General features: G+C 39.4%; 2 protein-coding genes, 1 long non-coding RNA gene and 1 other non-coding gene across 6 annotated transcripts; 1 reads left to right on the forward strand and 3 right to left on the reverse strand.

Annotated features, from left to right (window-relative positions):
* Window positions 1-9,800: 9,800 nt before the first annotated feature.
* Window positions 9,801-9,873, reverse strand: TRNAE-CUC. The gene has a single exon. It is a non-coding gene; the product is annotated as a tRNA-Glu (tRNA).
* Window positions 9,874-13,161: 3,288 nt separating this feature from the next.
* On the reverse strand, window positions 13,162-46,855 carry LOC122642884 (imidazole glycerol phosphate synthase hisHF, chloroplastic). Of its 3 annotated transcripts, none has more exons than XM_043836507.1 (19): window positions 46,646-46,855; window positions 46,483-46,565; window positions 46,002-46,096; window positions 42,680-42,783; window positions 42,024-42,193; window positions 41,807-41,921; window positions 41,166-41,221; window positions 41,038-41,073; window positions 40,596-40,694; window positions 32,058-32,120; window positions 31,905-31,967; window positions 31,703-31,785; window positions 31,423-31,531; window positions 31,278-31,331; window positions 17,421-17,508; window positions 17,174-17,211; window positions 14,582-14,687; window positions 14,049-14,215; window positions 13,162-13,438 (listed from the first exon to the last, which is right to left on the reverse strand). In XM_043836507.1, the coding sequence occupies exons 1-19, from the start codon at window positions 46,800-46,802 to the stop codon at window positions 13,379-13,381; spliced, it is 1,746 nt and encodes a 581-aa protein (XP_043692442.1). In that variant the 5' UTR covers window positions 46,803-46,855; the 3' UTR covers window positions 13,162-13,378. The 3 variants fall into 3 exon arrangements, with proteins under 3 accessions (XP_043692442.1, XP_043692434.1, XP_043692449.1); XM_043836499.1 differs by having other exon boundaries at window positions 41,038-41,076; XM_043836514.1 differs by lacking the exon at window positions 31,278-31,331 and having other exon boundaries at window positions 41,038-41,076.
* Window positions 32,130-32,595, forward strand: LOC122642903. Its single transcript, XR_006330127.1, has 2 exons — window positions 32,130-32,490; window positions 32,522-32,595. It is a non-coding gene; the product is annotated as an uncharacterized LOC122642903 (long non-coding RNA).
* Window positions 46,856-48,961: 2,106 nt separating the features above from the next.
* On the reverse strand, window positions 48,962-52,105 carry LOC122648826 (40S ribosomal protein S15). Its single transcript, XM_043842068.1, has 4 exons — window positions 52,035-52,105; window positions 51,696-51,841; window positions 51,540-51,597; window positions 48,962-49,512 (listed from the first exon to the last, which is right to left on the reverse strand). The coding sequence occupies exons 1-4, from the start codon at window positions 52,035-52,037 to the stop codon at window positions 49,264-49,266; spliced, it is 456 nt and encodes a 151-aa protein (XP_043698003.1). The 5' UTR covers window positions 52,038-52,105; the 3' UTR covers window positions 48,962-49,263.
* Window positions 52,106-72,089: the final 19,984 nt, after the last annotated feature.

The raw sequence follows: 72,089 nt of genomic DNA on the forward strand, positions 1-72,089 counted from the left end.
CACCTAACCAAGAATTTACAACAAGTGCAATTATAATAACATGTGCCAACATTTGTTTGGCTATTTTTAGGGACTCTTAATGAAGATGATATAATTATCCTTACCTTCTTGGATGATTATTGTGTGGCCAATTAAGGACTGCGAATTCATTTAGGATGTTGCACTTGCTTGGATTAATTGAATAAAGGGCAATAGGTCGTTGCTTGATTGTGTAGTTCTTGCACTAGCATGGGGGCCAATGAGAGCATGCAAGGGATCAATATAAATGAGATTTTTTTTTTTAATTTCAAAAGGGGCAGGTTGGTACTTTTGCACGCTGCTGTGTCTAAGCACAGGGGTCACATGACTAGGCAACGTTCTTTTTCCCTTGAATAAATTTGAAAGAAAAAAAATACTAGTACGCATCTCTCACAATGTGTAATGAGTAAATTAATCATATTAACTAACATTTACATGAGGTAGAAACAAATTTTACTAATGTAAAAAAAAAGCATGTATAACGGGAAAAGAGGAAAAGTATACATGAATGAAAAATCTTTGTTGTGGATATAGAGTTATGAATATTTATTTTATCATTTTTTTATAGAAAATTCACTCGCAATATCTTTAAGTTTAAACATTCTTCTCTTTTTTACTCTACTAATATCCAATGAAATTTATATATCGAACCATTTGATGTTGCTAAAAAACCCCAATAACTTTAAAAATGGTTTTCTATTAAAAAAACATTAATGAAGTACCAATATACCATTCATCGAACTAGATCTTATGGCACTTAAAGATTACAATTTGATATTATCTAAATTTTGTTTTTGTTAAGAGGTAAATCACATTTTTTGAAAATATTTGTCCATTGAATCCAAATTTTATTATTTAAATAAATTAGATAATTCTTATGCATGATATATATTTAATAGGCTATGGTTGTCTTTAAGTTTTTGTCTAAAACGTTCTCAACCAAAGATAAGGCTGCCTTTTTTTTAGCCCGAATATTATCTCGGACCCGGGGAAGCCCTTTAATTTTAGGGTAATTTACACATACCACTCCTGAGGTTTAACGAAAGTATGATTTTACCCCCCAGTTTTGGAAAATTTTGCATGCCCCTTGAGGTTTACAAACGTTAACAACTAAACCCATTCCGTCAGTTCATGACTAACAGTGTTAAAATCAATGGGTAAAGTAACAAAAATACCCCTTCAAAAAAGAAAAAAAAAAAAAAAAAAAAACCTGCAACTCATCTTCCCCCAAATCGATTGGGGAAGATGAGTTGCAGGTATCCTTGTAGGGAACACCATGGAAGCCATTAAAACTTGGGATTTCCAGTAAATTTACTAGAATTGAGTCAAACCATAGACCATCAACCACGGAGAAATCAGAAGCAAATCCATTCAAAACTACATAAAATGCAAGAATTTGAAACTGGAGTGGGTTTTCTGCAACCATCCCAGCGCCGCATAACTGTGCGATCATATTATTAAAAGACAAGGTCTGTAGCATGCATCTTTTTCTCATCCATTTTCTTGAAAACCTCAATCACATCCTTAAATCTACCCTGTGCATAGAAGCAGAGGATTAGTTGCACCTGTAAGTGAAGAGCGTGGGCAAAAGAGACTGCTTGATGAGAATTTCGAGATCTTGGCGAGGATTGAAATTGTTGAGATAGTCCAACAGATTGCCCCATCTCACTCAACATCTGGTAGACAGATTGCCCCATTACAGGCGAACAAATCAGAGCTTAGGGTTAGGGTTTGATTGTGAGGATCTTGAGGGAGATGGTGATGAGGGTGGAGCAAAGAGTGATGGTGAAGATGTTGATGATTCGGTTCAGGTGAAGAGTTTGAAGAGGAGTGATTGAGTGGCACACGTTTAAAACCAAAATCAATAGGATTCTCTCCTCATACCATTTCCTTCCTTTTCCTTTGCCTCTGCAACTCTTTCTTTCTTCTTCGTCACAAAACCTCTCTAATACAGAAGAAAAGCCAAAATACAAACAAATCCCTAGACTTTCACTAGGAATATTCGTGTTGCTTTCTCTCAAGAATCTCATCATAGGCTAGTGAGATGAGATAGCTCAGGATTTCTCAACCAAACTTAATTCGTAAAACTAGACGAACAACAAGAAGGCATGGGCATGATCGAACACCTTCGCCATCTCGATCTCTCCAATAATTCCTTCAATGGAACTCTACCCGCCTCGTTGTTCAACGCTTCTGAGCTTCAATCACTCGCTCTCTCCAACAACATCATCTCTGGTTCATTGTCAGAGTATGTAGGTGGGCTCAACAGCCTCGAATTTCTCAACCTATCCGACAATGCCTTGGTGGGAAAGATCCCTAACAATCTAACTGCGCTTCCTAATCTCACCGTCCCTTCCCTCCGCAGCAATTACTTTTCTGGTAGTGTGCCCTGCGGATTTGAAGGTCTAGAAGTTCTCGATCTGTCATCCAACCTAATCAATGGATCGTTGCCTACAGATTTCGAAGGAGGAGATAAACTCCAATACTTGAACCTCTCTTACAATAGGCTCTCCGGAGCTATCCCACCGGACTTTGCGAAGAAAATCCCTGCCAATGCTACTCTCGACCTCTCCTTCAACCATCTAATTGGAGCAGTCCCGGAATCCGGAACTTTCAGTGATCAGAAGACAGAGTCATTTGTCGGGAAACCTGACCTATGTGGGAAACTCCTTAACAAACCATGTTCCATTCCTTCTTCTTCAGTCTCTACTCCTCCAAATGTCACCGATGCCACGTCTCCGGCAATTGCAGTGACGCCCAAGGCTATAAACTGAACCCCTGTAAGTGGGTCGAGCGGGAATGGGATTCAAGACACTCAACAGCAAGGGCAAAGCGGGCTTAGGCCAGGAGCGATAGTGGGCATCGTCGTTGGGGATTTGGCGGGACTAGGGTTGCTAACAAAGATGAAAGGACAAAGCTCCACTGGCACATCCAAGACTCAAGGATACCTGCAACTCATCTTCCCCAATCGATTTGGAGAAGATCAGTTGCAGGGTTTTTTTTTTTTTCCCTTGCTTGATGGGGTATTTTTGTAACTTTACCCCTTGATTTTAACACCATTAGTCATGAACTGACAGAATGGGTTTATTTGTTAACGTTTGTAAACCTCAGGGGGGTACATAGAATTTTTCAAAACTGAGGGGTAAAATCATACTTTCATTAAACCTCAGGGGTGGTATGTGTAAATTACCCTTATTTTTATTAAGATACAAAGTCAATAAGAACAAACCGGGGGCGCGGGGGGGAGGGTGGGACATAACACACCTTACTCCAACCCATGGAGAAATAATCACTCTCAACTTGAAACCAAATCACCTCACCCTTTCCCATCACAAAACTAAAAAACAAAATTACAAACGAAAAACTGGAAGTCCAATTGTGTCTTCCCAAATAATACGACAAAGATCTTGAGGAAAGTCTTTATTATTTGCAAAGGAATGTAGAGGAAGTCAAAAAGATACAAGCATAATTAGCCGCCCGATTTCTTTCTCGAAACGAAACAAAAAGGTTTGCTCCAGGGAAATCAATAAAATAGAGAACCTTCTGGAACCAATACCAACAAATCCACAAAAGGCAAAATCTCTGAGTGGTATAACTCATAATATTTTGAGAAACAGAGCTGATATGACAATATATATAACTCAATTCAGCACACATATGAAGGCCATCTAAAAACACCTTCATTTCCACCTCCAAGTTGATACAAACTCCATAATAATTAGAAAATGCTTTAACAAAGAACTATCCTGATTGCGAATAATGCCTCCCCCTCTACTAATTCCAGGATTTCCTTTACTCACCTTATCAACATTACACTGTATCACATTGTAGGGTTGCTACTTGCTGGACACCCTATTCAGATGATCATCGCATCTCATCCGAAGTTGCAAAATAATATATCTTATATCATCCACCCCTAACTCTATTATAATATTATATTTTGCATCACATGATTAAGACAGGGACTTGATGAATCAAATCTTCATTCTTTAAGTCATAAGGTAATCCATAAAGTGTTTACCAAAAAAAAAGTAATCCATCAAGTTGATCAAATGTTATGTAGAATGACACAGTTTATAAACAGTATTAATTCTCAATTAAATATCTTAAAACTCAGAGAACAAAACCCTAAAAGGGACTAAGAGAAAGCAACCAAGCCATCCACGTGATTAACATTATTTAGATGATTCAATGTCACATTGATTGAGGAGAACTTAAATTCTTAGTCCAAATATGTTAAACTAAATTCAATCCATATGAGACTTTTTTTTCTTTCTTCTAACATTACATATACTAGAAATGTTATATTTTTATTTCACTCATAAGAATCTTAAATGTTAGAATTAAATACGATCTAAAACAAAATGAGCAAGATGATTTACTATATTATCCATTATTTATTTATTTAATTTTTGTTCCTTATAGAGCTAAAAATGCTAGTTATCAATTGCTTTTTCTAAAAAAAAATCAGGTCATAGGAATGATCCTCCTCCTTTAGGCCTATTAAAAAACAGAAGATCGAATACCTATTTTTCAACTTTGGTTGTTTTTTAGTGAGTAAGAACTCATGATATAAACTAGTTACCAACCAATTAATTATCGAACAAATTTTCTTTCACCCACGGTGAAGAGATACTCTCTTAAGCGATAATATCTAAATTTTAGATTGGAATGAGAAATACATAGTTTCAACTTAATACAATAGAGAACATGAATTAATGATGAAACTGTTTACCAAAAAAAAATGTTAATGATGAAACTCAAGCACCCATATTCATCATAGGGTCACCCATTATGGTGGATGAAGAGATGGGTAATGAGAAATTTTCTCCTTAATAAGTGCTCGAGAAGAAAAAAAATTAGACCTCCAAGTAATACAAAAAATTCCATCACTTGAATAAAAACCATATAATTTTTAACCTTGTCCTCGACTGCAAATTTAACTGTCAATTATAACAAAAAAAGAACAATAGTTGATGGTGCCATAATTTTAGTTCACAGTATGAGATCAGGTATCAATTATTTTCGTAATCAATACCATTACATATCAATCCATATCGAATGTATCAAACATTTCTTGCCCCCGAAGATATCAATACTAACATGGATTTTGATCATTTAACTCCCTATCATTGATCCAAAATCATTATCAATGTTGGCCGATATCAATACACTTCCTAGAACCCTACATTGGGTCAAATTCTCCAAAATCAAATAGCACACCATGCAAGCTCATGTTGCCTATTTTTCGATACAAAGTGTAATCATACAAACCACACATCAATCCCAAAAGGTTAATTAGCTTTTAAGACCGTGGAATGACAGATATAAATAACACACACCATAGGCACATACCTAATGTGGGGCTAAACCCACATACCCAGCGCACACAAGACAATTTTTTTTGGATGAAATACAAAATTTTCTGTTGATTAGAGATAAATAATTATTGGGGTGCTGTTCTCTGTGCCGCAGAGTAGGTTGTGCCACGCCAGGCATATGGGAGTGGGTACAATGACCACTCTGCCCCCTATACAGGTTGCCCATGTGTCTGGGTACAGTATACGCTATAACACAGAGAACATTCTCCCATAATTATTTGGTAAGATGAGGTCACTGTGGAATGATTGTTGTCCTTTTGGTATGGACCTTTTTTTTTATTTTTTTTTTATTTTTCCTTTTGGGTGAGACTGTTTCTGAATGTAATTTCAGGATTATTTTTGAGCTGAAATCAACTCCTCCACAGCATTAAAGTCTGAAGATTAATAAATCTCGTGAGAAATACAAAACTTGCTTCCTTGGATAATTTTTCACTCGCAGACTCGTGGTCATACTAAAGTAAAACCAGATATTATGACTACGATCCTTGTTTTTTTTTTTTTGGTTTCTTTTGTTTTTGGTAGAATTACTGCAATGCTTATTACCATCGTGCAGTTATATTGTAGAAAGTAATAAATGCAAAAACAGTTTTTTGACCCAATTTCAACACCCACGGGTCCCACTCAGAAACTCTAAAAACCAGGTTCTTGAAAGAGAGTAAAAACCATTCAACTTTTGTATTCGACGGCGCTGGAACATAAACCGCAAAGCTTTCAATGTAAAATCCCATGTATGATGTATGTATGATGTATATGTGATGATGTATGATATGATGCCGTGTGCCATGCTTTTTTATGTCTGCGCAGCTGCTGAACCAGTGACCCATTTTTCTTTAAGGTCTCTCCCTATCAATGCACTTTTACTAAAATACCCTTACTTATATCTAGGGATTAATAAATTATTATAAATTACTAATTAAGCATCGACCGACCAAATTTCTAATCAAGAAGAAAGCTGTCTAAGCCAGGAGCATAGCAAGCACACCAATGAGGAACCGAGAGAAGATTCCTTGCATATGAGACATAAAAGTCATTTCATGTAAAGATGAGAGAGAGAGAGAGAGAGAGAGGGTGCCTGTCTACTTATTAGTAATTATTTTTATCTGTTTTATATTTACTCAAACTCTCTGTCCCAAATTTATTTTTTAAATTTCTCAGAAAAGTAATCTTTTCACTTCTTTTTTGACTTCAAGAATTTAAACCCTTAAATTAGCCTTGATACTCTCCCCTATCTTCTTTTCCCTTCTAGCAACCCCCTCATGCATCTTCTACATATCCCCCATCTACACGCCTACTCCCGCCCTCCCCCCTCCCACCTCCCACCTCCCACCTCCCACCCTACCCTCTACCTTCTACCCTCTACCCTCCCCCGCATCTTCATCAAACCATCCACCTCGCTACATCTCCCTACCCCTCCCCTGAGTTCTTGCTTCTACTATTTCTCCCCATCGTCCATTGTCATTTGTATTTCAATACAACTGTCCCAACAACCTTAATTATCCTTTATATATACCTCATTTTGTCATCCGAGAACCACTTTGACGATATGAATATCCCTCGAGGTTGAGTAACTTTGTATCCATGAATTTATGAGTTTCTCATGCCCCTTGATATGTCCACCAAATTATCTATACAAAATAACCAAAATACTCTTAAAGAGGAAAACATGATAATAAGTGATTATTAATCCCAAGAATATGTCAAGGCGTCTGAATGACAGATTATATCATCATACACAAATTTAATATAAAAATGAACTCATATGCCCCGTCATTCATTGAGAAAAAAATCTATTTTGAACAGTGACACACATACTAGAGGCCCAAGTTGTCATCATCCATTTTGGTTGTTGTTGTTAGTGCCAAATCACACCACCATTGCTAGCACCTTCCCTCACCAATTAAGCCGTATATAACGATTGTGACTTCTTTTCCTTGATTATTGATGGTGACGGTGATATCACCTCTTCTTACTTGTGTAAACCCTTGCCTTCCAACCTTAATCAGTGTTAGGTACTTGATCACTACGCCAAAAGCTCCAAAGCTGATGGAACGTGTCAAATCGAACCCTTTAGCCTATCTTCTACTAGGCTGGCTCAATCTTGCACCCATACACTAGATCGAATCCCATTAGGCACTTAACAGGCCATCATGCTTCCGTAGCCGTCGTTCTTAGAGACTCTCACCCTAGGCAACTCTCACTTAGGCGGTAGATAGCCCTTTTGAAGCGGTTCCACTCTGCATCAGGGTTTCTACTTGGTAGCAGGTAGCCCTTTCTTGACGGCTTTCACTTTACTCCAGGTAACCCTTTCCGTGACTCAAACCCATGATGTAATGCCCGATTCTGATACGAAATGTTCGGTACTTGACTGATATGCCAAAAGCTCTAGAGCTAATGGAATGCGTTAAATCAAGCCCTTTAACCTATCCCATACTAGGCTGGCCCAATCTAGCGCTCATACACTAGATCGAACCCCATTAAACACATAATAATCAATCACCATTGGATGTCAATGATGTTACTAGTGATGACGGAGAAAAGGGGATATGACAGAGGAGATGCACTGGGGATAGGGAGATTGGACATATAATATTGTAGAGGTGGGTTTAAGGGAGAAAAAGATATCAAAGAGGAGGAAAGAGTGAGATCATAACGTGGATTGCAGGGGATTAAATGAGGGTCTTGCTAGGATCGAAAGCGGGTAACGGCGGACTAGGATTAGAGATGGGCAACAACAAGCGAAGATCAGAGATGGATCTTATATTGTTTTCAAGCAAATATTGTAGCGTGGGTCTCTCTGTCTGTATTTTTTTCTCTCAAGGGTTGAAATCCCTCTCATATCTCATAGTTAACCAGCATTTTTTTTGTTTTCTGAGTTTTAGAGGAGCCCTGAGTTGCAACTCTAAGTTCTGTCTAAAAATGTTTCACCATGTTTGAATTGTCAGAAATGAGAGACCAGAAAATGCAGGCTAAGCACTCATTAGGGAGATCAAAGATGCACATCAATATAAGAGAAGTTTTTGTTTCAAAGCAAGGTAAGATAATCCTCTATATTGCCATGAATGACTCGCCTGATCGTGGTTTGATGAGGGTTGGGTTTTTCTCTCTCGTTTCTCTTTTTTTCCTTTTTATCTTTTTTTCTCGCTTGTTTCTTAGCTAAATTATAGGTGGTGAGAGGGGTTTGAAATATGGGGATGTGGGAGGGGAGTTCAATTTGAGGTGCATGTACATGGGATCTTTATCCTCTCAATAATACGAACAAGTACATCTAACAGAGGAGACAGTAATGACTATCCTACCCCCTGCCCGAACACATTGCCTGAGATGGGGTCTACATGGGATCCACCTCCCTCTATTAGATGTACTTGACGGTAAGTATGGGTAGTGTAATTGAGAGGATAAAAATTCATGTACATGTGAGAGGAATCCACCTATCCGATTATTGTCATTGACAAGGTAAGGAGGGGTACTTATGAAAACAAAAGAGACAAATGGTTGCCTGTCACATGTAGGTGTAAAGGATCCATGGTAGCAAGGCAGAACGGGACTGGAGGGGACGGGACGGGAGGGGAGGAAACCAAAGATAATTTAGAGAGTTCAAATCTCCTTGGGGCCTATCTATTTAAAAAATGATAATTTAGAGATTTTAAATTGGGAGAAAGAATGCCACCTAGTCATGTGCTAGGCATGGCAACCATGTCTAGACACATAAATGTAGGGATGTCCTTATCAGAAAAAATAAATAAATGAAGGGACGTAAATGGATAAATGAAATTTCGAATCCGATCTAATTCTGTATCCATTTAGAAATATCTGTATTCATTTAGAGATATCCGAAAAAAAATTTGAATACTCCAATAAAAATCTATCTAAAAAAATCCAAATACTTAATAATAAAGATTAGATAAATATGATCTTTAGGATTTTTGAAGATTCAAATGTTAAGAGTGAATTGTATCCATTAAAGAGAGGAATGTTAAGATTACATAAACAGAGATGTAAACAAATGATAAAAAATCCAAATTCGATCTGAATCTGTTGAAGGGTATTTATGGAATCTGGAGTGACATTCGGCAAATGCTACAATGGAGGAGAGAATGATGAATTATTGAAGTACCTAACTTCTCGGCTACGTCTGGCTTTCTTGACACGTGGTGGTGGAAGACAGTGGGCCTACGTGCCTAGCATAGTCCATACTCCGTAGTCCTTATCCTGAATCTCGACTAGTTTGATCGAGGCCCGCAGTATCGGCCATGTGGGGGTTCATGTTTTTGCATGATTCGAGGATGAGGAAATGGGAATCCCGGCGCCGGCGGCCATTGGGTCTCAACAGATAGCTAGATATGGGCCCACGTAGTTTGACCTCTCAATGGGTTCAGTTTCAAAATAAAAAATATCATATATTTCCGTTGCCGGGACTTGAACCCGGGTCTCTCGGGTGAGAGCCGAGTATCCTAACCAACTAGACTACAACGGATAGTTGTTATTTAAGAGAGAAATAAGCATATTTCAATATGCTACTTTTAATTTTAAATTCAAAACCTAATTCAAGTTTCTACACCTTTCAAGGCCTCCGTGGACTGAGGTTACGTTTGGAAGCCAAGAAAAGAAACAACATAATAAAACAAAAAAAGATGATAGACACAATCATTTATTTGTGTTTAACTAATGATGCAAATAAATCAAATTCACACCAAATTTTACATAGAAAAACCCTTTCAAGGTGAAAGAAAAGCCACAAACCTAATCTAAATTAATCTTTCACTATAAAAACAATGAGATTATGATTCTCTCTACTCAAACTAGAGGTTATCAGCATAAAGAAGAATAACGCTATCTTGGATAACAAAATAACTCATCATAATAGATTAAGTCACAAGAATACAATATTTTCACCTCAATACATATGTGATAAATCACAACTTCTTCCTTAGATAGGGAGAATGTCGTCACGTTGTAGCCAGATACCAGGAACACAAGAGAACATCCCAAAATTTAAATTTTTTATTTTTATTTATCTGTCCTATCCACTCCTGGCAACATCAAGAGAGGAGAAAAAATTTCACTCGTTGATACGTTACACGCACTCACGATATATGTGAGGAGGTTGAACACACTCACATTAGATGAGAGGAGTGTCATTGGTGAAGCCTGATCTCAGCCCAGGAAGCGCAGTGAGGATCTTTGGAGGGTCATTTCGGCCTCGAAACAAACTTGGATGGCCTAAAAAGCAGGCACATCATTGGCTGAGGCACTTTGTTGGGTAGAACTCGTTGAGACCTTCAAAACGATATGTCTTTCGACATATATTTAGTTCTGGTCCGACCCTGACTGGTTGGTCATTTTTAGGTTCTAAGGGCATTTCTATACTTTTCTAGGTTAGGGTTTTTTTATAAAGTTTCCTTATGCCGTGTTGAAAGAAGAGAGGTGAGATTTAAGGGTTTGTAAGTTGCTTCAAAGAAATAGTGAAACAGTTCTATTGCCAGCTATGGACGTAACCTACCTTCATGGGGTGAACCATGTAAATCCTTGGTTTTGTCTGTTTGTTTTCCTTCCTTTTGCATTCTCTTCTATAATATCTCATTTATGGGCGTTGTTTTTCTCCACAAGGATGTTCATGTTGAAGTCCACCAAATAATTTACCTTTTTTTCAAAAAAAAAAAATAAAAAAGTGAAAAGAGAGCATGAGAGATGATAGCTTGTAACCGCCTCAACAAGTGGGGCCCCTTAGCCCCTTATTAATGTTAGGAGGATTCCAATAAACTCTCTCCAACTCATGCAAAGGGATCTATCAAACCCAAACGAACCCATTTTGTCAAATTGATGATGCATAGAGCGATGATGAAATTTAGTTTTGGAATGTGGCGTGGGGAATCGTTATCACCTCTAATTCCTGCCCGCTTCGATTTCCTCCAATTCCTCACATAGGAGTAGAAATGACCACCTACCCCCTGCCCGAACACACTGCCCAAGGTGGAGTAGGGTGGTCATTTCTGCTCCTATGTGAGGAATTGGAGGGAATTGGAGCGGGCAGCGAATTGAAGGTGATAAAAATTCGCGGCATGGGGGTCTAGGAATTTTTTTCGTGTACAGTTCCTTGACCGGTGTGGTTCCCTAGTTCCTCTCATAAGAGGAAGGTGGACCCCACCTGAGCAGACTGTTCAATCAGGTGCTCCAAGTGGGTCCCAACCTCCTCTTGTGAGAGGAACTAAGGAACCACATCGATCAGAAACCGTAGACAATAACGACTCGGAGGTCTAGTTTTAGTTGGAGAGGCCTCCTCAAGCTTAAATATATTAATTGGAACCACCCTAAAAAGATATTTCGAAAGACTTATCATGACCTCGAAATTGGTCTACAATTTACAATCAGGTTTATTATTTTATTATTAAAAACCTAATAATAGGAAATAGGACATAATTAACACGTTTTGCTCATTATCTTTTGTGAATCACTTTCGGATGGTCCCCCTACTCAAAGCATCTGTTCAAGAAAACCTTTCAAACAACAATTGATTTATAGTTTTTGACCTAGGGTTTAAAAGATACGGTTTTTTTCAAAGATGCTAAAGTTGTTTAAAAAAATAAAAAAATCTGAAAAACAAAAGAGACTAGAACGAGAGAGTCACTGTATAACACAAGAAATTTGTGCTTGCAGAGGTTACTAATATCGTTTTGCCTTAAAACAAGAAATAAGATGTCTTGTAGGAAACACTCGGACTTGCTATAAAAGCATTGGCTGGCCACAAGCCTACAACTAACTACAACGTGATCAACGACAGACAGCTACTCTACCAAATTCATTCATACTTAGGTAGGTGTCGTCCATGGAAATTTCAGCACATAGAAAAACGCCCACTGAAATTTTTTGACGAGGCCCCTTTTAATTTCTTCCCTTCTTCTTCTTCTTCTTCTTCTTCTTCTTCTTCTTCATTTCCTCTCCTCCATCTCTGCTCAACTCATCCCCCACTCTTTCATTCTCTAACGCAAACCACTGTTGAACATCTCCATCAATGCCGACCTCAATTATGTTTACTTCTTCTACTATTTTCTCTCATCTTTCTCCTGCTACCACCTCTTAATTCTCTCTCTCTCTCTCAAACCTGTCTCCGAAAACACCTCTCTCGATGAACAAACAAACCAACTTAAGCGTCCGATCAGCAATAGCCATCGACAAAGAGACACCGCAGGCCGAACGCCCAGATACATTTCTCCGTGGATACGACGGCCCATCGTCCTCCGTTAGGGCTCGCTTTGAGTAAATGATCATAGATGCTCAAGATGATATATTCATAGCAAAACAACAACAAAAAAAACCCGACATTTGATTCTCTAACTTTGACGATGAATGGTGCATCCAAGGGTCGAGCAGTAAGGTAAGAGTTGCAGAGAAAGGTTTTGTGGATGTATTTCACCAATTGAGGACGACGAACACAGCACCATTCGATTCATTGATCTTCTTCCTCAAAGGAGTTTCAGTTGAGATCCAGAGAAGAAACTGAAAAAAAAAAAAAAAAAAATCCTTTTTCCTATTTAGGGAAAGTCATTTTAGAGGTAAAAAGAGTAAGATCCAATTAAGGGTAACTTAATCATTATAAATTTGTTTCTTCTATGACATCATCACTTAACAGCAGATCGATCATGAACAAAGTGGGGCCGAGTGTAACAAAGTTTGTGAGATAAAGGTATTGTGAAGAGTTTTTGAAAATACAGGGATGACCCCTTGAATTAGGCATAGTTACAGAGGAGCTCCATGTAATTTACTCATAAAAATAATCACAACCCATCAAAAAAAAAAATTTGTTCCTACATCTTTCTCAAAATTGAAGTGTATTGAGCACCTTAAGAGCCCCAATCCACTTATAGAAACGATTTTACTCTGGTCCTAATATACATTGATCATCTAATACAAGAAAGACAAGAAAATAGAGGCTGAAGCAACGGAAACTGTATCTCAAGATTGTTTCACAGCAACGATCACAATTACATCCTAACTTCTATCGCTTCCTTTGACAAGTGCTCCTTCACAGATTGAATAGGCACCTGCAAACCAACAACAGACATCAATTCATCAACGACATTTTGCATTAATGCATACCATTTTCACATGCATCAAAGATTATCTTTGTTTCAATAGGTATATATACTAAGCAAAGAGATTTCAAATTCTGGAAACAGCCTCTCTGCGAAAGTAGGGGTTACGCTGCGTACATTATAACCCTCCCCAGACCCCGTAGTGGTGGGAGCCTCGTGCACTGGGTATGCCCCTTTTTTTAAAGAGATTTCAAATTTGTAGGCAAAAGGACCAGGAGATACCTACAATGGCTGACAAAATAGTTATATAATAAGAACAGATTCTGTCACCATGTTCTAGTCATGTAAATGATGCCATTTTGCTCGCATTGGTGAGAAGCATGCCGGTACAGGTCAAATGTATTAATATAAGAAAAGACCAGAAAGGACAACCATTTAGATTGATATTTGTGCGATCGAAGTGCACACAATAATGAGGGAGACTGAGATGGAATAATTTCCTTTTTCCCCTGTTTGTTGGTGAGGTTGGGAGAGGGAGGCTGGGAAGATGATGGACGACAATGATGAAAGCATTTCAGCATTAATAATAATGGGGTAGAAATTAACTATTCAGAAATACCTCCTTCCGATGGAAAATGCCTGCAGCAAGTGCAGCGGAAGCATTTGTTTCCGTAAAAACCTCTGAGAAGTGTTCAACTGCACCAGCACCACTACTTGCTATAACAGGTATGGTCACAGCATCTGAAATGAGTTTTATTAGTTCGATATCAAACCCAGTTCCTTGACCTGCAACAGCAATAAATATAACTTTTCAGCACCAAAAACTAAAAACTTCTCCGTATCAATTTCTTAGCAAGATAACTACAGGGAACTATGCTTGTGCTAGGAATTATGCTTGCGCTAATTAACTAAAAAGTATTTCTGTCCAGTTTCCTTTTATCTCAAATATAAAAATAAAAAAAGACAAAAAGGAAAATCATAAGCACGAACAAGATTTGGACAGCTGATTGCTAAAAATTGAACAATGTATGGGAAGCAAGAGAAGGCCCTTTACATAGTTTCCAAACAAATATGGGAAATTAGGATTTTGTAGTCAGATGGAAGAAATAACTGGCACTTGAATTTAATAAAAGGGACTGTGAATTCATTCACCATCACGATCAATACAATTTAGAAGAATCTCCCCAGCCCCCAAGTCTTCAACAGCTTTTGCAAGCTCATAAGCTCCTATCGGTCGTCCCTCTCGCCCACCATTTACCTGTTCAGAGAACAAAGATCAAGAAGTTAAGTCTAAAAATATCAGATTTTACAACCCAGAAAAAAAGTATATTTCATGAAGTATCAACAAAAGCTTATTATTGTAAATACTACTTTGGTTAGCTAGACAAATCTTGTTTCACCGTTTCCTCCTACCACAAGCCACATCTTAGACTTAAATCATGCCCTTGCGTCTTTCACCATACATAGATCCAAGTTACTTTGTTTTTCCCTTGTCCTTTTAGAGCCTTCAACTTCCTTGTTCTTCAGTGCAGACGGCCAAACCATCTCAGTTAACATTTCCCCATCTTATTACTACTCCCAGGGAGCTTCCCCTAAATTCCGAATGGATCTTGGATATGTCAACAGAATTGATACAACTATATCTATTGCCATTACACATGCTCAGTTGGTGCTTCTTTCGGCACCAGCCACTGTCCTCAGACCTGGCCTCCAAGAAGCAGAGAGATAAGCCAGGAGAACTGGAATTGTCCCAACAAGATCCTTTAAGAGTCTTGCTCCTAAGGAAAATCAAGAGGGATTTCATGGAATCTAGAGGATTTTGTGGCAGGTGGAATTTAACTCTAAGCTCCCGTCTGAGAAATTACACGACGACTCTTTTTACAAGTCCCATTAATGACAAAAAGGAATCTAGAGAATGTTTTGACAAGTATGAGATTCTCTAAGAGCTTGTTGCAGTTTGCTACTCTGGCAACAGATTAATTGTTCAGCACAACAGCCACAAGTAATGGAAGACAAAATATCTCATAGAAAGACAAATGGTGTTTGGGTTATTCCTGTACGTGTTGATATGCATTGTTGTTGGCCTTACTTAACAGCTCGAGCTTTTGGGATAAGCGGTTGTAAGTTGGAACATGGTACCAGAGCAGATCAGAGCAGGAAGGGCTAGTATTCGATCCCTGGAAAATGCAACGATGTTCCCCGACACTTTCTCCCCTTGGTACCATGTGATGGTGTTTCTGTGTGAATGTGTGTCATGTGCAGGGCCGTGTGTGCACAGGCCTACACGTGCAGGGTGTATTGATATATATTGTTGTTGCCCTTACTTAACAGCTCTAGTTTTTTGGGATAAGTGGTTGCAACAGTCCGAGGTGTTTCCTCCGACTTTTATTATGTTGTAGTTAAATTAAAGTGCTTCTGAGGATAGATTCTAATCTTGTCTTCCATGTAATCTAAATTATTGGGAACTCCAACAGTTAGCCCAGCTGTTATAATTGTTGGAAGATAAGTAATTGAACGTGGCTGCAGAAGACAAAAGTATCTGGAGTCCTCTTTTTGAAGTCACATTTCAAAGTTTCAGAATGTACAGATCAGTCTCATAAACCAGCGAATATAATTTGGGGAATTCTTACCAAATTCAATTATTTTGGGCGATGGTTTACCATTAACCACTTAGACGGTTTCTCTTGACAAACATACGTCTTTTTTTGAGTTACAGGGAGGTCTCTCTTGGAGGAGATTAAATCTTTTGCAATGATGCTAAAAGATTCTCATCTCTAATTTTGTCGTACAGCATTGACAGAATTGTAATTTAAAATTGATTTGCATTATCAAAAATAAAAGAACGAGGAGTTAAGGGAACTATCTGATAGATGCATGCTAATCATAGTTCTATTCTCCTCTCCTTTCCTTCACCCAAAATTTTTGGATACCGTAAATGTCGAGTGTTGGATTGCATACAATATAAGACCTAATACGTACTTGAAAGAAACACAATCTGAGTTTCATTTATGCTTCTGATGTCACCAAGTGTCTAGTTAACATCATGAAAGCATGTAGCTGAAGCCAAAGTTGTATGGCCAGGAACTCGAACAACTTATGGAGCTCATTCTCCTCTTCCTACCCACAATTGCAATCTAAAGCAAGGCCTTTTCTATTGTTAAATTCACAAGAAAGGACAAACTAAGAACAGCAGGAAGTGCAGTATTTCTCCCATGCCATGGTATCAAAGCACAGAACAAATTTCATAGGTCAATCATCACTAGCGTGTACATTGCTCTCACACTCTCTCTCCCCCCTGAACATGTGGGGCCACCTGTGTATACAAACAGTGAGGCACGCGTGGGAGATTCCAATACATGCAAGTGGAGTGTAGAACTCCTACCCTTCTTTGCAAGCTCAGCGTGGTTTTCAAATTTTTTTTCCAGTCAGTTGCCATATATTAAATCACAAGGCAGACACCATCACCAATAATGCCATCTTCTTGGGGACATACAGTCTAGATCATTTCCTTTTACAAATAATTATGGTCACTTCACAAATTTTCAACCGCATTTAAAAAAAATATTGCCAACCTATTTCAAGACACTGCCGTACCTCGGGGATTCTGGTACATAGTTTAAATGACTACCAGAAAATTCAAGAGTAGGCCATGGTAAAAGGTTCAATGCATTGTTGAAATAAGTCATGATAGTTACTATTATTCTATAATAACAGCAACCCTAGCATGAGATAAAAAATTCTTACCGTGCACTGATACCAGGCATATTCTTCTCCATTTGGACCTGAAACCAAAGGTGACAATAAAGATTCCTGCCAAGACTATTCATTTGAAGGGGAATAAGGAAGCTAAAAGGAAAAGAAAAAATACTTTTAGTGAGATCAGAAGAGCAAGTAGAACTAACTAGACACAGAACCAACAGTGGATGGAGAATGGACAAAGCTCCCCAGCAGTAACCAAATTAATTCCAGGAAGTAAATCTAACAATCTCACCTGGAATTATTACTTTTATGGCCTTGCACTCCACTTCATTTGGATCCTTGACATACACTCTACGGGGATCTATACTTACAACCACGGCCTAAGATAACAGTATCAAATCAGTACACTGTACATGTAATGCATTAACATAGAGATTCAGATTTTCTATAAGAAAAAATCAAAGCATTTGGACCTATCAGCAATGATGAATAAATTCTTTAAGCACACAACATTATGAGAGACAAGTGTCAATCTTAATAATTGAAAATTCGAAGAATAGATAAACAATTAATCTCTATGAAGGACATACTAAAGGGGAATAAGTTAATGGATCTAGAATCAAGGATCTTTTAGAATTTGGTGGTGAGGGAAGTAGGGTTCAATAAGCTTGATTGGCTTTTAGGAGTGTTTCCCTATAAACCCTGTTTTCTCTTTCTCTGGTTGTTGTCCCACCCCTAAAATATCTCCCTCTGCCTGCCTGCCTCACCTAGAATTATGGAGCTTAAGCTTCAAATTCTACACTAGAAAAAACAAATGATGTTGTTAACCAATACTAGTTATCACCCTCATATTCATTTGATCACTCTATCTCAACCTGTTGAAACTTCCCCAGCATTTCGACAGCCTCTTGAAAACAACACCATCCGAACTTTGACACTACTAACTGCAGGTTAAACACATCCACAATCTAGGAGGCCCTGCCTCCATGACCTGTCAACTTTCCACATGTGCATCAACATCAACTAATGTCTAAACTGGGATAATTTATTTCAAATGACTGTACACTGTATTAAACAATATCTCACAAAATTTCCACTAATTTCTCATTTCACTACTTACACCAGGATCTGCAATATTTTTTCATCTACAAAGATGCTGATTTATATGTTGTGAGTGATCACTAATTAACCATGTATTATTTTCAGAAAAGATAACCAATACAAATATATAATTTTTATGGTAGGTAGACCATATATTTGATAGTTTGACAGATCACATTCCACACTCAAAAACCATCAACTGCACATTTTTTTGTGGTGGTGGTGTGTGTGTGCGTATGGGGGGGGGGGGGGGGGGGGGGGGGGGCTGGGCTAACAGACCACACCACCGAGGAGTCATCAGCTAACAGATTCCCGTTACCTAGTTGTTGACCCCATTTACGGAGTACTCCATTGTTTGATCAAAAAAAGTCAAGTAGGGGTGTCAAATCGGTCTGTTTGATCTGTTTCGGTCGGGCCGACTTAAGGTGTCCACCCATTTGGCCCAAGACCGTCGGTTTTATCGATTTCTTATCGTGTCGGTCTATCGAGACCAAGACTGTAACCAATAATATTGTAAGTAGGCTGGGCTGCCAAGCCATATTCATCAAGGTTTAATATTTCGCGATATCTCGGGCCTACCGAGATATCCGAGATACCCGAAATATCGCGAAATATGACCGAAATATTGCATTTTTTCTGCAATATTTCGGGGGTCCATCTCGGGGGGTATTTGGCCATATCTAGGCCTGAAACTTCATGGACAGCCTTATTTAAGCTTAATAAACACATTTAAACCATAAAATTGTAAAAATGTGAATTCAAATTGGTGTTTTGGGCTTGCACCCTTGATTGACATACGGTCGCCGACCCTAATGTATAAATAGTTAAATACACATAGATTAGGCAGTTAATATTTAATAATAGTATCTAACTTCATCACATATCAAGTTAAAGCCAATACACATTGATGAGTACCATGATTCTCATAAACTCCATAATATTCAATAACTCGCTTAAAGCCTTAAAGGCAATACACTAAGTGTCAAAGTTAGTAAGTCACAAGACTCGCAACTCGCAAGTCACAACTCACAAGTTCATAGATCAATGAAATCACAACTTAAGTTACAAATTACAAGTGCTAAACTGCTAATAGTAGTTGTTGTGCCTCCCTGGATCAATCCCACTCATGCCTCGCTAGAGTCGACGTCCATTGCTCTCTGTTTGAAGGACATATGTGGACCACGGTATAGAATCGGAGAAGAAACGAGTGTAGTCATCCACAAGTGTCACGTAAATGGAATCATCAACATACTGTAGGTAACCTATCCTAGGATATAAACTAGGGTTACCAATCGATCCAGTCCGTGAAGAAGATGATCCATTGTGATATGATGTTGGCGCCGGCGCAAGAGGCGATGGCATTGGCTGCATGTATGGCTGGTGAGGTTGGTAGCTAGGTCCGCTAGGGTATGCAAAGATGTTATCTACAAAAGATGATCCAGTATGTCCCTGGGACTGGGACTGGTAGTCATAGTCCCCTACCCCACTAAACTGCCCATATGATGATGATCCATATCCATATCCACCATAAGGTTGTGATGCACCATAATCCGATGCCAATGGAGTGGTATATACGTCAAAAGATGGGGCACGCCAATGTCCAGTCGGTCCTCCCTCCCTATCACCCATACTCAAACCACCAACAGAGCTAGATAGGTTATCAATGTCCATGTGATCAGGTTGCAACTATGTTTGTCGACCCCTACGCTTCCTGTTGTATGTATGTAGGGGGCCTCTTGAGGGTGGGGGTGCGGGGGCACGTGCTCCGTGGTCCGTATCTTGTGTGGCATGATCAAACTGTATCTCTCCAGTGAATCGGAGTGGCTCTACAGGTGCCGTATCCTGGGCCTCCTGGCCTACCACATAACGCTCTCGCATGCCGTCAAATTCTTCACCAGCATCACCACCACCAACATCACCACCACCAGCATTACCACCACCAGCATCACCATCATCATCATTTGAGGACTTAGACCAGTCTTCATCATCAGCAACATTGCCACCAGTGGGCTGGAATGGCATGGGTGAGGCTTCCCTTGCATGTATCTGGCCCTCGTCAGCCATATACTCATCCACATCAGCACCAATCTCAGAAGCTATCATGGGGTCGGGCCTACCTCCCTCCTCATCCAACACTGGCTTACCTCTATCCCTCACCCAATCCACAATAGGGTCCTCATCGTCTGAGCCAACTTGAAAGATGTCAGCTAGATCAATGGTGCCCCTCTGTCCCTCATGTCCCATGCGTATGTGTTGCAGTTTCAGCCTCAAGTTGTAGTGCACATACACCATGTCAGATAAACGTTGAGACCCCAATCTGTTGCGCCTCTTGGAGTGGATGAGTGCAAAGGTACTCCAATTCCTCTCACAACCAGATGCAGAACATGTTTGGGCAAGGACTTTAATTGCTATTCTACTTAAGTTTTCAGCCGATTCCCCATACAACACCCACCATTCAGCTGCATTACAAGTTTACAACAAAAAAGACATGTGTCAAATGTTGTTTCAACTTTCAACTTTCAAATTTCAATACATATGTAATTTAAAACTTAAAAGAATTACCAGCATCACCACGTGCTCTGCCTTGTATCGCAGCCTCAGTTCCCAAACTTCCCAATGCATCCCTAAATACCTTGATCTACACCCATGTGGAAAATTAGTAAGTACTTCTTCACTACTTATTTGAAAGCATCAATAAGTTGAGTTTCCAAATGAACTCACCTCATTGTTGCAAATTGCTTGTAGTGCACCATCTGGCGCCAACTTCTTCACTACTTGTTTCACAGCATCAATAAGTTGAGTTTCCAACCCAAGCCTAATGTTATATTGATACTTAGGGTTCAAGTAGTATGCTGAAATATGACATATAGAATAGAGGTATTGTCAAATGCATAGGTAATTAGTAAATAATAATACTATGAATTAGTAAACATAAAACAAATTTACTCACCAGCCTTATGCAGTGGATGCATAAGTTGATTCTCCCAACGAGCATTTATGATATCTAAGAAGTGTTTGCTACTGCGAAGAGCCACACTATAGACACTATCTTTCATCAAGTCTATTGCAGCATATAGGACTGGCATGGTTGGGCCCTTTAGAGCGGAGTCAGCAACATGTAGAACTTTAACTACTGGCTCCAAAACTTTCACCACTTTGCTTAGTTTGGTCCAGAAGTCCTCAGATGACATCGTTGCTTGTGCTTCCCTCCCATTTGCAGTCTTGGAACCCTTCCATTCAAACCACTCCTCAAAAGCAAACATGCTTCTCAGCCCGGCTTTCTTTGTCTCAATGCTTTTGAGGGCAATGTAGTTGGTGGCAAATCTTGTGATGCCAGGCCTAACCAAGTCACCCCCACATTCTTCCCTCAATAGATTGAGTGCATAGGAGTGGTTGTATACAAAGTTGGTGACTTGTCTTGCACTTTCAACCACAGTCTTCACCAACTTTAACTTTCCCATATCTTTTAGCATTAAGTCAATGCAATGGGCTGCACAAGGAGTCCAGAAGAGCCGGTACTTACTATTGTTCATCATCTTCTCACCGGCCAGCTTGAAGTTACTTCCATTGTCCGTTGCAATCTGGACAACATTCTCAATACCCACATCTTTTTCCACTACTTCCTTTAACAATCTGTAAATATATTTTGCATCCTTTATCTCTTTGGATGCATCCACAGATTTGAGGAACACGGTCCTCCCATCACAATAAACCATGAAATTGATGATGGACTTTCTTGTAGGCCAGTCCATCCATCTGCCATTATAGTCACCCCATATGTCTCCCACATATTCCTCATCTCACTAATGTACTCATCAATCTCACTCTTTTGTTGAGGTAGATAAACATTCATTACCTCATATGGGGTGGGGCCCTTGAATCCTGGGCCAGCCTCTGCAATGGTATCTATCATGGTATCATAATGGGGGCCTTGTGCAGTGTTTGCTGGGATGGTATGGTATAGCATCCACTTAGCTATTGATTCTTTAACCAATCCCTTCATCCCCTTCCATGCTCCTTTGATTCTGGGTTGACTACTTCCTTTCTTCTTATGCAATTTAGGATCAGATGTTGATGGTGGTACTGGTACTGGTAGAGGTGTTGGGGCTGCCCTCACACTTTGTGATCTTTTAAAAGGATTCAAAGTTCTAGGAGCTCCAGAACTGCCAGCTCCTCCATTACCCCCTACTCTTTGTCTCTGCTGATCATCTTGAAAACTTACTCTACTCCTTGAAACAGTCCGCCTAAAATCCCTAGCCTCCTCTGCTGTTTGTATGTCATCAGGTACTGTAATGTCATCATCATCAGAGGAGTCATCATCATCATCATCATTATATCGTCTTCCTCCTCCCATCGAACTCCTCACTGTATCCTCAAGTTGTTCTCTTATCCTTTGCTTGTCAGCCTTCCTCTTCTTTCTTCCCCTCAAACTATCACCAATCTCCCTGGCTACTTCAGTAGGAACCATATGACAACCTACAACATCTTTAGATCCTCCAGTCAGATGTTGTTTAAGTCTACTGGACCCACCTCCCATAAATTGCATGTGACAATAGTTACATATAGATTTTCTCTTATCCCCATCAATGGGAGTACCATGTAACCATGCGATGTCACCCCTATCTTGGAATTGGTTGGTCTCTCTTGTTCCCTCTGTTCTCTTTGTTCCCTCCGCCCCCTTTGTTGACTACTTTCCCCCACCTTTTGCTTGCCCTTCGCACGTTGTCTATCACGATCCACCATAATGATACTTGTTTACTGCAATGTAAGTAACACAAATAATTAAAAAACTTAATGTAGATGCACTTCAATTGACACTTTTAGATTACTAATACACTTGTATAGTTATTTAATATTTTTCCCCTACCCCTTATATTTTTCACATAATTAAAACCAATTTTTTATATATAATGTTAATATAAGTATTGACCTAACACAACAAAACCAAAAATTAGTAAACATGATATACATGTAATGCATCTCAAAACATATAGAAATAACTTTCATATTTTTTCATTATTTTTTAAACTTAAAACTCATATTTTTCCTTATTTATTTCTGTTTTTTTAATTTTTTTTTATATTTTTCTTAATTTCTGAAAATTAAAATAATTATTTAAGAGCAGAAAAATAAATCCGACACTGTGAAGCCGTAGATCGGCCATTGGTGTCTAACATATATTTAATTCATTACCATCTAAGTCATATTACCCCTAATTATTTTCTATTTTAGTTGTAGGAAAATGAATTTTTAAAACCAGAAAAAAAAATAAAAAAAATACATATGGGAAAAAAATTTCGACACCGTGAGGTTGTAGATCGGCCTCCGGTGTCTAACATATATTAATATCATCAACATCCAACAACATTTGTACAAAGTATTTTAAAAAAAAATAGTTTTAGAGAAATATAATTTACCTTAAATAATGAAAATAGGCTTGGATGATGAGCTTAGATGACCCTCCGACGTCTTCCCGGCGACAAGGAGCTTCAACAATGCTTGGATGAGGCTTGGAAGGGAGGAAGAAGAGAGAAAAATAGAGTTTCAGCAGCTCTTGGTCGAAATATCGACCAAGAGCTGCGAAATATGGTATAAAATGGCCCCTAGTGTCACACTATTTGTCACTTTTTCAATATCTCGCAATATATCGGGAGATCCACGATATATCGACGAGATATTGTATTTTTTGGTTTCGGATGTGTTTCGTATCTCGGACATGTCGAGATATACGAAATGTGGCAATATATCGCCGAAATTTCGCGAGATTTTATACCATGATATTCATAGGCATCATATTCTCTAATCCCTCTCATAAGTTTCCAATGTCAAACTAAAAAAACTAACTCCAAGGGAGGAGAAAGGACTGAGAGAATGAATGCACTCATTTTTAGTCCCACATAGGAAATTTAAGAAGAGAAGGTAAGGTGAGTCTATAATGAGAGAGACAGATGGTGGAGGGTTTTAGTATTGGTCTTTAATGGGCTAACAGGTCGGACAAAATTTCAGTTCAGTTTCTGCTTGGGCCGATTAAATTGATAAGCCCAACTGAAACCAAAACCAGACCAACAAACCAAATGATCAATTGGTTTCGGTTAAAATGGGGGTTTTGGTTTGGGCTATTGGTTCGGACCAAGTTTTGATGCTCTCACAGTATAGTTATAGAACACATAATTATAGCTCTAGCAAATTAATTAGTTCACAACCAATATTTTAGTAACCATATTTTTTTAATCCAGAATGGACCAGAGGACAAACCAGATTAAACTAGAACTACACTTTTTTTTTTTAGTTTGACCTGGACATAATACTGCCAAAAGACAAACCGTAATCAAACCACCCAACTTTCATAAAACCGTCCTGTTCTAGAAAGCCAGCCAGCATGATTCACTGGTTTTAATTTAACAGAAGTTTATTATAAAGGTGCGATAAATTATAGCTATATGTAACCATGATAGGGGGAGTCCCTCTATCGTGGATTCCTTCTTTACTCACTCTTTCTTTCTCTCTTTCTTATCCTATTCAGTTTTCCTAATTATATTAGTATTCTAGGTACTATAAGTCGAGTCTAGTAGTCTAGTCTTCTTCTATTTTCTTTGCTTTGTACTTTTCTAGCCTGAATAGGAAAGCTTCTTCTAATGTATTGGCTATCTATAAATAAGATTGGAAAGGGGGAGGCTGCCATCGGTTGTTGAACCTCTAGCAGCCTCTTTTCTCCTCTTCCTCAATCTCTTTTCTCGGTTTTGTTGGTTCTTTTTCTGATAATTGTCACATGGTATCAGAGCAATAAACAACTAAAACTTTCTTTTCAAACCCTGGTTTGATTGTTCTCTCTAAACCAAACTTCGATCCTTGGTTGCAGCAACCATAAGCTGCCTACCTGCTTCAAGTTGCCCTAGTTATTGACAACTATGAATTAAACTAGGGCACTCCTATACCCCTACACTGCTGATGATGAAGAATATAGATTTTTGAAGATCAATTTCAAGTTTATGAAGCCTGCGGCTATTTTTTTTCTGGAGTTTCTGAGATCTGAAATTAAATCTGATACTTCTCATATTTTGAGGGTTACTTGGAGTCTTGGACTATATCTAAGGTAGACTCGATCCAATTCTCATAGGTTTTTACTGGTCTGATGTTCTGCAATCTGTCTTCTCCAAGTGATCTGCGGATGCTCTATTTTTAGGGCTATTTTCAGATCTCTTCTTACTGCAATTACTTTTAAGCTAACCATTCAATTTGGTTGAGATTTTGGGAACTTATTCCCCTACATCAGGCTCTCCTTCGATCACTATTTCAGGTTATCTGACCTGCTATTGATTCTAAGATTTGAAATCACCCAAATCTGGGTGTTGTTCCTATCAGCTACTGGTTATCATCAATATAAACTGCTGCTGCTATCATTATTCTGCTACTGATATTCTTCAACTGCTGTTCCACTGACTGTGGACTACTTGGTGAATATTATCTCTAATTCCCTTTCTACCTACTTGCATGATGGCTGATCCAAAGGTTCCGATGGATTTTGTTCATGTTCAGATCACCAATATTAAATTGAATGGAGTATCAAATTACATGCTATGGTCTCAAGTTGTTACTGTCTATATTCATGCCGAAGGCAAGATGAAATACCTAACTAAAGATCCTTCTACAGTTGATACCAAAGATCCTGCTTCTCTCAGGGCATATGAGAACTGAATGCGTGCGAATTCGACACTCAATATTTGGTTGTGGAACAGTATTGACCCTACTATAGCTGCTAATGTCATGTTTCATACTCCTGCGAAAGGAGTTTGGAATGATTTGAAAGAAAGCTTTTCTCAGGAGAAAAATATTTCTAGTACTTATGAGTTGTACGAGAAATTATTCAATTGTAAACAGGGTGACAAGTCTTTGAATGAATATTTTAGCAGTTACAAAGGTATCATTGAAGAACTCCAACATGTTGAATTTCATGTTGCCAAGAGGCTGTTGCATCCTGAGTATCAATATGTTAAGAGTCAGCTCCTGGCTTGTGAAAAAGCCTCTTCACTGAATGAGATTCTCTCACCTTCAACGTACATATACTGTTTCCAAAAGTGAACCTTCCCCATCTCCCAAAGAAGGTTCAGCCTTTACTGCTAGTAGAGGCCGTGGATCATCTAGATGAGGTTGTGACCAAGGGCGAGGCTGTGGCCGTGGTACTGGTGGTCGTGGCACAGGTGGACAATCGTTTGATAAAAGTTCTCGTCATTGTTCCTATTGTGGCAAGCAAAATCATACTATTGATACATGTTGGGCCAAACATGGACATCCTGAATGGGCTAATGAATTAGTCAACACTGCTATGACTGATAACTCTACCGAGCGAGGACCTACTGGGGATGCTTCATCTGCAACTGCCTCCACTGTGTCTGTTCCTCGAGATGATTACAATCAGATCCTCAAACGTCTACAGCAGCTTGAGGCAGCTACTACTTCCATAGCCACTCTAGCTCATACAGGTAACTCTGCTTTATTTACTACCACTACTCCATGGATCATTGATTCGGAGCTTCCTCTCACATGACTGATAAGGCCAATTTATTTTCATATATTACTGAAACTCGACAATCTTCTCCTGTTATCCTTGTTGATGGCTCCTCTACAAAGGTGACAGTTCATGGCATTGTTTCTCCTACCACTTCCATGACACTGTCATTTGTTCTTCATGTTCCTCGTTTACCATTAAGTCTCTTATCTATGAGCCAACTTACTAAAGCACGTAACTGTTCCGTAACTTTTAATCCTTCCTATTGTGTTTTTCAAGACTTTCAGCCAAGGAGGATGATTGATAGCGGGGTTGAACAGCGGTTCTTTATTACCTGGACGGCACGGGACTTTCTATTGTAGCTGCTACACTTAATGGTGGTTCATCTCTTCTTCAATGGCATCATCATCTGGGGCTAGGGGTGTCAATGGGCCGGGTTGGGCTGGGCTTGCCCTAAACCCCAGCCCAACCCTAGGGGTCTTAAACTCGGCCCAAGCCCAGCCCGACCCTGCCAGGGCTTAATCAACCCTCGACTCAGGCCCGGCCCTAATTGACCTTGATTGGGCCGGGCCAGACCATGTTGGCCCTGATTGACCCTAAATTATAATTGTATTTCAGTAATTATATACATTATCATTGTAATTGTATATATATATATATGCACTATAGGTCTAGGCAGGATTGGGCTCAGCCTGAGGCATCAACCCAAGCCCGGCCCTGCCCTGCCAGGGCCAGGGTAGTATGAAGCCCAAGCCCGCCCTGCAGGCTGAAAAACCGGGCCTAGGCCCTGTCCAGGCTCAGGGCGGGCTCGGGCTGGCTGGGCTTTTTTGACACCCCTATTCTAGGCCATCTATTTTTATCCAAGCTTCAGCTTATGGTTCCCAGCTGCAAGTTCATTACCCGTCTCGAGTGTGAAGCCTATGCATTAGGAAAATATCACCAATTATCTTTTCCCTCTAGAAGTGTGTCTAGGAGTCCATCTTTGTTTCGATATTTGGGGACCATGTCCGTTCCGGAATAGATTTGGTTTTTATTACTTTGTTACTTCTATGAATGATTACTCCCGATCAACATGGGTTTTCTAGTTGAAAGATCGGCCTCAATTTATTAATGTCTTCAAAATTTTTTACCCTGAAATAAAAACTCAGTTTGATACTTCCATTACAATATTTAGATCTGATAATGCTCTTGAGTATGTTTAAAAAGAAATTTCTCAATTTTGTTTTGATAATGGCATGATTCATGATTCATCAAATTAGTTGTTCCTATTTGTTTTGATAATGGCATGATTCATCAAATTAGTTGTTCCTATACCCCTCAACAAAATGGGGTAGCTGAACGTAAGAATTGGCACTTATTAGAAGTTGCTTGATGTCTTATGATCCACATGCAGGTTCCCAAACATTTCTGGTGTGATGTTATACTTGCTGCATGTTTTCTCATAAATAGGATGCCTTCTTCTGTGTTAGATAACAAGTCCCCCTTCTCTGTGATTGATCCAACCGGTTCACTTTTCTCTTTACCTCCATGTGTTTTTGGTTGTGTTTTGTTTTGTTCAAATTTTATCTCCTCAAATGGATAACTTTCTCCTCGTGCTGTTAAGTGTATTTTTCTTGGTTATTCTCGAACTCAAAAGGGTTATAAATGTTACGACCCTATTTCCCATAAACAATACATTAGTGCTGATGTCACTTTCTTCGAGAATACACCCTACTTTCTCCTTCTGTACTGCCTTCTACTGCAGGTTTGCCCAATCCTCCTCCACTTCTAGAAATTATTCTACTAGATGTTCCTCCTTGCAAACCCCTACAGGTATATCAGCGACGCGATAAGACTGTGCCTCCTGCTAGTTCGATCCCTGCTCCACCTGTCTCCCAATCAGCTTCTGATTCTGTGGTCCCTGATCCTACTCCCATGCCACCTGCTACCGCTCCACCTGGCTTGCTAGTGGATCCTGCTTCTCTAGTCTCTTCTGATCTCCCTATTGTCATTCGTCAAGGTAAGCGTTACTGTACCCAAAACTCCTTAGCTGCTTATCCTATTGAGTGGTATGTGTCCATTTCTCATCTTCCTTCTCCATTTCATAATTTTGCCTTTCCCTCTCTACTAATTCTGTTCCTCACAATCACCGTGAGGCTATTTCTCATCCTAGCTGGAAGGAAGCGATGGACACTGAAATGGAGGTGTTATTATCTCAAGGCATATGGACTCTAGTGAATTTACCTCCCAGTAAGGACCTTGTTAAGAATCGTTGGGTTTACACTATCAAATACAATCCTGATGGTTCTGTTGAACGTTTTAAGGCCCGTCTTATTGCCAAAGGATAATCTCAGACATACAGTGTTGATTACTTTGAGACGTTTTCTCCCATCACATGCCTGAATTTTGTTCGTGTCCTTATTTCTCTTGCCGTTAATTTGGACTGACCCTTCTATCAGATGGACATTAAGAATGCTTTCCTCTATGGTGATTTCTCGGAGGAAGTTTACATGGAGCAACCACCTGGGTATGTTGCTCAGGGGGAGAATTGTGCAAAAGTATGCAGACTACATAAAGCTATCTATGGGTTGAAGCAATCCCCTAGAGCACGGTTTGACAAATTCAGCACTATTGTCACTCACTGTGGTTTTTCTCAGTGTTATTCTGATCACTCTATATTTGTGCGACACAAGGATTCCAAGGTTGTAGTAATGTTTGTTTATGTAGATGATATAATCATATCTGGGAATGATGTTTTATAAATTGCAGCAGCCAAATCATATCTACATCAGCATTTTCAAATGAAGGACTGAGGTCCTCTTCGATACTTCCTTGGAATTGAGGTGCTATCCAATAAGAAAGGTATCAGTCTGTCACAAAGAAAGTATGTTTTGGATCTTTTATCTGAAATAGATATGCTTGCATCCAAACCTGTTGATGCTCCTATGGACCCTCACCAGAAGCTTGGAACTGATGATGGAGAAGATGTTGAGGATAATTATCAGTACAAGAGACTAGTGGGTAACCTTATTTATTTGACTATTACTAGGCCAGATATCTCCTTTGTTGTCGGTGTCCTCAGTCAATTTATGCAATCTCCCAAGAATCCTCATTGGGAGGCGGCTTGTTGAATCTTAAGATACTTGAAGGTGCCCCTGGAAAAGGGCTTATTCATAAATCACATCAAAAGGTTGATTTGGTAGGGTTCTCTAACGTTGACTGGGCTGGCTCCGCCAGTGATAGAAGATCCACTACTGGTTAGTGTACCTTTGTTGGAGGTAACCTAGTCACTTAGTGCAGCAAGAAACAAACTACTGTGGCATGCTCCAGTGCCGAACCTGAATATAGAGCTATGGCTCACACTGATGTTGAAATTATGTGGTTGAAGTCTTTACTCAAAGAGTTGGAGTTTCCAATTACCTCTCCTATGAAGATATTTTGTGATAATCAAGCTGCTATCTATTTTGCTAGCAATCTAGTGTTCCACAAACGTACCAAACTTATTGAAGTTGTTTGTCATTTTGTACTAGAAGTTGTTATGAAGAAATTATTGGTCACTCCGTTCGTCTCCTCCGGTGATCAGCTTGGTGATATGTTCGCTAAGTCTTTGTTCACTCCAACATTCCGAAAGGGTTGTTCCAAGCTGGGCATGGGTGATTTGTATGCTCCAGATTGAGGGGGAGTGTTAAATTATAGATATATGTAACCATGATAGGGGGAGTGAGGGAGTCCCTCTATTGTGGATTCCTTCTTTACTCTCTCTTTCTTATCTTATTCAATTTTCCTAATTATGTTAGGATTCTAGGTACTATAAGTCGAGTCTAGTAGTCTAGTCTTCTTCTATTTTCTTTGCTTTGTACTTTCCTAGCCTAAATAGGAAAGCTTCTTGTAATATATTGGCTATCTATAAATAAGATTGGAAAGGTGGAGGCTGTCATCGGTTGTTGAACTCTCTGGTAACCTCTTTTCTCCTCTTCCTCAATCTCTTTTCTTGGTTGTGCTGGTTCTCTCTTTCTGATAATTGTCACAAGGTGCATCTATGATGAGTTGAACTTGAAACCTATTACTACTTAAGTAGGGAAACACCAACCAATACACTAATTTGCGACCTCGCTATTTAGGAGTTTTTTTTTTTTCACTTCATTTTGTTCTGTTTTGACTATTCCAATTTTTTATTTTCCCAGGCCGTATTTGGGTTTTATACCCAGTCTGGTTCTAAAACTTTAGTAATAAGTAATAACACATAAATAACTAAAGCATATGGTCTTTGAAGTTATTATCTGCAAAAAAAGTTATCAATTGGACTAATAACAAGATGATAGTTTTGAGATACACTTTTATATTAAAAAGATAGCAACATCAAATTTCGTATCCGCCCAGACAAGAAGGATCGGTTAAAAGAGAAGGGAAAAGAAGTAGCAAGTATGAATCAACCTGGATCCAGTCACTTTGAGTATGTTAAAGAAGTAGCACACAAACCATGACCAGTTACAGCCATCAAATCGCATGCTCAAAAAATTGTGTAGAAAAGTAGTTTCAAAACAACTGGATAATCTCATATACCTGATTACCATACACTCTAGAAATCTGTTCTAAGCTGCTCTTCCCAGTCTTTACCTTAAAAATCATTTTCAAAAATATCAGAAGAAAGCGGGGGGGGGGGGAATGAGAAATCAAAGAAAAATTTTATGAAAAGTTGAGGGCATACTCCAGTTTTTAAATATGCTTCTGCAGCATAAACTGCGTCACTTCCAATGGAAATCTTATCTGCACCCGACCTAAAATATTCTGAAGCAACTTCCAAACTAGAATAATGCCTGAGGATACATATGAAAATTTTTACTCACTGAAGTAAGAGCCAATTTTCATTTGATTTTCTACCACTAACATGCCAAGGTATTCATGAAAAAGATCACAAAAAGCATAATGAATTATAAAGACCTAATAGTCAAATGTTAACTGGTTCAATTTAAGCACCAAAAGGTTACCTCCCATTCCCATCTGTGAAATCTCGTATACCGCCACCTACAGTTAAAGGTACAAAAACATTTTCTGATGTGTTGCGTAGCACCTATAATGCATGTCAAGCACTCAATGGTTAGAGATACAGATGAAACAAGATGTTAAAAGCCAACATGGAATCCCATCAGAAAAAATAAGAAACAGCAGTTCAAAAATTAATTTGGTCACCTGCAACATCGGCAAATCACCTAGAGGGAAGTCACGGAAGCCAGTTATATTCAGAAAACTAATCTGCAGCAGCAATGAAATGCTTAAAGCATTACGCCTTCAAAATCCAATCACATAGCCATAAAGGAAGAGCAAATAAATGAGGAAGCACACCTCATCAGCTCCATCTTTATAATATTGTCCAGCAAGTTCCACGGGCTTGCCAAGGTTCCTCACCTTTAGATTAAAGTGACTGAATCAGTTAAAAGACAACATGCAATTATACTACAATGATACAAGTACATCACAAACAAATCAAATCAAAACTCATTTTACTTTGTAGACTATACAATGAAAATAATGATAACAATTTAATGCAAAAACTGCCCACATTTGTTCTCTAATGAACAAGTCAGTAATGTGGTTTGGAGTCACCTATACATAGGTATCAGAAACCAGCAAAACAACAAGATCGCATACTAAGGAACATTTCCAGATTCAAGGAAAACCAATAAAACAGAATCAGAAACTCAGCTAGCTGAAACTCTTGTCGAAGGCTTTATTTTAATGACAGAATCAGATATCAAAAGCTTAGGGTAATCCAACGGTTGGAATCTGATATCTGAAGAATCCAACAGTAAATAGGAATTCCAAATACAAAATTTCAGAACCAGAACATGGAGAAACCTAAGACCTTATCAAGCACAACTCAGAAAAGGCTAAAAAACTGGTCGAGGGTATTATCAGTATAGGGGAATAACTCCACAAAATTTCAACCAATTCCAATGGTGAAATTGAGAGGTCTTGAGATTTCCTACTAGAACAAGGAATCTCAAGTATGATGACAGTCAAAGGCAGGAGTTGCTGATCTTGGAAGGGATGATGCGCAGAAACTAATAGACATTAGACACCACAATTACCCAACAGCAACTGAGAATCAAAAGAAGAAAGCGTGCATGGTTTAATAATCTGCCCTATAATCTGAAGAATAAGATAGAAGACACGAGAGGGATATGACCAAAGGAATCACCACCTATGGCCTGGACTGGAATCACCACCAGTCAGTCTATTGAATCACCATAACAGACATTTACAGCACCACCACAGTAAGCATTCCGAATCACCACAGAATAAATAAAGGCTGAAGCCTATTCTTATCACTCAAAAAACATGTACAAGGCTGTTGGCCTCACAAACTTATATAGAAGACTCCAAAAAGGAAAGGCCTAAAACAATTCTAAACTGATAAGGTAACTTAAACTAACTAGGAAACTGAAATAATAAAAGAGAGAGAATGAAATAAGGCTGGACTCTTAGAGACCTATTCCAGCCTAACTAAAACACTTAACAACAAATAAATAAAGAAATAGGACTCTACCTAGGCTAAAACACTTAATAACAAATTAATCCCGTATTCAGCATTAAGACCCCAAATATGGGCTTAAGACCCATTACATCAATAAACCTGAAAATAAAAAGGCCAAGGCTTATAGAACCCAACCATGGGCCAAAATAAAGTCTTATGAGACCCAATTGGCCTAATTGGGCAATATTAACTGCATCAGTTAGTTCAAATAGAGACCAACAGCTAAATGATAATTTGCAATTTACAAGTTATATCAATTGGATTTTTTACTAGACAAAACTCATAGTGGGTGTGACAAAAACAAAAAAGCTCACCCATATTGATGGGTGCTGGTCTTAAATGAACAAGTGAGGAGTATTATGCATACGTAGCTTAGAGATATTGAATATTCCAATATCCATCAGGTTCAAATTCATCTTACCCACAATACATTAAGTTAAAACAAACAAAAGAGAATAGATTAGAAAGCTCTCAGCATCTTAAGAATATGATATGAAGTAGGCAACAATTGTACACATGATGATATAAGTTTTTCAAACCAAAAAATGTCAACATATAATCCAACTGGCTCACTTCATTTCCTTCCTCCCATGCCTCTTTTGATGCCCAAGGTATTTCTGACCATAGCCCTATCACCGTCCTCATCCACCCCTACATCTCATTTGGCCCCAAGCCGTCCAAATTCTTTAACATGCGGTCCTCTCACCCATATGTTTTTCTCTGTAGTCTGTGATGCCTGGAGTAAGCCAGTCCATGCCCACTTGGCTCCCCTCGTTGCCTTCTCTAGAAAGCTTCGAAATGTCAAAAGTGATCTCACGGCTCGGAATTCCTCTTCGTTTGGTAACATCTCCTCCTGTGTTGCTGACCATGGGGTCAATCTCACTAATCTTGAGTCTCGCCTCCAAATCAATTTCTTCAATGTCACTCTGGCTATTGAGGAAATTTTGGGTTCCTCTCTGAGCTCCTCTCTTTGTTGGCCTAAGAGGAGAGCTTTCTCCATCAAAAATCTAGAGTCAAATGGTTGAATCTTGGGGACTCCAACACTTCCTTTTTCCACAGGTACTTGAAAGCTCGCACTAACTTCAATTTCATCTCCAAGCTCTTGACCAGTGATGGCTCCCTCATCTCCTCAGTTGAGGAAATCAAAGCTGAATCTGTAAACTTCTTCTCCTCCATTTTCAACACCCCCTCTGCTATTCCAGATGGCCTCCTTAACAAGTTCACCCCTCCCTCCATGTCTGCCTCCCTTTGTTCCATCCCCTCTAAAGAGGAAATCCTCTCCGATATCCTCGGTCACAAAGAAAATTGTTCCCCCGGTCCTGATGCCTTTAGTATGGGGTTCTTCTCCTCCTGTTGAGATATCATCAAACAAGACCTTGTTAAGACTATCCGAAGTTTCTTCTTCAACCCCAGTCAAGTCAAAGGTATCAACCAAACCTTTTTTTCCCTCATCCCCACGCAAGAAGGTGCCTCCTCTCTATTTGACTTTCGTCCCTTCCCCCTTTGTAACCTCCTATACAAGTTTATTACCAAAGTTCTTGCAAACCATCTTAAGTTGGTGGTTGATTCCCTTGTCAATGATGATCAATCAGCTTTCATTTCCGGTAGATGTATCTCCAACAACATTCTTTACAATGAGCAAGTTGGAGGCTTTGACAAAAAATCTCACCCTCCCAACCGCTCTTTTGAAGATTAACATCCATAAAGCTTTCGATTCTCTGGCTTGGGACTTCATTACCAGTGTTTTGGACCAAATGTCCTTCCCTCTTGCCTTTATCAATTGTCATTGCATCTCCTCTCGTCGCTTCTCAGTACTCATTAATGGGTTCCCCCACAGGTTTCTTTGCCTCCTCTGTTGGGATCCATCAGGGTTGTCCACTCTCCCCTTATATCTTCACTTTGGCTCTTGAAGTTCTTTCTAGAAGTCTCCAGTCTAGTATGAACCAGCACCTCATCTCTCCCATGCCCAATTGCAAGGCCCTCAAGCTCTCTCACCTAGCCTTTGCCGATGACATCATGATCTTCTCCAAAGATGATATCCCCTCAGTTGATTCCATTTTGTCATGTTTGCGTCAATTTGAAAGCATGTCAGGCCTCCTTATAAACCATTCCAAATCTTTCCTTTTCCTAGTTGGTGTCCCTGACTCTGTTAAGGCTTTTCTTCTAGAGAAATCCAGGTTCTCCTTGGGGAGCCTCCCAATTAAGTATTTGGGCATTCCTTTGATCCCCTCCAGTTTGACTGCTCACCATTTTGCCCTATTTTAGACCACTTGCGTAAGAGGCTCTACCTTTAGAAGGGCAATCTCCTTCCCTTTGTTGGCTGTCTTGAGTTGATCAGATCTATGCTTCAGTCCTCCTATATTTCTTGGCCTGACATTTTTGGTCTCCCGCAGTCCACCATTTCGAAGTTGGAGTCCCTCATGCCTGCCTTTCTTTGGAAGGGCTATGATTCCTCCTTATTTCTTTGCCCTATTAGTTCATCCACCATTTACCTCCCTAAAGCAGAAGGGGGCCGTAGCTTGAGACAGATCAAAGATGTCAAAAATGTTGGTATTCTTAAGCTTATTTGGAAGATTGCAGCTAGACAGAAGAGTATTTGGGTCTATTTCCACCCCCTCCGCAATGATTCTATTTGGTTTGTTTCTCCCCTCTCAGATGTTTCTCGGGTCTGGAGAAAAATCCTGCAACTCTAACCTCGTGTTAGGCTATTACTTCCCAGATTGATGATGGATCCTCTACCCGTTTCTGGTCGGACCGTTTGCACTCCCTAAGAATCCTTCACTCAGTTAGTGATAGTACTATTTACAGATTAGGTTTCAACAGGTTGGATTTGATCTCGGATATCATTCAGTTTTATGTGCGCCCCCCCCCCCCTCCTCCTCCTTATTGGCCATTTGGGCTGCTCTTCCTAGTATCTGCAGAAGGCCATCCGCCAGTGACGATTTGGTTTTGTGGTCGGCTTCTTCTTCTTGTTGGTTCAGTGCCAAGTCAGCTTGGGATCTTATCAGGGCTTGGGGTTCCTCTATACCCTGGAGTAGTATGGTTTGATTCAAAAAGCACATCCCTCACCACAGCTTCACTATTTGGAGAGCTTTCTCATGATGTCTCCCTACACAAGCCTTTCGCATGGAACGTCAGATCTCGGTCAGGGTTTTAGGTCTCGGTTTCGCCCCTAGTTTCGCCAGGCCACGAAACCAAGATATACCAAGATCTCGATGAGATGATGCATTTTTTTCCCATGTCAACTTGGTGGTGGGTTTCGGTGGCCATATGGCCAAAGTAGGTCCTGAAACTTGACATCCACCCTATTTTAGGCCTTCTTAACACAATGGAAAAATTAGTTTTTACAAATTCAAACCCAAAATGGTACTTTCACTTCGGACCCTAGGTTGATAGTCTACAGCGTATGTGAGGTCTACTCTAGGCTAAGCCACACAATATTTAGAACTCATATAATTAGAGGTGTAAAACAACTTAAATAAGCATTAGGAATTAAAATACATCAAACCATAAACCATTTAAGCATTAGGCATCATATTCATATTTCATAATCATACATGGTGATGGTTCGATGGTTTTTTAATAATTATTAGAAACTTGGAGCGAGAGTAAAAGACAGATTAAACAAATACAAGTGTAAGTGTGTAACAAGTCCTACCATTTGGGAGTAGCTAGTACTGAAACGAGTGTCAGGCCGGATCATCATAACGACCACGTTGTTGTTGTTGTTATCGAATCAAGCTCTGCCCTGATTGAGTCACAAAGGCCGGCCAGACATAGTATGCTGGAAGTAACGCTCGAAGTCGTCCCAACAGCCCTATAAACTGAATCATCAGCGTACTGGAGGTACCCTAACCTACAGTATAGATCTCCGAAACGTAAGGAACTCGATCGAGAGCCACCGCTACTAGATGGTGCCCGTGAACCCGAACCGGCACCAACATGTATGGCTGGGGGCCAGGACTCCAAACATGTTTTCCATAAAACCTGACTCAGTGTGTGATTGAACCTCATACTCATAGGCAGAGGGTAATGATGATGAAGACCCGGCCTGCCCAAAGGCCGCAAACTGACTATACCCAATATAGTGACTATACACGGAATTGGTGCTCCCCGTGCCATATATGGATGATGGTGTAAGGCTGTAAGCCATTACTCCCCATGATGAATACCACTCTCCATACTCATGCTTCCAATACTGTCAGTCAAGCTCCTAATCTTGTCATCCATGCTATCTTGCTGCTCCCCAACTGATGGTGCGAATCGGCAACGTGAGCCTCTCCTTTAGGCAAGTCCACCATGGACCTCATCCTGGTTTATGGAGAGTGGTGAACCATTTTTTTTTCAATTTTTTTTGCAAGAAAATCCTTTTATTTTACAGAAAAATAATTCCGCCCATCAATCCATAGATTGGTGGACATTGTATCACATATAATAAGTACATAATCAACAAACAAGTATTCGTCATGTTTCTATGAAAAAAATTGTTTTTGAGATGAATAGCTACCTAAAAGGGTTCTTGAGATGCAATGCAACTACCAAGAGAGATGTTGAAGCTTCAATCTTCAGTTGGAGGTGAGATTTGCCCCAAAAAAACAACCAAACAAGCACGTTGTATGTGTTTTCCCTTCACAGCAGACCGAGAGAGGCGAGACAGAGCGAGATTTCGACTATGGGGTCGAAATCTCGTCAAGAGGAGGGTTTTATATCACTTAAGTTGGTCTAGACCGAGATATAGGTCGAGATCTCGGCAAGATACCGAGATCTCAGCCGAGATATTGGAACACTTTGATATCGACTATGGTCACGTCTCGAGACTTGCCAAAACCGAGAAAATAGCGAGATCTTGAACCATGATCTCAATCCCTCCTAGCTGCTGTCTCTATAGGAATGCTTTTGAAGATGTGGATCATCTATTCTTTTCTTGTCCATTCTCTTCCTCGGTTTAGAAAGACATTCTTTCCAAATGCTACCCTCATAGTAGAAGGATCCTACCTTTCGATAGAGATTGGATTTAGGTGGAATTGTGGATATGTCCTTTGGAGGGAAATATTGTTGTGAGGTGGTGGGTAAACTGGCTTTCGGTGCTGCCATCTATCATATCCAGTTTGATACTCTTCGATGTTAAAGCCAAGATTGATGCGGACCCCTCTAAGTGTGTCAACACCCCTAGAAATAGGCTTATTGTAAGCTCTTGGAACCTCTCCCCTTCTTTGCTTCAAGCCTCTGCCTTCCCTCATCTATAAAGGCTGGGCCTTGTATATGGTATTCTCTTTGTTTCTTCTTTCGTAATGAATTATTTATTCACCCAAAAAAAAAAGATTGGTCACTTATTCCATGAGAAATATGAAGAAATTTGGGCAGTCATGTTTTATTTCAGATCAAAACTAAATAAAATAAAGCCCCTAATGAGTAAGGTGTTCCAGATTTAGATTCTTTCCAAATACGTCGGCAATACAACCCTTCACTTGGAAATACTTGGAACAAGTAAAACAGCTCTAACTCATTACGAGAGAAGGTCCAGCCAAAAGAAAGAGTCCCACTCAGTGAAAACTGTTAAATAGGCTTATGCATCTAAAGAAAATTGAAGGTCGTACGATTCATGAGCTGAAGAGTGATGAATAGAGCTATCCCATGAAAGTGGTGGGCTTGAGGATTGGCCAAAAAAATACTCAGAGTCAGCACTATGTAGGAGGGTTATCACTTGTAAATTGAAATGAGTTTCTAATGGGGAGCAGGGTATGCATGGACTACATGGGAATACCCATGAACAATCATGTTGATTCCTCGTCGTTATTAAAGTGAGGCACTTTCAAGATTGGACATGGAGATGGGCTTCATTTCCGTGAAAATCATTATTGTGAGATGAGATGATTATGTAGGTTTGCTTCCTCCAAAGGGCCTGACAGTGAATGATTATTTCAAAAGAAATGGTGGGAAGTAATTTGAGGCCCAATTGTCAGGAGGGACCTTAGACAATAAATTGGAGGGATGTTTTATACTTTTTCAGAGGTTGGAGAACCCTAAGTTGTGGATCAAGAAGATATTAAAACTAGAGTTTATTTGTTTCATCTTTGGATGACACTATTTTGAAGGGAAGAATAGAAAAATCAGAACTGAATTCCACTCCAGTGAAGCCCATCCGATTTAGAGAGCAAAGTCATTATCTGAAGATTCTGAACCAGTGTTTTGGACAAGGATTTTTACCATCAAGCTTACTCAATACCTCCTCAGCCATTATGAACAGACTAAGTAGAGAGGCCCTTTCTTCGAGCCCTCTTATTTAGAGAACCTACAGGTTTCACAATCCCAGGTCCCACACCTCAGGAGGCAACCACATTAGAGAATCAACAGTTGCAGAGACTTTTTTAATCAAATCACTCCACAGGTTAGTTAAACCAGACTTCTCTAGCACGTTGAAGATGAGTTTCCATTTGATTCTACCATATTCCTTTTCCATATTGAGCTCCAACATTAAATATTTTGGATTTCCAACCAAGTCATTAACCAATTTCTAGGCCAAAACAAAATTCTCCAAGATATTCCTATATCTGAGTAATGCATCTTCTCAGCCAAGATCAATTTAGGGAGAATCAAGCTCAGCCTATTACCCATAATTTTCCAATGATTTTGTTACATCAAATTACATAAACTATTAATCCGGAACTCAGATAGCTCACCAGGCCTTTCTACATTAGGATTGAAAGTTAAAAGCAAAAAATCTGCAAACCTGCAAAGTCCCTTAATCATCTGATCACCTTCCTTGAAATTTTCCCAGACTGCGTTATACACATCTTGTTTAATCCTAGTAACTATCAAAGAAACTGAATAACCATACACATACTAGATACCGTAACCTTCACCTCTTCATCTCTGAGGTTCCCAAGGAACCAAAAGATGCTTTTGTAGCTTGACCACGAGATACATATTAATAGCAGGAAATTCTCAAAGAAGATAGTTGAGAGAAAAGAGAGAATGATATGGCTTGTCCATGAGACAGAGGCCACCGCTTTATTTATAATCAAAGATCATTACAAATCTGGAAATAAATCCTAACATAATCAACATGTGCAACCTGTGCATAATGAACCTAGATACTCTAGTGTATCTGGGTCCGGGTCATAGGTCAGTAGGTCATCCGTTAACAAAGATCCATTTAGCTTTCAAGCATTAGGGACATTACAAGAAAGAAAGATTTGAGATTTAGAGGGATCCATTCCAACAGTTATTGTTATGAGCTGCCTTTTGACCGTTACATTATCCTAATAATTCAAGACCCCAGCTGGATAAAAAATTATATGGAAATCCAGAATAGAAGATATAAAACCAAATATTCCTTGTCCTACCTCATTCTCCTTTGTATGCTCTCTTACATCATACTGATCTCCTTTGGTTACAACAAGATCTCCTTTGTCATTTGTCCTCACATCGAGGCATGCAATTACCTGATTTTAGAGTAGGATTAGTTAATAAAATCACATTCGGTAGAAGAAAAAAAAGGGCGTACCCAGTGCTCAAGGCTCCTGCCACTGTGGGGTCTGGGGAGGGTCATAATGTACGCAGCCTTACACCCGCTTCGCGGAGAGGCTGTTTCCAGAGACTCGAACTCGTGACCACTTGGTCACAATGGAGCAACCTTACCAATGCACCAAGGTCCACCCTCAAAAAACAAAGTCGAATATGTTGATTTAAAAGAAAAGTCATAAGCTAAGCAGTGATAATTTCAACCAAGTCATAGAAGAATGATACAAATAATGACATAAAAGATTCCATGGGAAGACTTCTTACTCTCTTAGCAAGTTTTGAAGCTTTCCTTCCAGCTGGCTGCTGTATTATGGGTGAAGCTCTCAGATGTCAGGCAATCCAACAGAGTACTAGTAAAATATATTATATGCATATATTAGTTTTGAAGCTACCTTTGTCACATCAGACTTTGAATCCAAGAACCTTCTCAATATGGAAAGACCAGCATCTGAAAAATTAATATCCCTCGCACATAAGTATGAATACTAACTACAATAAATGATGGTAATAGGAAGACGGACATAAAAGATGATTTAGATAACGGATGATATGAGTTGCAACAAGAAACACTTGATAACAGGTTGCATAATGCAAAATTAATAGGCCAACTAGATTGAACTGTAGGCAGATGGAGAATGAGGAGAACAAGAAGCTAGAGGCTAGTGTTAGATTCATTCTAACATAATATAAGAATTTCTAAAGCAGACTAAATTTTGATCGATCACCAGGGATTAAAGTATTAGTTGAGAGCATGGAATTACTTTTAAAAGAAGCATAGTTCATGCATATAGAAACTTATAGATAAGGCACATGAAATTGGACCATACTTGTTTTCCAATTTAACTGGTCTAAAACATATCATTAACAATTGATGCAAGAGCCTCCATAGCAAGTTGACAGCTAAGTACACAGCGTGACTAATGGTCAAAACATAAGCAGATAGAATTTTTTTTTTCTTTGGGGGGGGGGGGGCAGGGGGGAGGGGCAGAAACTACTGACTAATGAGAACTATTAAGAAGAAACAATATCTTACTTCCACTCTTTTCCGGGTGAAACTGAACAGCATGCACATTTCCCCTTCTGATAGAAGCAATGAAATTGTCTCCATAATTGCATGTTGATGAGATCCAGTCTTTGTTAGCATTTGACTACCCAAAAAAAAATACATAGACTAATCAGATTAGAAACCTAAATGCTGAGTAAATACTGCATAACGATAAGCACTGAGAACTAGACAAGGAGACTGATACAGGCATTGCACGGTATGAGTGAACAAAATAGACATGACGGCCTCCAATATCATCCAAAATGCCCGAGTCCTTTGTAATTTGAACAGCATTCCAGCCAATATGAGGTACTCTGAAGCCACTAGATGAGTCAAAACGTCCCACCACACCAGGAATCAAGCCAAGACCTTTTACTGAGAAGAGTGTAACACAACTGTCAATTTAATTCTTGAAAATAGGACTCATTATCTTCACTTCTACATCAAAACACTAGGACCTCAACTGCGTAATGGCTCCAAGCCTTCTGGATAAGGTAGTATTTGGGAATAGTATACTAACAATGTAGGAGAGTACTTGAATACATTAAGTAACCAAACCAGATGGAGTGAGTAACCTCCACATTCTTTGAACCAATATGCATATGATGACTTACCATAGAAGCATACCGGCGACATTTTAAAAAACAAAAAAAAAATTATATGATGCAATGAAAGGGGGTCAATTGAAAATAGTTGCCATCAAGTAATCAAACAAGGAAAAGAGAGAAACTATTTCCCCATATTGTTTCCTAAACAAGAAAAACTGTTTATTAATGATTTCATCACATGAGAAGGAAGTGCTCAGGAGAACAACTAGAAGAAAAGAAGACGATACTGGGAAAAACATGAATCCAACATAACCTGGTCCATTCTCTTCACTACACTCAAAAAGTAACTGAAGTCCAAGACAAATCCCTAAAAAGGGTCGACCATTTTCTATATAAGTACAGAGTGCTTCAGCCATCCTGCAAAACATAGATTCCAGAATAAATTAAGAGTCATGTTTTTTTTAAGTGAAAAGTGGTAATACTAATACAGAGAATCCAATTATTGAAGGAAACTGAGAGGTTAAACTCCAATATTCTTTAGCATTATATATTTATTCTATACATAATTATTCTAGAAGACAATGAATCAAAATTATTATATAAAAAACTATTCAATTTGGAAGTGGCAAGGTTAATGATTTGCAATCCAAACTAAACAATTATGCCGACTTATCCACAATCCAGCCATTCAATTTAGTCAAAGAAGGGAATCACATGAAGCAACGTTTCAAGCAAATTCAATCCACCAACAATTTTCAGCATACTATAACTTATGCTTCAGAAATCAATAAATTCATTTTCGATCATCATCATTGTTTTTTCTGTCTGAACCTTATCCCAACCATTTACAGCCAGATGCACCAATAAGATTCTATTATTTCACTCTATTTTTGGCCATATTTTTTGTGGCAGTGTGAGTCTCACATGAATCAAATATTTCTACACTTCAGTCCATATCCTTTTCAAACTAATTGTTCTTGTAGAGAATTCTTGTATGAAACACTCCTTGTCCCAACACAACATCATGGGGTGTTCTGGATGCCCCCAAAAGGTAACAACAAACTCAGCCTTATCCCAACTGGTCGGCTACATAGATCCAAACAAACCAAGGTAGGGAAAACTGAGGTCTAAACAAAAAAAGAGGAATGAAGAGACGAGAAATGAGATGAGAAATGAAAAATGGAAAATGACACACAAAAGATGGAAAATAAAAGGAAAGTGAAATATGAAAGTAAGAGGAAACACAGCCCAACAAGGCAGGAGAATCTTAGCTAAATGGGATCTGGTACATGGATCCTTGCCCTCCAGTACGCTCTATCCGAGTTCATACCTAGTACAAGACCTGGTGATGTAGATCGAAATATGAAGAAAAAAAGACCAAAACATTGTTCATATTACTGTTCACGTGAACAGTATCACAGCCCCTATTTGCCTTGTGTGGAGATGCTTTTTAGAAGATCTTGTGGTCCCATCACGTGGAGAAAGATCCTATCCTAATGCTGCAAGTTTAGTTTCTATTTTCAGTTTTAGAAAGCTTATTTTATTTCATCTAGGTAGCTTCTAAATTTAGTTAGTTTCTATTTTTGTTTCCTTGTTTGTTTAGAAGGTTGGAGACTATAAAGCCTTAGTTTTTATTTTTCATTAGTTTCTATTTTCTTACTTTCTATTTTTGTAAGCTTGCCTAAGCTATAAAATTGGCACCCATTGTCAAAAAGAGTCAACAATTCATTAATAAAATTTACAAGCAATGCTTGCCTCCAATTCTGAGAAAGAATTTTCCTTTCAATAGCTGAGATAGCTGTGGGTGAGAGACCCAAGGCTGAGATAGCCTACCCCCCCCCCCCTCCTATCCCTAGCCCCATTTCTGTCTATCCTTCTGTTTTCTTTTTTTGTTCTTCCAATCGACCCCTACTGCTGCTGCCATCTTGTACCTGCAATAAACTGCTGCTGGAGAACTCCTTGAAGACTTGAATCAATCCACACTCATCACCAAGCACTACTGCTGCTGCTGTTTACACAATCAAGTGAAGGACTGCTGCACCTGTGATCTCAGTTATAACCAGAATCTGCTGCAAACTTCAGACTTGAATAACTTTACAACCAGCCATTAGAATGGGCTGATATTTGGAGCACAAACCACCCTTGCCTAGGCCTTCACTCGATCCTACTTTGGAGTCATTCCTGCTGCTGGTTTGGTCCTTATTCACTAAGTTACTAATTCTGATTTAGTTTCTCTTTTGGTGTTTTGCTGCAACTATTATCGATCCTACTGTAGAGTGGTTCTTAGTTGAACTCCTTCTACATTACCTAGACTATGCATGTCCTTCCTCATAACTTCTCCTATGAGCATTTTAGGCCTGTCCCTAGCTCTTTTAGTTCCTTCAATCGGGATCATATCACTCCTCCTTACTGGGGCGTCTCTAGGCCTCCGTTGAACATGACCATACCACCTTAAATGACTCTCTCGGAGCTTGTCATTGATCCGGGCAACTCCCAAGTCAGCTCTAATACATTCATTCTTTATTTTATTCTTCCTAGTTATTCCGCACATCCATCTTAACATCCTCATCTCTGCTAAACAAAGCTTCTCAACATGACACTTATTAATCGGCCCAACATTCTGCTCCATACATCATAGCCGGTCGTACAATAGACCTATAGAACTTTCCTTTAAGCTTTAAAGGAATACATCAGTCACACAGCACTCCAAACGCACCTCTCCACTTCATCCATCCCACCTTATTCTCTGTGACACATTATCCTCTATGTGACCCCAAATATCTAAAATAGTCACTTTGTGGTATCTCAAAGTATTCACTTTATAGTTCTATCACTCTCTCTAACCTCTACATGTTGATGGTTAGTTCCTCATAAGGCTAATAAGCCTGTATAGCACCCACAAAATGAACTGTTGAAAACCAACAAATTTTTGTACCTCTTCCTACTCAATATGTTTAACATTGCAAAGTCAAGGATGAAGGATCATACTCCCCATATTTTTCTCATTCCCCACCCCCCAAAACCAATGCTTTTCATGCATCCTCTCATATATCCATCCAAAATTCTTTGCATACTCTCAACCACAAATATGTTATACATTTACCTTATTACTACTTGAAAACAATTAGCTGGGACTAATGATTGTCATATTTCCCTTGATTTGCTTCCCTTTTTGACCCTCTCCATGTAACTAGAGTCGCAGATCTAGTGCATTCTCTAATGTTTCCGAAATCACCGGCATTGTTGTTTCCAGACAACTTAATTAGATTGAACTTGTAAAGTTTGCAGATTGTTGATCCGTGGAAGTGACCAATGATCAGTGAAAACTCAGGATAAGAAATTTAATTTTTAGTCACCAACATTAATAAGTGGATTTATTTTTTATATTTCACCTTCACCACCATGAAAGGACACCCCGGTCTGATTACTTATATCTAGAACTTTACTAAGAACCCACTCCGAGCCTGGGGACTTCTCAAGTTCTTCACACACCATGGCTACTAAAAATCATCATTTCCCAAGATGTTGCTTGAGCTTTTCTCTGTGCTCTGGTCTATCCTCGCCATCATGATGATACAAAAGAAACATGAAGAAACACGCTTCCTAAAATAAAGTAAATGAGATGAAGTTCTTACCCGGTCTGGTTCAGCACGTCCATTGCTGCAGCGAAGGCCCCAACACCAGGAAAAATAAGGCGATTTGCATTGAGAATGTCTTCAGGAGTTTGCACCTGTTAAAAGAAAAGAACATGGAACTTGCAAATATGAGTGAATTTGATCTAATATTTCACTTCAAACTCATCTAAATCATGTAATTCTATCATAGATACCATCACGTGACTACAAACTATGAATTTCCTGCAATTTCGATAATATATAAAGGCAATCACTATAAACTATTCTACTACTCCCACAATGATTCTTCTTTGGGTGGCCATACTTTATGACCGAATCAGTACCCATAAGTAAACCCTCTCAATTGGTCATCCAGACTCTTAGAATTTATAGTCTAGTGATCAAATACGAGTAGCTATCTCAGACCCAATAGAAGTTCATAGCCATGTTTTGATTCGAAATTAGAAAAAGATGCAGATGAACAATAAGATGTAATGCCCACATCCTTGATGTCGTAACCGAGAAATCGAATTGCATTCCTGACGCTTCGAACATTGCCGGCACCGTAGTCCAACAGAGTAACAACTGCAAACGAAGAATGATCAAGTTAGCGAGAGAGCTAACCAGAGAAAGGGAAGTAAAACCAGTGAGGGAGAAGTTATCACCGGAGCCTCCGTCGTTGACGGCAGCGCGAACTGAAAATTTTCTTGATTTGAATTTGAGACTTCTTCTGCAAATGTCACCATTGCGGCCGAGGAGAAGAGCAGGGGAAGATGATCGAAAGGGGTGAGCTTTTGCATTAACAAATGGCGCCGCCTCCATTTGCCAAATTCAAAACCACAAGATTGCTCAGTTTGGTTTCTGTTCTATTTTGGAGTTGTCTTGTACCTCAGTGTCCGGTTAAGAATTTAACTCTTCAGGACGAAATTACAGAAATGTCCCTCCATTTTATGAAAATTGGAAAAACACCTTGCAAAGCCAAACTTTTCCCAACTTCCGATCGAAGGGAAAAAGTGGTGTCTGAATGACCCCTTTTTTTTTCCCTTTTTAATCGGTGTAAATAGAAAATTCCCTTCCCCATGAGTATGAAGGAAAGAAATTAGAGAAAGCTCTCTAGACAATTGTCACGAGTTTCTGATGATATGCTCTGCTCTTCATGGAATGGACTGGTGTCTGCCCGTGAGGATGTTAATGATCATAAGATTATCACTCTCAATACATACACGTTCTATTCCACGAGCCAAAGCAAGTTGAATCTCTTTTCTAATAGCCAACGTCTCTGTGACACAGGCATAGGCATTCCCAATACCTTCTATGAAACAAAATAGATCTTGGTGCTGGTGTATTTTTCATATCGCACCAATCCCTATCAACCCCGAGTTTTCTCTACTAGTGTCATCCACGTTGATCTTGACAACATCTAGCGTTGGAGGATGCCATGAGATAAGGATTGGCTCTCTTCTTGTTCTTGCTGCTCTCTAGGTTTCCAAAAACTCGGATGTGAAATCCATGGCTTTCTTAATTATCTCCTCCACTGAAGTATCTGATTGTCGAAATATAAGCTCTAGTTCAAAATCTGATTGCCAAGTTAAAGACTCAAAGGCAAGCAACCAAGCAAATCATGTTTATTCTCCACATCTTATGGGATACGACACTTCTTCTGACCATCTCTTGTTTTATTCTCAAAAGTTAGGTTATAAAGTGTTTTTAAAAATAATTTGAAAATGACATATCCTTATGTCCTACTTATAAAAAAATGTCATATCAAATACATATTTCGAGTATACATGTGAAATGACAATATTAATCTTGTTGAGATAAGTTGTGTGTAATATTATAAGAATAAAAATATAAAATTACCTTTAGGGGGTGTCAATAAGAAAATCCTATTAATTTAAGAAGTTTGCTTCCCCATCACTATGCCTAGTGAAGTATAACTCTTTAATATTTGCTACATGGTAGCCATGTGATAGAGATCCAAGTATCTCATTGGTACAATTTCAGCTTAAAATGAGTAAAGAAAGTAGATAAAATTACAAAAGATGTCATTTTGTATTTTATATTCATCTCTATTTGATGGCATTGTAGTAATTTTACTACAACTTTAAATCAGAAATTGAGCAATTTTCCTTACTTCAAACTAAAATTTGTTGAGATAAACTACATGTGGAGTCCTCTATCACATGCACTAACCCACCATATACTACTAAGCAGTAAACATTGAAGTGTTATATTTCACTAGACATAGTGGCGCCTAGAAAGGATGAACTCATTTACAATGAGGCCCCTTAATGCCATATGAGTAGAGATGTGGTTGTTCTAACCATTAGATAGTGAAGTCATAGTCTGATTAGCCATGTGTTAAATTCTAGATTCAAATTCAACCACAATACTCACACGTATATTTATCCATTTTTACAGATATGTGACCACTATTATTCACTCTCTTGTGGTCTTGGATTTTTCAAAAAATTAGTGGTCTTGGATTTTTCAAAAAATTATTTTGCCATTTGACACACTTTGTTTAGCTTAAAATTTGGACGCTGAGTAAGAGACCTTGGGGTATAGTTGTCTACAAAATTTTGTCCCATTCGATCGGTCACATGACAGAAATTTGAGTCTATGTTGAAAAGGCTCTCAACACATACCATGCTGAAAAATATTCACCAAAAACTTATTAAAAAACCTTGAAACATATTTATTTATGAGAAAAAAACTGGGTATGCTAGTGGTATACCCCTATGTGTCTATCTCTCTCTTCCTCCCTTTGAGGGATAACATTCTCATTTCAAAGGGTGAAGAGAGAGAACACATAAAACAATCCTGAAGGACTCCGCAACAATGCAAACTTTGAAGGCTACCCCAAAAGTAATCCCGGGAGACAAATGGTAGAGGGAGGGGTTAAGAGGGCTCAATTGCCAGCGAATCAGTCGAGCAAAGACGTCAAAATGGGAACCTCTAATTGAGCAACCTTTAACAAAGAAATGCAAATATATTAATTTTCATATTTTACCTATTGAACCAATAACAAATAGTTCAGTAAAGGAAAATGATCTCTTAAGCTCTCTTCAACTAGACTGAAGCTGCTGCAAGCTCCAATTGTCTACCCCAAGAAGTTAGGAATAAAAAAAGCTCCGACTTTGAATCCAGCTAATAGAGGAATGAAACAACTCTAAAAAGAGTAGTCAAAATTCAAAAAAGGGGAAAAAAAGGAACTTGGACCAGACCAATCTTGGAGAAAATTCAGTCGAATGTCCAGTTGTCCAGGGTGCTGGTGAAAATCTCACTTGAGAGGAATGAACCTTGACGAGTGGGTAGCACCAATACCAGGTCTTCCATGCTTGACTGGCTTGTAAGAGATCGAGAACTCGGCCAAGTAATGCCCAATCATCTCTGGCTTGATTTCAACCTGGTTGAAGGTCTTGCCATTGTAAACCCCAATGATGCTTCCAATCATCTCAGGTACTATGATCATGTTACGAAGATGAGTTCTAACTGGCTCTGGCTTCTCACCAGGTGGGGCCTCTCGCTTCTGTTCAAGTAAATATAAAACAGAAAAATAAATATCACTAGAATCAAATGCTGATATTTATTTAATTCCACTGGATCACTGACTAAAGATCGTGTACAACAAATATCTCTAGCCAGTGAAAGAAAGTCCAGAAACTATCAAATTACTTATCAGAGAAATGGCAACCATGGTTTGTATCGAAGTATTATAAGACAGCATGAATACAACTTTGATTAAAACCAATCATAAGAGAGTACCTAGATGAAAAATAATCTAAACAGAAAGCATATAATAAATCACAATTCCCACGAGTGGTAACCTCTTAAGTAAATAAAGTATGGTTTCAAAAATAAAAAATCTGATCTTTTGACTGAAGATGGAGTATTATCAATAGACTACTAAGCCAACTTATTTCAAACAAGGCGCAGAGTGCTCACTATTAAGCATGATTTGATTGTCAGTTAACTGTGTCTATGAGATAATCTTTAAATAAACACAAGAAGGCTCATAATGGGGAGGATGTAAGAGAACCATTAGCAGCTACAGAGGAAGTTATATGCCAGTATAAAATAGAGAGGTTCCCGTGCAAAATAAGTTGTTAGGCATACAGAAGCAGAAACCATAGAAGAGAATCCCAACCCCCCCCCTCCCCCCAAAAAAGGGAAAGAAAAAGCTTGCAAAGATGAAAAAAACCACCAAACTCCAACAAGCCATTTACATCATGGATGAACATCAATCTAGACAAGCTTAAAAAAGATTGTAGCAAGTCATTGTGACAACAATAGCCACAACTAAGAAAATAACCAGTGTTTCGGAAATAGGTCCATCAAAATGCAATTGAGGCATAAAGTAGATCATTACACTCAAGTTATCAACCCCATGCTCCCCATTGCTAGCCATGAGCTGAGCAGTGAGACTTCCAGTCAATATTGGAAATCATTTCTAAATTCTAACAAAGAGCACTTGATTAGTTCAATCCTTTGATTCTCCAAATAAGGTTGGAAACTATTGTTTGTACTGATGTCTAATTTTTATTTTAAAAAAAAAAAAATATTTAAAAAAAAAAAAAAAAAAAAAATAAAAAAAAAAAAAAAAAAAACACCCCCCCCCCCCCCCCCCCCCCCCCCCCCCCCCCCCCCCCCCCCCCAAAAAAAAAAAAACAAAAAACTAGTGCACATACATATAACACACCGTCCAACCTTCAAAGTCAAATTTTCTCAACCTTCAAGAATCAATGTTCTGTTTCACATTCATAGCATGACCCATCAAGCGATAACAGAATGCAAGCATAGTCTGCTTAGTAATAGTCATCCAAGGAAAGAATTGAACTCAAATCACTTGCATGAGGACATCCTTGGACAACCAAATAGCATATATTCTGAAGCCCATGCCACTTAGAAGATTATCATTGAACTATAGAAGGTCAGGAAATACGACGAGACATATATCTTGAAAAACCAAGATCAGTTGACAAAGTCACAACCATCCTCAAACCCCTCAAAGTCAAGTCACTCAACATAGGTTGTTACGATTCCCAAAGGTAACAAAGCACCACCTCTAAAATGAAACAGGACATAACCCTACAGTAAATATCCTTCCCTAGCCAAAGTAAACTAGCAATTGCTTTATATTCCCCTAACAACTGACGTAAATCCCTGAGTCCGTATGAGGAACTCCAGACAAAAATAGAAGGCTTTGGTAAGAAAGCCCAAAATCCTTTTCCTTGATTCCATATACCAAAGCACACTTATCTTTACATTCAAAAGAAAAATTACAAGCCAGTAAAACTAAAAAGGTTCCGACAACACAGTTCAACAGAGATGTTCCAAAAAAAAAAAGAAAAAAACCACAGATAACACAAAAAACCCTTGCAAAAGTGGCTGATGCAAATCAATAGCCTAACCAACTCTTGATAGTGGAATTATAAATCTAATTAGCAGTCACAGAAAAATTGTAGTCATCCAGGAAAGCCAATTAACATTTTTATGGCTAAATCTCAAACATATAAACTCGAACCACAAATAGAAGGAAACGAAAAGAAATCTCACCGCCTTGCGGAGTTTCTTGATCAGAGCCATGGGCTTTCGCTTTAGACCTCGTTGGAACCTACGATAAGAATAAACAGCCGATAATTGTAGGTAGACCAAAGCAAAGGAAAAAAAAAAACCGGTACAACAGATAACTGTGATGTTTCCGAGTTTTACCTTCGGCGAGCCCGGGCTGTGAAGAGCTTAACAAGCTCGTCGGTAGACATGTCAAGCAGCGCATCTAAGTCGACGCCTCTGAAACTGAACTTTTTGAACGTTCTCCTCTTCGGCTGCCCTGAGGCAACATCTACTTCCACGTCCGCCTGAACAAAACAATTGATACTGGATTAGCATACACAAGTGCATATGTGCGTTTGTGTGACAGAACGTGACAGACAACAGTCTCGAATTCACCATGACTACAGGATGATAAGAGCTAAGGGATACACAAGTGAACTAAGAGTGCTTATGTGCATTTGTGTGACACAGCGTGAGAGACAACAGTCTCGTACTCACCATGACTGCAGGATGATAAGAGCAACGGGATCCTGAAACGATGAGGAGCTAGAAACCCTAATCCGCCCTGCAAATGGGTTGCTTTCGACGGATGGCGCATATATATATATTGTAGGGTTTACATTATAGGGATCACAATTGGATTGATTTGAGTGGTTATTCCATGGCTTGGTTCAAGTCTGATCCATTCGGTTCGGGTTGGGTTGGCTGACTTCCAGTTTTTGTATTAAAATCAAAACCATAGAGGCCCCGTTTGGTTGCAGTCTTTGGGAACGCTTCTAGTGTTCTTCTGTACTGTGGGAATAAAAAAAGAACAGAACTGCGTTTAGCAAATCCGGTCTGTTTTTACATGCTCATGGAATGAACTAGCGAAAACAACACAAAAAGAACAACTTAGACAAAAACTCTTTTTGGTGTTTCTTCGGTTCTTTCTACAAGTTGAAGGAACAAAACCTACTTTATATTCTTTGCTTTCTCGATAAAAAAAACCATCAAGATTACTTCCTCCCTCACAAGAACCCAAACCCTGCTCGAACTGTGAACTACCTCCTACCCCTGCTACAACTACTCCGCTCGTCTGCTTCACACATGGCACAGGAGCCTTCTCTATCGTTGCCCTTCTCTTCCTTCTTCCCTGAGTGAGTAAGCAAAGAAGATTGATGTGGAAATGCGACCAAGAAGGAAACCAAGTATGATGACCTCTTTCTTCTTATTTTTCCCATCCATTTGGGTTTAGGATTTAGGGTTATCTCGCAGGACGGGAAGTAGTGAGACCTTTATCTATGTTGCTGTATTTTATTTTATTTTATTTGCGACATTGTGCATGTGTGTGTGGGTGTGGGTGGGGGAGAGAGAGAGAGAGAGAGAGAGAGAGGTCAAATTATTTGAACCTGAATGTCCCGGAGACTTAAGTGGCTAAGAGCAGAGTAGTCAGCTTTCTGTTTTCGTTCACTGTTCCACAATGGTAAGTTTGACTCGAAAGCCGATGAAGGTATCTTTTTTGGTTACTCTACTGACAGTCGTGCTTATAGAGTATTTAACAAAAGAACCTTAGTGGTCGAGGAATCACTGAACGTCAAGTGTGATGTCTCCCCACCCAAGGATCGATATAAAAACCTTTAGTTGATGACGATAAAGAGAAGAGTTTAGGATTTGGCATTAGAAGAACCTACTGATCAAACAAATGAACTTCCTATAGAATTAGAACTTTAAAGAACCACCCTTTGGAACAAGTAATTGGAGTCCTTAATAAAGGCATCCAATCTAGATCTTAAGTTCAAAATGTGTGCAACTATGCTGCATTTCTGTCCTCAATAGAACCCAAGAATGTCAAAGAGGCATTAACAGATAGCCATTGGATCATGGCTATGCAAGAAGAATTGCATAAATTCGAAAGAAATGATGTATGTGAATTAGTTCCTAAGCTTAAAAAACATTCGATAATTGGTACAAAGTGGGTATTTATCAATAAACTCAATAAGGACGGAACCATCACAAGAAAACAAGGCAAAATTGGTAGCTCAAGGCTATAACCAACAAGAGGGGTATAGAATGATGAGACCTATGCACCCGTTGCAAGATTAAAATCCATAAGGATGCTACTTGCCTTTACCTACCACAAAAGCTTCAAACTCTATCAAATGGATGTTAAGAGTGCATTCCTAAATGGTTTTATAATGGAGGAAGTATACGTGGCACAACCTCTCGAATTTGAAGACTCAAAATACCCAGACCATGTATTTTAAACTCAAAAGAGCATTATATGGACTCAAACAAACTCGTAGAGCTTGGTATGATAGGTTGAGCAAATTTTTGCTCAAAAAGGCTTTACAATGGAAAAAGTAGACACCACTCTATTTGTTAAACATAAAAACAAAGATTTTATTGTTGTTCAAATTTATGTTGATGATATAATTTTTGTGCTACTTATGATTCTTTATTTCATGAGTTTAGTAAATGCATGAGTACTAAATTTGAAATGATTTTAATGGGTGAAATCAATTTCTTTCTTGGTTTGCAAATTAAGCTAATATCAAATGGTATTTTATTTGTTACACAAAACATGTCAAAGAACTTTTAAAGAAGTTTGACATATCTTCTCAAAATTCTACCATCACACCTATGAGTACATCTCTAAAATTATCCAAAGATGAGGAAGGTGTTCCTATGGACCCTACTCGTTATCATGGCATAATAGGTAGCCTCCTCTACCTAACGGCTAGTAGGTCGGACATAATATTTTGCATGGTGTTTGTGTAAGATTTCAAGCAAACTCAAAACAATCACATTTAGTGCCATTAAGAGAATCTTCAAATATCTTAAGGGTATTGCAAATGTTGGACTTTGGTATCCAATGAAACAAAGTTTTGATCTTCACAGTTTCTTAGACGTAGATTTTGTAAGAAGTCATGTTGATCGTAAGAGTACAACTGGCACTTGTCACTTTGTGGGATTATGTCTTGTTTTTTTGTTTAGTAAGAAACAAAATTTCGTAGCCTTATCCACTACCAAATATTAATACATTGCGGCTGGTAAGTGTTGTACCAAAGTCCTATGGATGCAACATACATTATTGGATTATGGAGTGAAGTTTGATTCATCTCCTATTTATTGTGACAATTATGAGGACAATGACATGACAGGGAATCGCCATGTGTCCTCCATCTTATCCCTCTTTTTAGGGGAAGAAAGAATGAGGTGAATTATGTTGTAGGATTCGCCACCTAGAGGAGGATCTAGGACCCATAATGTAGAGAATGTGTAAAATCCGCAATAAATTTAAATTTTTGGAACTTGTGTGATTTCAGGTTCCAGTCCTATGTCGATGCTTGCTTCAATGTTATGGGTTGCATTGGTCGAGGTACTAGACCAACCATCTGACACACCTATGGAGGATTCCGGGGAGGAGTCTTCCCAACCTGCCCTTCTAGAGTCAGAGAACCCTGGTGGGGTCCCGCATCTGAGCTACCTGTGTCAGATATACTACCTGGAGGGGATGCGGAACCTATCCCTTAACTAACTTATTGTAAGTATGAACTTATTTGTGTATTCGTATGCCGATTATATGACCAATTAGACTTTTAGGGGTATTCTGGTCATTTTATCCCTATGGGACCCACATCCCCAGTGGAGATTCCCATACCAAGTAATTACCCGTACCCAGTTTACCCATGATGTCATGTGACATCATTCTATAATTACATTAAGGTAATAAGTACAAAATTTTGGTTAAAAACAATTTTAAAAATTAGTTTTAAAAGCTGTTTTTACATTAAAGGACCAAACAGCCCTTAGATAACTCAACCACTATAAATATAAACCAATTACACTATTCATCAATCTAAGAGGTTAATAAATTAGTTATAGAAATAATTAATACTCAAATTACCATCCTACCCCTTAGTGCTTAAGTATTATGCATATATATAAACCCCCCTTTACTATTCTCCTTCTTCCTCTTATCTAAACATAAGAAGAATCGATCCAGCCTTGAGAGCCTTAGGGAAGCTTAGAGAAAGAAGAAGAAAAAGGGGAGAAGAAGAAGAGAGAAGTACATCATACGTTGGGGCTTTGATTCTACACTTGGAGTTGAAGCTTGAGAGTGCAATTGGAGTTCTTCCTGCACAATCTAAGACTGCTGTCACACTGATATCACCATCAATTTCAGGTAGGTCCTTAAATTTCTGTTGTTCTCTTCTTTTTCTTCTCTAATCCTAAACCTTAACCCAGTCCTAATCCATGGCAGCCATTAAAACATGTAAACTAAGCTTTAAAAATAGGAATGCTACTAACAGAACCTAACTTAGAACAAACTAGGTTCTGTTATACCTGAAATTTCAGGGTTGTTTCTCTGCTAAACCTAATTTCAGGTTCCATGAACCAATTTATAAGCCGTAAATCATTAATTTGAGAAGTAATTAACCTAAATCCCTAATTTTAGTATTTAAATCTGAAATTCAACAAATTAGTGAAATGACCCACCTTAATTATTATCTGAAACCAGAAATTAGGACTGTGCATGTTAAGATCTGCCCATTTAAAGTAAAATCCCCAATTCTGCCCCTTGAACTGGACAATCGGTTCAGCCGGTTCAACCATTTGTGACCAAAATACCCCTGATGCCTTTGACTGATCTCTGGCTATGCTCTAACCTCCAAACATTGCTGATTTTCTGTTGATAGGGACTGTTTCCAGTCTGTTCTTGCTAGTTTGTCTGTTTTGCTGGGCTATTTTGGAGGGTAATCATTTAGACCTTACCTACAGAGACAGGTAAGGGAATTCTGACTTTAATTTTGGAGTGTTTATCATCCTAATTTGTTTTTGTTCTGAAGGCCATACCATACATCATCAAAATTATCCTGTTCATATAGTTTATTAGCTTTTATTTACTGCATTAGAATCTCGCATGTGATTTAGGTTGCACTAGCATCTTGCATTTGCACTGATATTACTTGTTACTGATTTCTATTATTGAAAAAGTACTGTTTTAATTAAATTCAACTATACATACATGTGTTATCATGAATAGATTACACTGGGCTAGGCTGTTTTATCATAACTCAGTACTATGCCCCTTACCAACAGGGGGTAAGGTGTTGGACAACTCGTGGTACAGTCGAAGGATATGCCAGGGTACCATTCACTGTCCCATGTTAGCGTGTGTACTCCGCTGTGGGAACAAACAGTAGGGTTGATCATTGAGGGTCTGTTGGGTTAGCTGCCTGGTGATATACTTTTCTGGCAGGTTCTCTTCGAGGTTAGCATCTACGACAGTAGTACTTATACCACATGTGACTTAGTATCCATGTTAGGACATGCTACTTAGGACATTCATCATAATTGCTGCGATATGTTTGCATGCATTCCCTTATTGGGCTCAGTTGAGAGCTCACCCCTCGTGATCACTCTATTTTTACAGATGAGACTTCTATCGCTGCTGTTTGTACTCCTTTGGGGACTCCTACTATTCAGGTTTCTCCTGTTGATCGCGGAGCTGATCCTTATGTTCTGGTGGAGCACGATGCTTTGTGCTCTTACACGATTGCTCATTCTCCTGATCTCCCAGACTGATCAGGCTCCTCCCTTCCTTTTGTTTATATTACTTTTTGTAGTACTTATGTATATAACCTTTTTGGAGTTTGTGTTACACCTCTGTGAAGCAACACTATAACCCTTATGTAAATGGATGTTCATATATATATAAATACTACTGTTATCACTAGTTACCATTAATTACTGTCTTATTCCTTATTAAATTGCTTCCGCTGCACTTTGATATGATTATATTGTGAATGAAACTGCGAATAGAGAATTGCATTGTGATCTTGGTTGGATGTCTGGGACATAATGTCTCACTTGGCCGTTATTAACCGGGCTGGGGTGTGACATTTAAGTGGTATCAGATCATGCCACGCTCTTTTTCTATTCGTAGTCAAATTCATGATTGGCAGCTCTTGAACTCATTGACTTGAAGGTGAGTTCAACTTAGGATTAATTAAAAACCTCAACTAAAAGCTACCAAGTAAAAACAAATGAAAAAATTGACTGTAGACTGTGATATAAAGATAAAACTTCTATTATATAGATCTGAGTTTATACAAAAATTTCAGCGCATAGGCTGATCTGGTTACATCAGGCTGATATAGGTTAAGTTGAGGACCAAAGTCCTTACAAAGTATAAAAAAAAATTATATATAAGTTAAGACCTAGTCTAGACTGGTAAGCTATAATAGTAGCATCGGATAGTCACTGTGGTTATGGGCCCTGTCCCGAGAAGTGTGACCTCCACTCTGACAGCTGGGTCTCCACTGCACTCATCCTTCCATCCAACTCAGAAAAACCCTATTGCATGGTCCTCTCCATGCTCTCTAATCTGTTGAACAGCTGTGCCCATGTAGTACCATCACCTGTGTACTCTGGAGCAGCTGAAGAAGAAGAGGCACCTAGAATACAGCAAGTATGTAGCCTAGTCAAGTGTAGAAAAATATATATAAGTATACATGTTATCTTTGTGTATGAGTACATGTTTATAGCTTATAAACCCAATATAAGCCTAAACAAATGTAATGGAACAAGTTAGGCTAGACAAACAGGCACATTAAGGCTAACAACTTCATTAGGTCATTTTATCAAACACTAGCTGTGCATATTTAAGCTTGGTTTATAGGGAGATTTGTGGTTATGATATACCATTAGAAAATAAAGCATCTGAAAGGGGGATACCTTAGAATAGTTGCAGGCATGAAAATGTTCATAAAAACAGTAAAAGAAACCCAAAAATTAGTTAGGAAGGTCATTTAAGTATTTTATCAAACACTTGCTGAGCACAAGCTGTACACAGTGAATGTTGCATATAGATCTTGAGGAAATGGAAGCAAAAGAGTGAAATCAGCAATAACATAGCACATTGTGACAAAATGAGCTAAGGAAAGTGAATGTGCTAGAAGAGAACAAGAAATTTCTGTTTTGGTTGAAGAACAAAAAAATATAGGAAGAGATGCTTATTTAGATCTAAAATGAAGTAAGAGAAAGAGAAGGAATGAGGATTTGATCACTTACATTTGATTTGGAGGGTGAAATCTTGTGTTAGGATCCCTTCTTTAGTCTTGAATGCTCTTAGGAACCCTCTTTGGGGTGTTAGACACTTAGAAAAGAGAAAGGGACAAGTAAGAACCGAATGGGTTTCAAATAGAAAAGATGCAGGTTTTTACACTTTCAAGAGGAATTGGTCACTGCCGAATGAACCGGATGATCGATTCAACTCGGTAGTAAATCCGATTGCCCTTTTTGCTAGTGAATCCAATTCATCCCTTTTGCCTTCTAAAATGGTTTGAAAAATTATAATAGATACTTAGATAAATAATGAATTCTACCCTATAATATATTAAAGTAAAATAATTATATCTTTATAATATAATAAAAAAAATTAAATTATTTAAAAATGATATAAAATTCTTAAAAATATGTTTGTGTAATATAAGGCTTGTATATTTATAAATTGGGTATAAAAATCATACTTTTATGCTTTAAATACTGTGTTATATGATTTTAAACTTATTAAATGCTATAATTATGCTTAAGTTAGGAAATGACTATGAAGTGAGTGTTTATTTATTGTTTCATTATAATATAATATATTTTAATATGTAGCATGATTTGTGAGTTTTCTTTATAGGAGTTCGATTCTTGGCTTAACATATAACACCAACTCGAGATGAGTTATGTGTTAAGGCCAATTGAGGAGTACAATTAGAACCCCGAGAACATCGATGAACTCAATCGAGCGCTTAAGTTGCTTGTTAATGACTGGGTATATCTACGGTCTATCTTATGGAATGACAACAAATCATTATGGGCCAGAGATTTTTACATCATCGATCGGAGGATTGATTACCTTCGGGCCCACATTTCTCGCATTGAATCAATCCTCCACAGATGGGCAGATATACTTCAAGGCCTCCCTTGAATTCTGTGGAGTACGATAAGGCTTATCTTGCCTGTATTACTACTTTCTCTATTTTGTGCATATATGTATATCAAACTGCTGCATGTGCTGATAGTTTGATGTTTATTCTTTTTCTCAGCTGATCATTATGGATCCTCGGCCTCCTATTACATATCAGAGGCATAACACCGGAGGCCGTGCACAGGCAGCCTCATCCTCTAATCCTACCCATAATGATCCTCCAGCTGGGGGTACACAAGCAAATCATCCTCCTCCTCCCCCTGATATGCCTGCTCACGACACAGGTAGCCTTATAAGGGCTATAATGGAAGGGCAGCAACAGCAAATGCATCAGATGATTATCGATATGGGTAATCAATTCCAAGCAGCCATAAGGAGTATCCAAACTTCACAAGCAGCCCCTGCAACTCCTGCAGCCCCTGCTGTCCCTCCCCCTCTTGCTCTACAACAGGACACTGAAGGCCGCATGATGGAACAGTTCCTCAAGATGCAGCCTTTAACTTTTGCTGGGATCAGCAAGGACACCCTGCTTCCTGTTAAATGGGTGAAAGAGATGGAGAAAGCCTTTGAGTTTCTGGGATGCAATGACCAGCAGAAACTCATCTGTGCTAGATATAAGCTACAGTATGAAGCAGAGGCTTGGTGGGAAACCACAAAGCCTATCTTGCAAGTGGCTCACCCTGTCCTAACCTGGGACATTTTAAAACAAGCTTTCTTTGGGAATTACTTCCCCACCAGTGTGAGGAAGAGGAAAGAGATTGAATTGGTTGAATTGGTTCAGGGATCGAAGTCAGTGCTGGAGTACCAGCAGAAGTTTGAAGAGTTATTCTTCTTTGCTCCTCTTCACTTGGGAACAGATGAAGCTAAAGCACAGAAGTTCAAAGATGGATTAAGGCCACAGATTGCTTCAATTATGGCCACCAGACGGACCCAAGGATACTCAGAGACTGTGCAAACTGTAAAGAGGGTTGAGGATAAGCAGAGGGATGCTTATCATGTTAGTCAGTCTTCAGGCAAAAGAGCAACACCATTCCCTGACAGAGGATTCAACAAGTATAGTAGGTTTTTTGGATCTAGTGCAGTCTCATCCTTGCCACAATGAAGTGAGTTTGAGACATCAGTAACTAGGTCGGTGTATGCCAATCCAAGCACCAAGGTATCAGATACTACTTCTACTGCTCCATCGAGTGTTGTTGAGTATAAATGTTTCACCTGTGGCCAGATGGGTCATACTTTTAGGACTTGCCATCACAAAAGGCATATGCTTCCTCCTCGACAACCGGTCGGTAGACCTCAAGGTCGAGTCTACTCTGTGACTGCAAGTGAGGTTGAAGCCAATCAAGCTGTAGTTACTGGTAACTTTCTAAACTCAAGCTTGATAGTAAATTTCAATGATTATTGTCATGCATACATAATCATCAAGTCATGGCATATAAGTACCATCCTTATCTGTGATCATCCAGCATATACATTGTTCGATACTGGAGCGACGCACTCCTTTGTGTCTCCGTCCTTTGCTAAGAGGATTGGTGTGTTACCTAAGAGTCTATCTGATGGTTTAGCAGTCAGTACACCTATCGGGTAAAGAATAGACTTGAATACTTTATATGAACCATGTGCAGTGAGAATTGCTGGTAGAGTCATGAATGCACATCTGATTCTACTCGATATGACTGATGATGTCATATTGGGTATGGACTGGTTGTTGGCTTACAAAGCTAATGTACTGTGTGCTGAAAGGAAGATAGTATTCCAGCCAAAGTGCGAGAAGGGATTCATCTTTGTAGGTGACAAGAAGAAAAGGCCAAAGAAGAGGGTGATTTCAGCCTTGGAAATGAAGAAACTGTTGAACAAGGGATGCCAAGGATACCTTGTGTCGATTTTGGATACCAGGACACAGGTTAGGCTAATGACTGAGATCCCTATTGTTGAGGAGTTCCCTGATGTCTTTCCTGATGATTTGACAAGCCTGCCTCCGTCGAGGGAGAATGAGTTCATGATTGATCTTAAACCTGGATCGGCACCAGTATCTAAAGCACCATACAGAATGGCACCGACAGAATTAAAAGAATTACAAACTCAGCTTCAAGACTTGTTAAAGAAAGGCTTTATAAGATCGAGTATCTCACCTTGGGGTGCTCCAGTCTTGTTTGTGAAAAAGAAAGATAGCTCCATGCGGATGTGTATTGATTATAGAGAGCTGAACAAATATCCTCTGCCAAGGATTGATGATCTTTTTTATCAGCTTCAGGGTGCCTAAGTCTTTTCGAAGATAGATCTCAGATCAGGGTACCATCAGCTTCAAATTAAGGAAGCTGATGTTAGTAAGATCGCTTTCAGGACTCAATATGGGCACTATGAGTTCCTGGTTATGTCATTTGGGCTTACTAATGCTCCCGCAACATTTATGGCTTTGATGAACAGAGTTTTTCATGATGTCCTAGACAAGTTTGTGATAGTCTTCATTGATGATATCTTGATCTACTCTAAGAATGAAGAGGAGCATGCCCAGCATTTGAGGTTTGTTCTGCAAAGGCTGAGAGAGAAGCAATTATATGCAAAATTCAGCAAATGTGAAGTTTGGTTACCTCAGGTTGGGTTTCTAGGCCATATTATTTCAGCCAGAGGGATTGAAGTGGACCCAGGGAAGGTTAAAGTTGTGGTAAATTGGGAGAGCCCCAAAATCATAACAGAGATTAGAAGTTTTCTAGGATTAGCTGGGTATTACAGAAGGTTTATTGAAAACTTCTCAAAGATAGCTATGCCCATGACACAGCTTACTAAGAAGGGCGCCTAGTTTGAGTGGAATGAGGATTGTGAAAATGGTTTTCAGGAACTGAAGAAAAGATTGGTAACAACCCCAGTTCTTGTTCTTCCTGATGGAACTGAAGGGATGGTGGTGTACACTGATGCCTCCAAGTCAGGGTTAGGATGTGTGTTGATGCAGAATGGGAAGGTTATTGCCTATGGTTCTCGACAGTTAAAGGACCATGAGAAGAACTACCCTACACATGACCTAGAATTGGCAGCAGTTGTGGAGGCATTACCTGTATGGTGAGAAAATTGAGATTTTCACAGATCACAAGAGTTTAAAGTACTTCTTCACACAGAAGGAGTTGAACATGAGGCAAAGGAGGTGGCTTAAACTCATTAATGATTATGAGTTTGATAACTCATATCACCCAGGTAAAGCCAATGTAGTGGCTGATGCACTCAGTAGGAACTCTGGAAATTGGGATATGGATAGATTTAAGGTTGAGGATGAAATTCTGAAGGACTTACATGCTATGGAAGTGGAAATGATATTTGGTGAAACTAAAGAATTGATTTCGTATTGATGGTGCAACCATCATCGCGAGCTCGATAATAGCAAGACAATCCTCTCGATGAAGAATTTCAACACATTGTGAATAGTATTAGTATCGGGGCCCGAAGAGTGCGATTTTTCACCGACTTCTGATGGAGTGCTTATGTTTAAAGATAGACTATGTGTACCCGTGGATAGTCACTTGAAGGAGCTCATTTTACAAGAGGCTCACCGATCTCCCTATACTGTGCATCCTGGTGGTACTAAGATGTATCGAGACTTGAAACAGTTCATGTGGTGGCATGGTATGAAGAATGATGTAGCAGCCTTTGTTTCCAAGTGTTATACATGTCACCAAGTTAAGGCTATTAGGAATAGACCACAGGGACTTTTGCAACCCCTAGCTATACCAGAGTGGAAATGGGAGAATATAACCATGGATTTTGTCACTGGCCTTCCTCGCACTAGGAAGAGAATGGATACAATCTGGGTAATTGTTGACAGGTTGACCAAAACAGCCCACTTCATTCCTATGAAGATTACTTACTCCATGGATCAGCTAGCTAAGCTTTATGTGGATAACATTATCAGATTTTATGGGGTACCAGTGAACATTGTGTCTGACAGAGACCCCAGGTTTACTTTAAGGTTCTGGAAAAGTCTACAGAAGGCTTTGGGTACTGAGTTGAGTCACAATTCAGCACACCATCCTGAGATAGATGGACAGTTAGAAAGGACAATCCAGACTTTGGAAGACATGCTCAGGGCTTGTGTATTAGAGATGAATGGCAGCTGGGATGAACACCTTTCTCTGATAGAGTTTGCTTATAATAACTGTTATACCCGTACCCCGGGATATAATTAAATATCATTTCTTCTCGTGACGTGTAGATACCGCTGCCATGTATGCTGGTGACCTGTTCTCCATGATGGTCAAACCTAGCTACAAAATCGTTGACCACAAGCACGGGTTTGCTGTGGAGGAAAGATTCCTCAACCGCCGATGGGGAAAGTTCGTTGACGGCGACTCCGTCGATTACCCTCCAAGTACCAGCCCGGGAAGCGAGGAGTTCAGGAGAGAGCATCCTGGACCGTCACCTCGGTTGGATAATTCGTTCGGTGATGAGCTTAGCATTGCCGTGGCGAAGCTGTTCGGGGTCATGGGTAATAAACCATGACGGGGAAAAGTAAGTTCTAGCCTCAAGACTTATTAATTATTCTTCCCTTAGTAACCTCGTGCGCGGTCCGGGCTTGAACCGCTCGAGCTATTTCATGAGAGAAGGGAATAATTTAAGTTCGGGTCCGCGTACCTTTAGGAAGTACATTGGGGACTTATACCCATCTCATATGAACCCATCTAAGAATGGGCTTTTCCCTAATTAAGGTTGTGGGCAGGCCCATTTAACCTATTGACCCAATGATGGGTTATTCCATCCACTTACCCACATAGGGCTAATGGGTTGACCCATTAGGCCTCATGACCCATTTGTCTAGAGGTACCCAAATACCCATTTATTATAAATGAGTCCATGAGGGAGAGAGAGAACATTACTTCTCCTTCATCATCCTCTTCTACCCTAAATCGTGGAGGAGAGAAAGAGGAGAGAAAGAGGAGAGAAAGAGAAAGAGGAAGGAGAGAGAGGCTTGGAGGAAGGTGGAGACCCCATCTCTTGGGCCATAAATCGTGGAGCTCTCATCTTGGGGGTAGGTAAGCTATTGAACCTTCTTCCTTCTTCTATTTTGGATTTTAAAAGGGGTTGGGTAATGGGAGAGATTGACCTAGATCTCTCTTGGAACCTAGGGAGTCAATGGAGCTTTAAAGCCAAGCTATGGTGGAGTTATTTCACTCCATTATGAGCTCTAATGTGAGGGTTCTCATTGCCATTTGAGAGATTTAAGGTTGGACCCTAATGAGCTTAGGATGGAGTTTCCTAGAAGTCCTTGTGCTTTAAAACCACTTGAAATGGGGTCCTTGGAGGGGAATCCTTCGGATTTTGGACTGAAGGTGTGAGGGTTTACATGTGGGTTCGGACTGCAAGAAACCACCTCGAAATTACCTTCCCGAGAAGGATTCTGTGAAGGTCGGATTTACACTTCGGTTTGATTTTAGAAACCACATCCGCATCCGACCTTGACCAAAATTGTCCCTGAGCCCCGTGAAGGTCGGATTTACACTCGGTTTCGTTTTCGAAACCACATCCGCATCCGACCTTGACTAAAACTGTCCCGAACCCCGGTTTCCTAGGATTTACATGTGGTTGCAAATTTTGGCATGAAACCACTCCCGCAACCACTTTGTTTTCGAAACCTTATACTTAAGTGTTTATGGGAGACCTTTTGGGGATCCTTTCCTTCGCTCGTTTAACCTTATTTCACTCTTTGTATAGGTTAATATATTCACTTTTGTGGCTTATTGCTTGATCGAGGCGACAACCGATAATCTTGGTGCTTGGCGTATACGTTGTGAGTGGGTTTGGTCGTTTGGGCTTGTTATTATTATTGCATTATATATTATGTAATCATTATAATTAATAAGCATGTTTGCACATATTGCATACTCTTATATACAATTGTTATAATGTTGATTGGTAATGTGGTACCTTGATGGGTCTCGGTGCGGTGGACGGTACCAGGAACCCCGAACACTATATTCATTTATGAAGAAATTTTGTTGAATGTCATGTTGAATCAGATGCGCCAGTGCGTCTTGTGGTAAGGGCACTAAACCGGATGAAAAGTTGATGCGCCCGGATTACCTCTCGGGACGATAGGACTTGCATGTAGTATATTGTGGCTAGGATTTCACACCCTTATGCTACGACCCTTACCAACAGGGGTTTAGGTGTTGGGTAATCGTACACCGGATTCTCGTGGAGGTGGGAGAGGCCGATCATGGTAGTATTGGTTGTCGGGTCCGCCACCGAGTGGTCTTGAGGCTTCGATCGGCGTAGGTCCCACGTGACAATTGAGGTTTCATTGTGGCGATAAGTTAAGTGACCCACAGTGTCTCCCGAGTTGTCACAAGAGCATATGCCATTGACTTAGTTGTTTGTTAGGTGGAAAAATGGACTTAACATGTGCATGCATCATTGGACTATGTGAATTGCGTGTTTGTGCATCCCCATCCCCTCACCGGCTCGTGGAGCTAACCCCTCGTGCGCACACTTTTTTTAGATTATGATGCAGGTGACGGATATCTCGCGGGACTTGGAGTTCAGCCCTCGGGATACGATGAGATCGGTGAGGAGGAACCGGAGGCCGTGTTTGAGGAACATGGCGACGGTGTCCTTGCGATGATTGTGCCTACGGGCCGTGAGGATATTCGGGACTCGATCCCTTTTTGATTTACTTTTGAGGCTAAGGCCTATGTTGAAATACTTACTATTATACCGTTTTTGATAGTTATTAGATGGTCATTGGAAATGTAACTAATTCTGTATTTATCATCTAGCTTTGAACATCTTGTAACTATTCGATTTATACGCTTCCGCAATACTACCGATCCTTGGAATGTAATATTCCTCTTTTCTGCATTCTAATATTATATTGTGTTAATATTGGATATGACTGTGCGTTGGGACACTGTGTCAGTGATCCGGGCGGTTTAGTAGGATGACACGCGTCGTCCTAGTCACCCTTTATATGATATTATATTCCTTGTCTGGAATAGGGGTGTGACAATAACAGCTACCACACATCTATTGATATGACCCCATTTAAGGCATTGTATGGGAAGACTTGTCATACTCCATTGTATTGGGATGAAGTTGGAGAGCGACGAATTTTAGGTCTTGAACTGATCCAGAAGACTTGTGAGAAGGTGGATCTGATAAGAGAGAAGATCAAGGCTGCACAGTCCAGGCAGAAGAGCTATGCAGATAAAAGGAGGCAGCACATACAGTTTAAAGTTGGGGAGAAGGCATTCTTGAAGGTGTCTCCAATCAAGGGTGTTGTGAGATTTGGGAAGAGAGGGAAGTTAAACCCCAGATACATTGGCCCATTTGAGATTCTAAGTAGAGTTGGTCCAGTGGCTTATCAACTAGCACTGCCCCCATCTCTTGCCGGTGTGCATGATGTGTTCCATGTCTCTATGTTGAGACAATTTATCCCTGATTCTTCACATCTGCTGCCTTAGCAACCACCTGAGCTTATTGCTGACCTGACTTATGAAGAAGTGCCAAAGGAGATTGTAGACAGAAAGGAACACAACCTGAGGAATCGAATTATCTCTTTTGTTAAAGTCAAGTGGGGTAATCACTCTGTAACTAAAGCGTCTTGGGAAAGAGAGGACTTAATGAAAGAGAGATACCCTTATCTCTTCGATCTTCCAGGTACGTCAATTTCAAGGATGGAATTCTAATAAGGGGGGTGGAGTGTAAAATCTGCAATAAATTTAAAATTTTGAAACTTGTGTGATTTCAGGTTCTAGTCCTGTGTCGATGCTTGCTTCAATGTTATGGGTTGCATTGGTCGAGGTACTAGACCAACCATCTGACACACCTATGGAGGATTCCGGGGAGGAGTCTTCTCAACCTGCTCTTCTAGAGTCAGAGAACCCTGGTGGGGTCCCGCATCTGAGTTACCTGTGTCAGATATGCTACCTGGAGGGGATGCAGAACCTATCCCTTAACTAACTTATTGTAAGTATGAACTTATTTGTGTATTTGTATGCCGATTATATGATCAATTAGACTTTTAGGGGTATTCTAGTCATTTTATCCCTGTGAGACCCACATCCCCAGTGGAGATTCCAATTCCAAGTTATTACCCGTACCCAGTTTACCCATGATGTCATGTGACATCATTCTATAATTACATTAAGGTAATAAGTACAAAATTCTGATTAAAAACAATTTTAAATATTAGTTTTAAAAGCTGTTTTTACATTAAAGGACCAAACAGCCCTTAGATAACTCAACCACTATAAATATAAACCAATTACACTATTTATCAATCTAAGAGGTTAATAAATTAGTTATAGAAATAATTAATACTCAAATTACCACCCTACCCCTTAGTGCTTAAGTATTATGCATATATATAAACCCCCCTTTACTATTCTCCTTCTTCCTCTTATCTAAACAGAAGAAGAATCGATCCAGCCTTGAAAGCCTTAGGGAAGCTTAGAGAAAGAAGAAGAAAAAGGGGAGAAGAAGAAGAGAGAAGCACATCATACGTTGGGGCTTTGATTCTACACTTGGAGTTGAAGCTTGAGAGTGCAATTGGAGTTCTTCCTGCACAATCTAGGACTGCTGTCACACTGATATCACCATCAATTTCAGGTAGGTCCTTAAATTTCTACTGTTCTCTTCTTTTTCTTCTCTAATCCTAAGCCTTAACCCAGTCCTAACCCATGGCAGCCATTAAAACATGTAAACTAAGCTTTAAAAATAGGAATGCTACCAACAGAACCTAACTTAGAACAAACTAGGTTCTGTTATACCTGAAATTTCAGGGTTGTTTCTCTGCTGAACCTAATTTCAGGTTCCATGAACCAATTTATAAGCCCTAAATCATTAATTTGAGAAGTAATTAACCTAAACCCCTAATTTTAGTATTTAAATCTGAAATTCAACAAATTAGTGAAATGACCCACCTTAATTATTATCTGAAACTAGAAATTGGGACTGTGTATGTTAAGATCTGCCCATTTAAAGTAAAACCCGCATTTCTGCCCTTGAACCGGACAACCGGTTTAGCCATTTGTGACCAAAATACCCCTGATGCCTTTGACTGATCTCTGGCTATGCTCTAACCTCCAAACATTGCTGATTTTCGGTTGATAGGGACTATTTCCAGTTTGTTCTTGCTGGTTTATCTGTTTTACTGGGCTATTTTGGAGGGTAATCATTTAGACCTTACCTACAGAGACAGGTAAGGGAATTCTGACTTTAATTTTGGAGTGTTTATCATCCTAATTTGTTTTTGCTCTGAATGCCATACCATACATCATCGAAATTATCCTGTTCATATAGTTTATTAGCTTTTATTTACTGTATTAGAATCTGCATGTGATTTAGGTTACACTAGCATCTTGCATTTGCATTGATATTACTTGTTACTGATTTCTATTATTGGAAAAGTACTGTTTTAATTAAATTCAGCTATACATACATGTGTTACCATGCATAGATTGCACTGGGCTATGCTGTTTTATCATAACCCAGTACTACGCCCCTTACCAATAGGGGGTACGGTGTTGGACAACCCGTGGTACAGCCGAAGGGTATGCCAGGGTACCATTCACTGTCCCATGTTAGCGTGTGTACTCCGCTGTGGGAACAAACAGTAGGGTTGGTCATTGAGGGTCTATTGAGTTAGCTACCTAGTGATATGCTTTCCTGGCGGGTCCTCACCATGGTAGAATGGTTTCGCTCGGGTGATCGATGTCTGGAGCTACCTGGTGTCATGTTTTCTGGTTGGTCATTGGGGGTCTGTTGGGTTAGCTGCCTTGTGTCATGTTTTTCTGGCAGGTTCTCTTCGAGGTTAGCATCTACTATAGTAGTACTTATACCACATGTGACTTAGTATCCATGTTAGGACATGCTACCTAGGACATTCATCATAATTGTTGCGATATGTTTGCATGCATTCCCTTATTGGGCTCAGTTGAGAGCTCATCCCTCGTGATCACTCTATTTTTACAGATGAGACTTCTATCGCTGCTGTTTGTACTCCTTTGGGGACTCCTACTGTTCAGGTTTCTCCTGCTGATCGCGGAGCTAGTCCTTATGTTCTGGTGGAGCACGATGCTTCGTGCTCCTGCGATGACTGCTCATTCTCCTGATCTCCCAGACTGATCAGGCTCCTCCCTTCCTTTTGTTTATATTACTTTTTGTAGTACTTATGTATATAACCTTTTTGGAGTTTGTGTTACACCTCTGTGAAGCAACACTGTAACCCTGATGTAAATTGATGTTCATATATATATAAACACTACTGTTATCACTAGTTACCTTTAATTACTGTCTTATTCCTTATTAAATTGCTTCCGTTGCACTTTGATTTGATTATATTGTGAATGAAACTGCGAATAGAGAATTGCATTGTGATCTTGGTTGGATGTCTGGGACATCCTGTCTCACTTGGCCCTTATTAACCAAGCCGGGGTGTGACAGAATGACTCGCCCTTTGGGGACTGATCGATCTAGCAATCTAGGTACGGGTCATATTACAGTCACTGAAAGGTATTAGGTACCCCAGTTTGCCCGGTTAGACCAGTCTTCCTATTACTTAGCTAAGTAGGGGTATAACATGCTTTTGGGTAAGAAATTAATGTAAATAATAGAGGAAGTGAAGGAGACATACCTGGAAGCTTGGTTGCATGGTAGGGGTTAGTATACATGAAAGTAAAGGGAATAATAAAAAGGGGTGAAGATAATTCTGAACATATGTGTAGACACTGAATTTTGTTACCCCCTTGACGATGACGACGACGGGATACGGACGATGGACGCTACACCTTCCTCCCCTCCCAGGACCAAAAAAGATAGAGCCCATGGGTTTAAACACACCCCAACACCCAAAAAAGTGGAAAAGAGAGAAGTCTCACTGACCACGACACTGTGGAGGCCCCCCACGACAGCCAATTATAAAATCATGATGTCAGGGGGTTTTCTGACGTCGGTCAGCTGACGTCAGCCACAATACTGTGGCAGGGCCCACCACGGCGCCATGGTGGTCCCCACATGGCCTTTGAAGGGGCTTCCCCCTATAAATAGGAGGGTCCCCCTCCCCCCAAATCAAATGGTTTTCCGGCAGAGAGACCCTCCCAGCTCATTTTTTAGCCTCTTTTACCCCATTTCTCTCCTTCTTGAGTGTCTGTTGGAGTGAGACTCCTAACGTATGGGTAGATCCGTCGATTAACCACTCAAGTAGAAGAGTGGTTTCCATCCCTCTATCTAGCTATCCCGTCAGTGTACGGATAACGAAAACCCCCTTCGCAGCCGTTATTATGTCCATTTACAGATAACAAAAAGACATCCAAAAGAGCCGTTACTCTGTTCGAAAAAGCCCGTGTTGGTCCATTCATCTGTCTCCCCCTGAGCCAAGGGATCACTGAGATCCGAGTTATACTCGCATAGAGATACATTTACTATATCTCCATCATTTACAATGTAGTCCTTCGTGTTTTATCGTTCAGTGTATATATTGTAAATGTATGTATAATGTACATTACATAGCCTCATTGTCATAGAAAGAGAGAATATTTGCCCTTTTAACATCTATAACAGAAAGACCGGTTTTTGCCGGGGCAAGATGGGTGCCTAACACCTTCCCATGCTTGTAACCTGACCCCTTACCCGAATCTCTAACTAGACCATATGGAGCTCTGTAGCCCATTTCCGTGCATAATGGATAGGGCTACACCTATTGGGACCTAGGCCCTAATCCTAGGTGGCGACTCCTCATTTTGTTTTAATATTCTTATGAAGTATGACCCTTACCCCATGATAATGTATCAGAATGGTACCCCACTTCACCAGACCCAATAGTCTATCGCCCATAAGGCTGAGGAAACCTCGTCGCAGAGGACCACGGTACTTACAATATGATAATCACGTGACGTGAGTGATGAACACAAATGTTGGTGATAGGCAGAACAAAGCTAATTATGCATGAACAAAATAGTAAGGTACCAAATGAGAACATAAAGGGATGCAAGATACATGAATGTAGAAGAAAAGACCTAGGTCTACATGCATACGTGTGAAAACAAGGATACAGTGGTATGAAGACGTATGCACATAGTGAACATAGTATATAAAGTTGGGATATGACATGAATGTTAGATCATACATATAATGGCAAGAAGTGAAGAAAGGAAATTGCATGTAAAATCCTAACATAAAGGGGCAAGGATCATGTATTGAAAGGTAAGTAGAGAAACATAAGAGAAACAACAGCAAGGGCATATGTGATCACCATCTAAAGAGATGAGATCACACACCCCTTTGCTTAGATACAAAACAAGGACGAAAGAGATGGCAATAAAATCTGTCAAAAAAAGGTAAATAAGGAGTCTCACCTAGTTAGAAGAGACTTGTATGAACAAGGTTGGAGGCTTCCCTTTTGTAACTCAGAGGAAAAATGTTAGGAAATGATATCACCAATAGTTTAGGTCGCTCTGATTCTTCTTTGGACAACACTTCGCCGTGGTACTCAAAAATCACTAAATAGAGGTGCTTCTAATCTATGAACTAAGAATCCAAATTCAAGGCTCAAGTAGACATCAAGAGAATTGTCCATGGATCCTCCTCAATGTGAGAGGGGTGAATGCATT

This window comes from Telopea speciosissima, chromosome 1, assembly GCF_018873765.1.
Source record: "Telopea speciosissima isolate NSW1024214 ecotype Mountain lineage chromosome 1, Tspe_v1, whole genome shotgun sequence".
In the NCBI taxonomy this organism is placed as follows: Eukaryota; Viridiplantae; Streptophyta; class Magnoliopsida; order Proteales; family Proteaceae; genus Telopea; species Telopea speciosissima.

Bases quoted from the DNA above. Each gene is read 5' to 3' on its own strand.
- LOC122642884 (XM_043836499.1), bottom strand. From the start codon at position 46,802: ATGGAGGCGGCGCCATTTGTTAATGCAAAAGCTCACCCCTTTCGATCA. The intron at 42,784-46,001 runs GTAAGAACTTCA...TATGTTTTGCAG, and splicing joins GACGTGCTGAACCAGACCGG to GATGGCTGAAGCACTCTGTA. The intron at 31,532-31,702 runs GTAACCTTTTGG...ATGTATCCTCAG, and splicing joins TTCACAGATGGGAATGGGAG to GCATTATTCTAGTTTGGAAG.
- LOC122648826 (XM_043842068.1), bottom strand. The intron at 51,598-51,695 runs GTAAAACTCGGA...TTCTTATCGTAG, and splicing joins ACAGCCCGGGCTCGCCGAAG to GTTCCAACGAGGTCTAAAGC. The intron at 49,513-51,539 runs GTGAGATTTCTT...TTACTTGAACAG, and splicing joins TCAAGAAACTCCGCAAGGCG to AAGCGAGAGGCCCCACCTGG.